A 72,089-nucleotide genomic window follows, 5' to 3' on the forward strand; every position below is an offset into this window, starting at 1 on the left:
ACCACGTGTTGTATATATTCTTCTAACAACATCACGTGTCTTCCTTCCCTATACCACGTGTTGTATATATTCTTCTAACAACATCATGTGTCTTCCCTCTACCACGTGTTGTATATATTCTTCTAACAACATCACGTTTCTTCCTTCCATATACCACGTGTTGTATATATTCTTCTAACAACATCACGTGTCTTCCCACTACCACGTGTTGTATATATTCTTCTAATAACATCATGCGTCTTCCCTCTACCACGTGTTGTATATATTCTTCTAACAACATCATGTGTCTTCCTCTACCACGTGTTGTATATATTCTTCTAACAACATCATGTGTCTTCCTTCCCTCTACCACGTGTTGTATATATTCTTCTAACAACATCATGTGTCTTCCCTCTACCACGTGTTGTATATATTCTTCTAACAACATCATGCGTCTTCCCTCTACCACGTGTTGTATATATTCTTCTAACAACATCATGTGTCTTCCTTCCCTCTACCACGTGTTGTATATATTCTTCTAACAACATCATGTGTCTTCCCTCTACCACGTGTTGTATATATTCTTCTAACAACATCATGTGTCTTCCCACTACCACGTGTTGTATATATTCTTCTAACAACATCATGTGTCTTCCCTCTACCACGTGTTGTATATATTCTTCTAACAACATCATGTGTCTTCCCTCTACCACGTGTTGTATATATTCTTCTAACAACATCATGTGTCTTCCCTCTACCACGTGTTGTATATATTCTTCTAACAACATCATGTGTCTTCTTCCCTCTACCACGTGTTGTATATATTCTTCTAACAACATCATGTGTCTTCCCTCTACCACATGTTGTATATATTCTTCTAACAACATCATGTGTCTTCCCCTCTACCACATGTTGTATATATTCTTCTAACAACATCATGTGTCTTCCCTCTACCACGTGTTGTATATATTCTTCTAACAACATCATGTGTCTTCCTCTACCACGTGTTGTATATATTCTTCTAACAACATCACGTGTCTTCCTTCCCTCTACCACGTGTTGTATATATTCTTCTAACAACATCATGTGTCTTCCTTCCCTATACCACGTGTTGTATATATTCTTCTAACAACATCATGTGTCTTCCCCTCTACCACGTGTTGTATATATTCTTCTAACAACATCATGCGTCTTCCCTCTACCACGTGTTGTATATATTCTTCTAACAACATCATGTGTCTTCCTTCCCTCTACCACGTGTTGTATATATTCTTCTAACAACATCATGTTTCTTCCCTCTACCACGTGTTGTATATATTCTTCTAACAACATCATGCGTTTTCCCTCTACCACGTGTTGTATATATTCTTCTAACAACATCATGTGTCTTCCCTCTACCACGTGTTGTATATATTCTTCTAACAACATCATGTGTCTTCCTTCCCTCTACCACGTGTTGTATATATTCTTCTAACAACATCATGTGTCTTCCCTCTACCACGTGTTGTATATATTCTTCTAACAACATCATGTGTCTTCCCACTACCACGTGTTGTATATATTCTTCTAACAACATCATGTGTCTTCCCTCTACCACGTGTTGTATATATTCTTCTAACAACATCATGTGTCTTCCCACTACCACGTGTTGTATATATTCTTCTAACAACATCATGTGTCTTCCCTCTACCACGTGTTGTATATATTCTTCTAACAACATCATGTGTCTTCCCTCTACCACGTGTTGTATATATTCTTCTAACAACATCACGTGTCTTCCTTCCCTATACCACGTGTTGTATATATTCTTCTAACAACATCATGTGTCTTCCTTCCCTCTACCACGTGTTGTATATATTCTTCTAACAACATCATGTGTCTTCCCTCTACCACATGTTGTATATATTCTTCTAACAACATCATGTGTCTTCCTTCCCTCTACCACATGTTGTATATATTCTTCTAACAACATCATGTGTCTTCCCTCTACCACGTGTTGTATATATTCTTCTAACAACATCATGTGTCTTCCCTCTACCACGTGTTGTATATATTCTTCTAACAACATCACGTGTCTTCCTTCCCTATACCACGTGTTGTATATATTCTTCTAACAACATCATGTGTCTTCCCTCTACCACGTGTTGTATATATTCTTCTAACAACATCACGTTTCTTCCTTCCCTATACCACGTGTTGTATATATTCTTCTAACAACATCACGTGTCTTCCCACTACCACGTGTTGTATATATTCTTCTAATAACATCATGCGTCTTCCCTCTACCACGTGTTGTATATATTCTTCTAAAAACATCATGTGTCTTCCCTCTACCACGTGTTGTATATATTCTTCTAACAACATCATGTGTCTTCCTTCCCTCTACCACGTGTTGTATATATTCTTCTAACAACATCATGTGTCTTCCCTCTACCACGTGTTGTATATATTCTTCTAACAACATCATGCGTCTTCCCTCTACCACGTGTTGTATATATTCTTCTAACAACATCATGTGTCTTCCTTCCCTCTACCACGTGTTGTATATATTCTTCTAACAACATCATGTGTCTTCCCTCTACCACGTGTTGTATATATTCTTCTAACAACATCACGTGTCTTCCTTCCCTATACCACGTGTTGTATATATTCTTCTAACAACATCATGTGTCTTCCTTCCCTCTACCACGTGTTGTATATATTCTTCTAACAACATCATGTGTCTTCCCTCTACCACGTGTTGTATATATTCTTCTAACAACATCACGTGTCTTCCCTCTACCACGTGTTGTATATATTCTTCTAACAACATCATGTGTCTTCCCTCTACCACGTGTTGTATATATTCTTCTAACAACATCACGTGTCTTCCTTCCCTCTACCACGTGTTGTATATATTCTTCTAACAACATCATGTGTCTTCCTTCCCTCTACCACGTGTTGTATATATTCTTCTAACAACATCATGTGTCTTCCCTCTACCACGTGTTGTATATATTCTTCTAACAACATCATGTGTCTTCCCTCTACCACGTGTTGTATATATTCTTCTAACAACATCACGTGTCTTCCTTCCCTCTACCACGTGTTGTATATATTCTTCTAACAACATCATGTGTCTTCCCTCTACCATGTGTTGTATATATTCTTCTAACAACATCATGTGTCTTCCCACTACCACGTGTTGTATATATTCTTCTAACAACATCATGTGTCTTCCCTCTACCACGTGTTGTATATATTCTTCTAACAACATCATGTGTCTTCCCTCTACCACGTGTTGTATATATTCTTCTAACAACATCACGTGTCTTCCTTCCCTATACCACGTGTTGTATATATTCTTCTAACAACATCATGTGTCTTCCTTCCCTCTACCACGTGTTGTATATATTCTTCTAACAACATCATGTGTCTTCCCTCTACCACATGTTGTATATATTCTTCTAACAACATCATGTGTCTTCCTTCCCTCTACCACATGTTGTATATATTCTTCTAACAACATCATGTGTCTTCCCTCTACCACGTGTTGTATATATTCTTCTAACAACATCATGTGTCTTCCCTCTACCACGTGTTGTATATATTCTTCTAACAACATCACGTGTCTTCCTTCCCTATACCACGTGTTGTATATATTCTTCTAACAACATCATGTGTCTTCCCTCTACCACGTGTTGTATATATTCTTCTAACAACATCACGTTTCTTCCTTCCCTATACCACGTGTTGTATATATTCTTCTAACAACATCACATGTCTTCCCACTACCACGTGTTGTATATATTCTTCTAATAACATCATTCGTCTTCCCTCTACCACGTGTTGTATATATTCTTCTAACAACATCATGTGTCTTCCCTCTACCACGTGTTGTATATATTCTTCTAACAACATCATGTGTCTTCCTTCCCTCTACCACGTGTTGTATATATTCTTCTAACAACATCATGTGTCTTCCCTCTACCACGTGTTGTATATATTCTTCTAACAACATCATGCGTCTTCCCTCTACCACGTGTTGTATATATTCTTCTAACAACATCATGTGTCTTCCCACTACCACGTGTTGTATATATTCTTCTAACAATATCATGTGTCTTCCCTCTACCACGTGTTGTATATATTCTTCTAACAACATCATGTGTCTTCCCTCTACCACGTGTTGTATATATTCTTCTAACAACATCACGTGTCTTCCTTCCCTATACCACGTGTTGTATATATTCTTCTAACAACATCATGTGTCTTCCTTCCCTCTACCACGTGTTGTATATATTCTTCTAACAACATCATGTGTCTTCCCTCTACCACATGTTGTATATATTCTTCTAACAACATCATGTGTCTTCCTTCCCTCTACCACATGTTGTATATATTCTTCTAACAACATCATGTGTCTTCCCTCTACCACGTGTTGTATATATTCTTCTAACAACATCATGTGTCTTCCCTCTACCACGTGTTGTATATATTCTTCTAACAACATCACGTGTCTTCCTTCCCTATACCACGTGTTGTATATATTCTTCTAACAACATCATGTGTCTTCCCTCTACCACGTGTTGTATATATTCTTCTAACAACATCACGTTTCTTCCTTCCCTATACCACGTGTTGTATATATTCTTCTAACAACATCATGTGTCTTCCCTCTACCACGTGTTGTATATATTCTTCTAACAACATCATGTGTCTTCCTTCCCTCTACCACGTGTTGTATATATTCTTCTAACAACATCATGTGTCTTCCCTCTACCACGTGTTGTATATATTCTTCTAACAACATCATGCGTCTTCCCTCTACCACGTGTTGTATATATTCTTCTAACAACATCATGTGTCTTCCTTCCCTCTACCACGTGTTGTATATATTCTTCTAACAACATCACGTGTCTTCCTTCCCTATACCACGTGTTGTATATATTCTTCTAACAACATCATGTGTCTTCCTTCCCTCTACCACGTGTTGTATATATTCTTCTAACAACATCATGTGTCTTCCCTCTACCACGTGTTGTATATATTCTTCTAACAACATCACGTGTCTTCCCTCTACCACGTGTTGTATATATTCTTCTAACAACATCATGTGTCTTCCCTCTACCACGTGTTGTATATATTCTTCTAACAACATCACGTGTCTTCCTTCCCTCTACCACGTGTTGTATATATTCTTCTAACAACATCATGTGTCTTCCTTCCCTCTACCACGTGTTGTATATATTCTTCTAACAACATCATGTGTCTTCCCTCTACCACGTGTTGTATATATTCTTCCAACAACATCATGTGTCTTCCCTCTACCACGTGTTGTATATATTCTTCTAACAACATCATGTGTCTTCCCTCTACCACGTGTTGTATATATTCTTCTAACAACATCATGTGTCTTCCTTCCCTCTACCACGTGTTGTATATATTCTTCTAACAACATCATGTGTCTTCCCTCTACCACGTGTTGTATATATTCTTCTAACAACATCATGTGTCTTCCCACTACCACGTGTTGTATATATTCTTCTAACAACATCATGTGTCTTCCCTCTACCACGTGTTGTATATATTCTTCTAACAACATCATGTGTCTTCCCTCTACCACGTGTTGTATATATTCTTCTAACAACATCACGTGTCTTCCTTCCCTCTACCACGTGTTGTATATATTCTTCTAACAACATCATGTGTCTTCCCTCTACCACATGTTGTATATATTCTTCTAACAACATCATGTGTCTTCCTTCCCTCTACCACATGTTGTATATATTCTTCTAACAACATCATGTGTCTTCCCTCTACCACGTGTTGTATATATTCTTCTAACAACATCATGTGTCTTCCCTCTACCACGTGTTGTATATATTCTTCTAACAACATCACGTGTCTTCCTTCCCTATACCACGTGTTGTATATATTCTTCTAACAACATCATGTGTCTTCCCTCTACCACGTGTTGTATATATTCTTCTAACAACATCACGTTTCTTCCTTCCCTATACCACGTGTTGTATATATTCTTCTAACAACATCACGTGTCTTCCCACTACCACGTGTTGTATATATTCTTCTAATAACATCATGCGTCTTCCCTCTACCACGTGTTGTATATATTCTTCTAACAACATCATGTGTCTTCCCTCTACCACGTGTTGTATATATTCTTCTAACAACATCATGTGTCTTCCTTCCCTCTACCACGTGTTGTATATATTCTTCTAACAACATCATGTGTCTTCCCTCTACCACGTGTTGTATATATTCTTCTAACAACATCATGCGTCTTCCCTCTACCACGTGTTGTATATATTCTTCTAACAACATCATGTGTCTTCCCTCTACCACGTGTTGTATATATTCTTCTAACAACATCATGTGTCTTCCTTCCCTCTACCACGTGTTGTATATATTCTTCTAACAACATCATGTGTCTTCCCTCTACCACGTGTTGTATATATTCTTCTAACAACATCATGTGTCTTCCCACTACCACGTGTTGTATATATTCTTCTAACAACATCATGTGTCTTCCCTCTACCACGTGTTGTATATATTCTTCTAACAACATCATGTGTCTTCCCTCTACCACGTGTTGTATATATTCTTCTAACAACATCACGTGTCTTCCTTCCCTCTACCACGTGTTGTATATATTCTTCTAACAACATCATGTGTCTTCCCTCTACCACATGTTGTATATATTCTTCTAACAACATCATGTGTCTTCCCTCTACCACATGTTGTATATATTCTTCTAACAACATCATGTGTCTTCCCTCTACCACGTGTTGTATATATTCTTCTAACAACATCATGTGTCTTCCCTCTACCACGTGTTGTATATATTCTTCTAACAACATCACGTGTCTTCCTTCCCTATACCACGTGTTGTATATATTCTTCTAACAACATCATGTGTCTTCCCTCTACCACGTGTTGTATATATTCTTCTAACAACATCACGTTTCTTCCTTCCCTATACCACGTGTTGTATATATTCTTCTAACAACATCACGTGTCTTCCCACTACCACGTGTTGTATATATTCTTCTAATAACATCATGCGTCTTCCCTCTACCACGTGTTGTATATATTCTTCTAACAACATCATGTGTCTTCCCTCTACCACGTGTTGTATATATTCTTCTAACAACATCATGTGTCTTCCTTCCCTCTACCACGTGTTGTATATATTCTTCTAACAACATCATGTGTCTTCCCTCTACCACGTGTTGTATATATTCTTCTAACAACATCCGTCTTCCCTCTACCACGTGTTGTATATATTCTTCTAACAACATCATGTGTCTTCCTTCCCTCTACCACGTGTTGTATATATTCTTCTAACAACATCATGTGTCTTCCCTCTACCACGTGTTGTATATATTCTTCTAACAACATCATGCGTCTTCCCTCTACCACGTGTTGTATATATTCTTCTAACAACATCATGTGTCTTCCCTCTACCACGTGTTGTATATATTCTTCTAACAACATCATGTGTCTTCCCACTACCACGTGTTGTATATATTCTTCTAACAACATCATGTGTCTTCCCTCTACCACGTGTTGTATATATTCTTCTAACAACATCATGTGTCTTCCCTGTACCACGTGTTGTATATATTCTTCTAACAACATCATGTGTCTTCCCTCTACCACGTGTTGTATATATTCTTCTAACAACATCATGTGTCTTCCCTCTACCACGTGTTGTATATATTCTTCTAACAACATCACGTGTCTTCCTTCCCTATACCACGTGTTGTATATATTCTTCTAACAACATCATGTCTTCCTTCCCTCTACCACGTGTTGTATATATTCTTCTAACAACATCATGTGTCTTCCCTCTACCACATGTTGTATATATTCTTCTAACAACATCATGTGTCTTCCTTCCCTCTACCACATGTTGTATATATTCTTCTAACAACATCATGTGTCTTCCCTCTACCACGTGTTGTATATATTCTTCTAACAACATCATGTGTCTTCCCTCTACCACGTGTTGTATATATTCTTCTAACAACATCACGTGTCTTCCTTCCCTATACCACGTGTTGTATATATTCTTCTAACAACATCATGTGTCTTCCCTCTACCACGTGTTGTATATATTCTTCTAACAACATCACGTTTCTTCCTTCCCTATACCACGTGTTGTATATATTCTTCTAACAACATCACGTGTCTTCCCACTACCACGTGTTGTATATATTCTTCTAATAACATCATGCGTCTTCCCTCTACCACGTGTTGTATATATTCTTCTAACAACATCATGTGTCTTCCTTCCCTCTACCACGTGTTGTATATATTCTTCTAACAACATCATGTGTCTTCCTTCCCTCTACCACGTGTTGTATATATTCTTCTAACAACATCATGTGTCTTCCCTCTACCACGTGTTGTATATATTCTTCTAACAACATCATGCGTCTTCCCTCTACCACGTGTTGTATATATTCTTCTAACAACATCATGTGTCTTCCTTCCCTCTACCACGTGTTGTATATATTCTTCTAACAACATCATGTGTCTTCCCTCTACCACGTGTTGTATATATTCTTCTAACAACATCATGCGTCTTCCCTCTACCACGTGTTGTATATATTCTTCTAACAACATCATGCGTCTTCCCTCTACCACGTGTTGTATATATTCTTCTAACAACATCATGTGTCTTCCTTCCCTCTACCACGTGTTGTATATATTCTTCTAACAACATCATGCGTCTTCCCTCTACCACGTGTTGTATAGATTCTTCTAACAACATCATGTGTCTTCCCTCTACCACGTGTTGTATATATTCTTCTAACAACATCATGTGTCTTCCCACTACCACGTGTTGTATATATTCTTCTAACAACATCATGTGTCTTCCCTCTACCACGTGTTGTATATATTCTTCTAACAACATCATGTGTCTTCCTTCCCTCTACCACGTGTTGTATATATTCTTCTAACAACATCATGTGTCTTCCCTCTACCACGTGTTGTATATATTCTTCCAACAACATCATGTGTCTTCCCTCTACCACGTGTTGTATATATTCTTCTAACAACATCATGTGTCTTCCCTCTACCACGTGTTGTATATATTCTTCTAACAACATCATGTGTCTTCCTTCCCTCTACCACGTGTTGTATATATTCTTCTAACAACATCACGTGTCTTCCTTCCCTATACCACGTGTTGTATATATTCTTCTAACAACATCTCGTGTCTTCCCACTACCACGTGTTGTATATATTCTTCTAATAACATCATGCGTCTTCCCTCTACCACGTGTTGTATATATTCTTCTAACAACATCATGTGTCTTCCCTCTACCACGTGTTGTATATATTCTTCTAACAACATCATGTGTCTTCCCACTACCACGTGTTGTATATATTCTTCTAACAACATCATGTGTCTTCCTTCCCTCTACCACGTGTTGTATATATTCTTCTCACAACATCATGTGTCTTCCCTCTACCACGTGTTGTATATATTCTTCTAACAACATCATGTGTCTTCCCTCTACCACGTGTTGTATATATTCTTCTAACAACATCATGTGTCTTCCCTCTACCACGTGTTGTATATATTCTTCTAACAACATCATGTGTCTTCCCTCTACCACGTGTTGTATATATTCTTCTAACAACATCATGTGTCTTCCCTCTACCACGTGTTGTATATATTCTTCTAACAACATCATGTGTCTTCCCTCTACCACGTGTTGTATATATTCTTCTAACAACATCATGTGTCTTCCCTCTACCACGTGTTGTATATATTCTTCTAACAACATCATGTGTCTTCCCTCTACCACGTGTTGTATATATTCTTCTAACAACATCATGTGTCTTCCCACTACCACGTGTTGTATATATTCTTCTAACAACATCATGTGTCTTCCCTCTACCACGTGTTGTATATATTCTTCTAACAACATCATGTGTCTTCCTTCCCTCTACCACGTGTTGTATATATTCTTCTAGCAACATCATGTGTCTTCCTTCCCTCTACCACTTGTTGTATATATTCTTCTAACAACATCATGTGTCTTCCCTCTACCACGTGTTGTATATATTCTTCTAACAACATCATGTGTCTTCCTTCCCTCTACCACGTGTTGTATATATTCTTCTAACAGCATCATGTGTCTTCCCACTACCACGTGTTGTATATATTCTTCTAACAACATCATGTGTCTTCCCTCTACCACGTGTTGTATATATTCTTCTAACAACATCATGTGTCTTCCCTCTACCACGTGTTGTATATATTCTTCTAACAACATCATGTGTCTTCCCTCTACCACGCGTTGTATATATTCTTCTAACAACATCATGCGTCTTCCCTCTACCACGTGTTGTATATATTCTTCTAACAACATCACGTGTCTTCCCTCTACCACGTGTTGTATATATTCTTCTAACAACATCATGTGTCTTCCTTCCCTCTACCACGTGTTGTATATATTCTTCTAACAACATCATGTGTCTTCCCTCTACCACGTGTTGTATATATTCTTCTAACAACATCATGCGTCTTCCCTCTACCACGTGTTGTATATATTCTTCTAACAACATCATGCCTCTTCCTTCCCTCTACCACGTGTTGTATATATTCTTCTAACAACATCATGTGTCTTCCTTCCCTCTACCACGTGTTGTATATATTCTTCTAACAACATCATGTGTCTTCCCTCTACCACGTGTTGTATATATTCTTCTAACAACATCATGTGTCTTCCTTCCCTCTACCACGTGTTGTATATATTCTTCTAACAACATCATGTGTCTTCCTTCCCTCTACCACGTGTTGTATATATTCTTCTAACAACATCATGTGTCTTCCTTCCCTCTACCACGTGTTGTATATATTCTTCTAACAACATCATGTGTCTTCCTTCCCTCTACCACGTGTTGTATATATTCTTCTAACAACATCATGCGTCTTCCCTCTACCACGTGTTGTATATATTCTTCTAACAACATCATGTGTCTTCCTTCCCTCTACCACGTGTTGTATATATTCTTCTAACAACATCATGTGTCTTCCTTCCCTCTACCACGTGTTGTATATATTCTTCTAACAACATCATGTGTCTTCCCTCTACCACGTGTTGTATATATTCTTCTAACAACATCATGCGTCTTCCTCTACCACGTGTTGTATATATTCTTCTAACAACATCATGTGTCTTCCTTCCCTCTACCACGTGTTGTATATATTCTTCTAACAACATCATGTGTCTTCCCTCTACCACGTGTTGTATATATTCTTCTAACAACATCATGTGTCTTCCCTCTACCACGTGTTGTATATATTCTTCTAACAACATCATGTGTCTTCCCTCTACCACGTGTTGTATATATTCTTCTAACAACATCATGTGTCTTCCTTCCCTCTACCACGTGTTGTATATATTCTTCTAACAACATCATGTGTCTTCCCTCTACCACGTGTTGTATATATTCTTCTAACAACATCATGTGTCTTCCTTCCCTCTACCACGTGTTGTATATATTCTTCTAACAACATCATGTGTCTTCTTCCCTCTACCACGTGTTGTATATATTCTTCTAACAACATCATGTGTCTTCCCTCTACCACGTGTTGTATATATTCTTCTAACAACATCATGTGTCTTCCTTCCCTCTACCACGTGTTGTATATATTCTTCTAACAACATCATGTGTCTTCCCTCTACCACGTGTTGTATATATTCTTCTAACAACATCATGTGTCTTCCCTCTACCACGTGTTGTATATATTCTTCTAACAACATCATGTGTCTTCCCTCTACCACGTGTTGTATATATTCTTCTAACAACATCATGTGTCTTCCTCTACCACGTGTTGTATATATTCTTCTAACAACATCATGTGTCTTCCCTCTACCACGTGTTGTATATATTCTTCTAACAACATCATGTGTCTTCCTTCCCTCTACCACGTGTTGTATATATTCTTCTAACAACATCATGTGTCTTCCCTCTACCACGTGTTGTATATATTCTTCTAACAACATCATGTGTCTTCCCTCTACCACGTGTTGTATATATATTCTTCTAACAACATCATGTGTCTTCCCTCTACCACGTGTTGTATATATTCTTCTAACAACATCATGTGTCTTCCCTCTACCACGTGTTGTATATATTCTTCTAACAACATCATGTGTCTTCCCTCTACCACGTGTTGTATATATTCTTCTAACAACATCATGTGTCTTCCCTCTACCACGTGTTGTATATATTCTTCTAACAACATCATGTGTCTTCCCTCTACCACGTGTTGTATATATTCTTCTAACAACATCATGTGTCTTCCCTCTACCACGTGTTGTATATATTCTTCTAACAACATCATGTGTCTTCCTTCCCTCTACCACGTGTTGTATATATTCTTCTAACAACATCATGTGTCTTCCCTCTACCACGTGTTGTATATATTCTTCTAACAACATCATGTGTCTTCCCTCTACCACGTGTTGTATATATTCTTCTAACAACATCATGTGTCTTCCTTCCCTCTACCACGTGTTGTATATATTCTTCTAACAACATCATGTGTCTTCCCTCTACCACGTGTTGTATATATTCTTCTAACAACATCATGTGTCTTCCCTCTACCACGTGTTGTATATATTCTTCTAACAACATCATGTGTCTTCCCTCTACCACGTGTTGTATATATTCTTCTAACAACATCATGTGTCTTCCCTCTACCACGTGTTGTATATATTCTTCTAACAACATCATGTGTCTTCCCTCTACCACGTGTTGTATATATTCTTCTAACAACATCATGTGTCTTCCCTCTACCACGTGTTGTATATATTCTTCTAACAACATCATGTGTCTTCCCTCTACCACGTGTTGTATATATTCTTCTAACAACATCATGTGTCTTCCTCTACCACGTGTTGTATATATTCTTCTAACAACATCATGTGTTGTGTTGTATATATTCTTCTAACAACATCATGTGTCTTCCCTCTACCACGTGTTGTATATATTCTTCTAACAACATCATGTGTCTTCCTTCCCTCTACCACGTGTTGTATATATTCTTCTAACAACATCATGTGTCTTCCTTCCCTCTACCACTTGTTGTATATATTCTTCTAACAACATCATGTGTCTTCCCTCTACCACGTGTTGTATATATTCTTCTAACAACATCATGTGTCTTCCTTCCCTCTACCACGTGTTGTATATATTCTTCTAACAACATCATGTGTCTTCCCTCTACCACGTGTTGTATATATTCTTCTAACAACATCATGTGTCTTCCCTCTACCACGTGTTGTATATATTCTTCTAACAACATCATGTGTCTTCCCTCTACCACGTGTTGTATATATTCTTCTAACAACATCATGTGTCTTCCTTCCCTCTACCACGTGTTGTATATATTCTTCTAACAACATCATGTGTCTTCCCTCTACCACGTGTTGTATATATTCTTCTAACAACATCATGCGTCTTCCTTCCCTCTACCACGTGTTGTATATATTCTTCTAACAACATCATGTGTCTTCCTTCCCTCTACCACGTGTTGTATATATTCTTCTAACAACATCATGTGTCTTCCCTCTACCACGTGTTGTATATATTCTTCTAACAACATCATGTGTCTTCCTTCCCTCTACCACGTGTTGTATATATTCTTCTAACAACATCATGTGTCTTCCTTCCCTCTACCACGTGTTGTATATATTCTTCTAACAACATCATGTGTCTTCCTTCCCTCTACCACGTGTTGTATATATTCTTCTAACAACATCATGTGTCTTCCTTCCCTCTACCACGTGTTGTATATATTCTTCTAACAACATCATGTGTCTTCCTTCCTCTACCACGTGTTGTATATATTCTTCTAACAACATCATGTGTCTTCCCTCTACCACGTGTTGTATATATTCTTCTAACAACATCATGCGTCTTCCCTCTACCACGTGTTGTATATATTCTTCTAACAACATCATGCGTCTTCCTTCCCTCTACCACGTGTTGTATATATTCTTCTAACAACATCATGTGTCTTCCTTCCCTCTACCACGTGTTGTATATATTCTTCTAACAACATCATGTGTCTTCCCTCTACCACGTGTTGTATATATTCTTCTAACAACATCATGCGTCTTCCCTCTACCACGTGTTGTATATATTCTTCTAACAACATCATGTGTCTTCCTTCCCTCTACCACGTGTTGTATATATTCTTCTAACAACATCATGCGTCTTCCCTCTACCACGTGTTGTATATATTCTTCTAACAACATCATGCGTCTTCCCTCTACCACGTGTTGTATATATTCTTCTAACAACATCATGTGTCTTCCCTCTACCACGTGTTGTATATATTCTTCTAACAACATCACGTGTCTTCCTTCCCTCTACCACGTGTTGTATATATTCTTCTAACAACATCATGTGTCTTCCTTCCCTCTACCACATGTTGTATATATTCTTCTAACAACATCATGTGTCTTCCCTCTACCACGTGTTGTATATATTCTTCTAACAACATCATGTGTCTTCCCTCTACCACGTGTTGTATATATTCTTCTAACAACATCATGTGTCTTCCCTCTACCACGTGTTGTATATATTCTTCTAACAACATCATGTGTCTTCCTTCCCTCTACCACGTGTTGTATATATACTTCTAACAACATCATGTGTCTTCCCTCTACCACGTGTTGTATATATTCTTCTAACAACATCATGTGTCTTCCCACTACCACGTGTTGTATATATTCTTCTAACAACATCATGTGTCTTCCCTCTACCACGTGTTGTATATATTCTTCTAACAACATCATGTGTCTTCCCTCTACCACGTGTTGTATATATTCTTCTAACAACATCACGTGTCTTCCTTCCCTATACCACGTGTTGTATATATTCTTCTAACAACATCATGTGTCTTCCTTCCCTCTACCACGTGTTGTATATATTCTTCTAACAACATCATGTGTCTTCCCTCTACCACATGTTGTATATATTCTTCTAACAACATCATGTGTCTTCCTTCCCTCTACCACATGTTGTATATATTCTTCTAACAACATCATGTGTCTTCCCTCTACCACGTGTTGTATATATTCTTCTAACAACATCATGTGTCTTCCCTCTACCACGTGTTGTATATATTCAACTAACAACATCATGTGTCTTCCCTCTACCACGTGTTGTATATATTCTTCTAACAACATCACGTGTCTTCCTTCCCTATACCACGTGTTGTATATATTCTTCTAACAACATCACGTGTCTTCCCACTACCACGTGTTGTATATATTCTTCTAATAACATCATGCGTCTTCCCTCTACCACGTGTTGTATATATTCTTCTAACAACATCATGTGTCTTCCCTCTACCACGTGTTGTATATATTCTTCTAACAACATCATGTGTCTTCCCACTACCACGTGTTGTATATATTCTTCTAACAACATCATGTGTCTTCCTTCCCTCTACCACGTGTTGTATATATTCTTCTCACAACATCATGTGTCTTCCCTCTACCACGTGTTGTATATATTCTTCTAACAACATCATGCGTCTTCCCTCTACCACGTGTTGTATATATTCTTCTAACAACATCATGTGTCTTCCCTCTACCACGTGTTGTATATATTCTTCTAACAACATCATGTGTCTTCCCTCTACCACGTGTTGTATATATTCTAACAACATCATGTGTCTTCCCTCTACCACGTGTTGTATATATTCTTCTAACAACATCATGTGTCTTCCCTCTACCACGTGTTGTATATATTCTTCTAACAACATCATGCGTCTTCCCTCTACCACGTGTTGTATATATTCTTCTAACAACATCACGTGTCTTCCTTCCCTCTACCACGTGTTGTATATATTCTTCTAACAACATCACGTGTCTTCCTTCCCTATACCACGTGTTGTATATATTCTTCTAACAACATCACGTGTCTTCCTTCCCTATACCACGTGTTGTATATATTCTTCTAACAACATCACGTGTCTTCCTTCCCTATACCACGTGTTGTATATATTCTTCTAACAACATCATGTGTCTTCCTTCCCTCTACCACGTGTTGTATATATTCTTCTAACAACATCATGTGTCTTCCCTCCCTCTACCACGTGTTGTATATATTCTTCTAACAACATCACGTGTCTTCCTTCCCTCTACCACGTGTTGTATATATTCTTCTAACAACATCATGCGTCTTCCCTCTACCACATGTTGTATATATTCTTCTAACAACATCATGTGTCTTCCTTCCCTCTACCACGTGTTGTATATATTCTTCTAACAACATCATGTGTCTTCCCACTACCACGTGTTGTATATATTCTTCTAACAACATCACGTGTCTTCCCTATACCACGTGTTGTATATATTCTTCTAACAACATCACGTGTCTTCCCTATACCACGTGTGGTTATATTGTGCCCATCATGTGTTTGCCTTTGCAGTACAGTGGGGGGAAAAAATGATTTAGTCAGCCACCAATTGTGCAAGTTCTCCCACTTAAAAAGATGAGAGAGGCCTGTAATTTTCCTCATAGGTACACTTCAACTATGACAGACAAAATGAGAGAAAAAACCCCCCAGAAAATCACATTGTAGGATTTTTAATGAATTTATTTGCAAATTATGGTGGAAAATAAGTATTTGGTCAATAACACAAGTTTATCTCAATACTTTGTTATATACCCTTTGTTGGCAATGACAGAGGTCAAACATTTTCTGTAAGTCTTCACAAGGTTTTCACACACTTTTGCTGGTATTTTGGCCCATTCCTCCATGCAGATCTCCTCTAGAGCAGTGATGTTTTGGGGCTGTTGCTGGGCAACATGGACTTTCAACTCCCTCCAAAGATTTTCTATGGGGTTGAGATCGAGAGACTGGCTAGGCCACTCCAGGACCTTGAAATGCTTCTTATGAACTCACTCCTTCGTTGCCCGGGCGGTGTGTTTGGGATCATTGTCATGTTGAAAGACCCAGCCACGTTTCATCTTCAATGCCCTTGCTGATGGAAGGAGGTTCTCACAAAAAAAACAGCCCTAATGCATGATGTTCCCACCCCCATGCTTCACAGTAGGTATGGTGTTCTTTGGATGCAACTCAGCATTCTTTGTCCTCTAAACACGACGAGTTGAGTTTTTACCAAAAAGTTATATTTTGGTTTCATCTGACCATATGACATTCTCTCAATCTTCTTCTGGATCATCCAAAGGCTCTCTAGCAAACTTCAGACCGGCCTGGACATGTACTGGCTTAAGCAGGGGGACACGTCTGGCACTGCAGGATTTCAGTCCCTGGCGGCGTAGTGTGTTACTGGTGGTAGGCTTTGTTACTTTGGTCCCAGCTCTCTGCAGGTCATTCACTAGGTCCCCCCGTGTGGTTCTGGGATTTTTGCTCACCGTTCTTGTGATCATTTTGACCCCACGGGGTGAGATCTTGCGTGGAGCCCCAGATCGAGGGAGATTATCCGTGGACTTGTATGTCTTCCATTTCCTAATAATTGCTCCCACAGTTGATTTCTTCAAACCAAGCTGCTTACCTATTGCAGATTCAGTCTTCCCAGCCTGGTGCAGGTCTACAATTTTGTTTCTTGTGTCCTTTGACAGCTCTTTGGTCTTGGCCATAGTGGAGTTTGGAGTGTGACTGTTTGAGGTTGTGGACAGGTGTCTTTTATGCTGATAACAAGTTCAAACAGGTGCCATTAATACAGGTAACGAGTGGAGGACAGAGCCTTTTAAAGAAGAAGTTACAGGTCTGTGAGAGCCATAAATCTTGCTTGTTTGTAGGTGTATTTTCCACCATAATTAGCAAATAAATTCATTAAAAATCCTACAATGTGATTTTCTGGAATTTGTTTCCTCATTTCGTCAGTCATAGTTGAAGTGTACCTATGATGAAAATTACAGGCCTCTCTCATCTTTTTAAGTGGGAGAACTTTCACAATTGGTGGCTGACTAAATACTTTTTTGCCCCACTGTATGTTGTCCCTCCTTACCATTTGAAGAGTATTTACCCAACAATACATAACAGTGTACAATACAGTCTGTGACGCATCCCTCTCAGTGTGTGTGTGTGTGTGTGTGTGTGTGTGTGTGTGTGTGTGTGTGTGTGTGTGTGTCTGTGTGTGTGTGTGTGTTTGCACACTTTCTTTGTCCTCTCTCTGTGTATGTCCTTACAGGGAGGTACATACCACCACTTCTATGTCCTCTCTCTGTGTAGGTCCTTACAGGGAGTTACATACCACCACTTCTATGTCCTCTCTCTGTGTATGTCCTTACAGGGAGGTACATACTACCACTTCTATGTCCTCTCTCTGTGTAGGTCCTTACAGGGAGGTACATACCACCACTTCTATGTCCTCTCTCTGTGTAGGTCCTGACAGGGAGTTACATACCACCACTTCTATGTCCTCTCTCTGTGTATGTCCTTACAGGGAGGTACATACCACCACTTCTATGTCCTCTCTCTGTGTATGTCCTTACAGGGAGGTACATACCACCACTTATATGTCCTCTCTCTGTGTAGGTCCTTACAGGGAGGTACATACTACCACTTCTATGTCCTCTCTCTGTGTATGTCCTTACAGGGAGGTACATACCACCACTTCTATGTCCTCTCTCTGTGTAGGTCCTTACAGGGAGGTACATACCACCACTTCTATGTCCTCTCTCTGTGTAGGTCCTTGCAGGGAGGTACATACCACCACTTCTATGTCCTCTCTCTGTGTAGGTCCTTACAGGGAGGTACATACCACCACTTCTATGTCCTCTCTCTGTGTAGCTCCTTACAGGGAGGTACATACCACCACTTCTATGTCCTCTCTCTGTGTAGCTCCTTACAGGGAGGTACATACCACCACTTCTATGTCCTCTCTCTGTGTAGCTCCTTACAGGGAGGTACATACCACCACTTCTATGGCCGTGGCAGCGGGGAAATGTAATTCCACATTTTGCAGATCAAAGCCCATTGTATTCTAATGTATTCCACACACTCTATTCTAATCTATTCTCTCACATGAACAAACATATGGCGGCTCTCTGCTATGGTTGTTGTGTAATTAATAGGCATGGTGGGGCAATTAAAACAGGGAGGCTTTATGCTGATTAAGATATTTAAAGCATGAATTTCAATGAATGTCTGCCCATACCCTGGGCCCTCTTGCTTTTTCTCTGTGTCTCTATGAGTTTGTTTATTGGTGTAAAAGAGACAGAGAGAGAGATTTGGGTGTGTGTGGGGGGGTGGGTTTTGCTTTTTCTTCTTGCTTTTCTGTGTGTGTTTATGTAGAGTGTCTAACACAAAACCACAACAATTTAGCAATTATCCTTGAATTTTCTGTTACCCGTAAGTAAATAATTCCAGCATTACCAGAATAGCGTCGCTGGAATCATTTGCTGGAGGATGTCACAGCATTAAACAGGTCGGCATTAATACCGCGCTAACTGACTGCGGGCGGGTAACTGTACAGAGAGAGGCGGTCCTCAACCGTTTTCAATAGAAATGATTAATGTGTAGAGCCAGCGGCCTTTAAGTCTATTCCACAGGGGAAGGATGGATGCAGATTCCCATTGCAAGCCATATTCAGCCCCTTAATTGGTACAATTAGTTATCAGGGATACTGTATGTATGTAAAAGTCTGCCTGTCCACAGATAAAGTCCACTCCAGTTACTCCTGAGCAGTGGTTAACAATTGTGTTCCCCACAGTGGAGTTTAATTCACAGTGGATTTAGAGCTATTTACATGATTGAGAGGCCTAATGCCAGTAATGCTGACACCAGAATGAATAACATGCTTAGGGTGCAGGCTGGCTGTTGACTCATAGCCCAGACAGAAACCAGGAAGAATGGGCGAGCGCACACACACGCACCTACACACACACGCAAGCACAGGCCTTTATGAATCAGTATTGTGACCCTGGTGTGTAGACATGAATGGGGCGTTTGCATTACAGAGCCACAGAGTGTAGTGTGTATCTATGTGTTCAGTAAAGCTGGTACATCATGGGGTTAGGCCAGAGAGGTACAGTTGAAGTCGGAAGTTTACGTACACTTAGATTGGAGTCATTCAAACTCGTTTTTCAACCACTCCACAAATTTCTTGTTAAAACCTGTGTAGGACTGGGGTTCCGCTAGTGGACAGCCAACATCTGTGAAATCGCCAACAGCCACTGAAATTGCAGGGCACCAAATACAAATCAACAGAAATCTCATAAATCAAATTTCTCAAACATACAAGTATTAGGCACCATTTTAAAGATAAAATTCTCGTTAATCCAGCTACAGTGTCTGATTTCAAAAAAGCTTTACAGTGAAAGCTCCACAAACAATTATGTTAGGTCACCACCAAGCCAGAGAAAAACCCAGCCAAAGAGAGGAGTCACAAAAAGCACAAAGAGATAAAATAAATCACTAACCTTTGATGATCTTCATCAGATGACACTCATATGACTTCATGTTACATAATACATATATGTTTTGGTTTTGTTCGATAAAGTGCATATTTATATCAAAAAATCTAATTTTACATTGGCGCGTTACGTTCAGTAGTTCTAAAACATGCGGTGATTGTGCAGAGAGCCACATGAATTCACAGAAATACTCATTATAAATGTTGATGAAAATTCTAGTGTTATGCATGGTACTTTAGATACACTTCTCCTTAATGCAACCGCTGTGTAAGATTTCAACAAAACTTTACGGAAAAAGCATAATCTGAGAACGGCGCTCAGAGCCCAAACCAGCCAGAGAATTATCCGCCATGTTGAGTAGTCAACATTATTAATAAATAGCATTATAAATATTCATTTATCTTTGATGACCTTCATCAGAATGCACTCCCAGGAATCGCAGTTCAACAATAAATGCTTGTTTTGTTCGATAATGTCCATCATTTATGTCCAATAGCTTATTTTGTTAGGGCGTTTGGTAAACAAATCCAAAAAAGCGATCTGGTCCAGTCGGACGAAACATTCAAAAAGTTATATTACAGGTCGAAGAAACTTGTCAAACTAAGTATAGAATCAATCTTTAGGATGTTTTTATCATAAAAGTTCAATAATGTTCCAACCGGAGAATTCCACTCTGTAAAAAAGCCATGGCACGAGAGCTAAATCTCTCGTCATGAGGCTGTGACACTCTGCCAGACCACTGACTCAAAGAGCTCTCATCCGGTCCCACTTCGCAGTAGAAGCCTCATTCAAGTTTCTAAAGACAGTTGACATCTAGTGGAAGCCTTAGGAAGTGCATCTTGACCCATATCCCACTGTGTATTCGATAGGACTGAGTTCAAAAACTACAAACCTCAGATTTCCCACTTCCTGTTGGGGTTTTTTCTCAGGTTTTTGCCTGCCATATGAGTTATGTTATACTCACAGACATCAAACAGTTTTAGAAACTTCAGAGTGTTTTTTATCCTATACTAATAATAATATGCATATATTAGCATCTGGGACTGAGTAGGAGGCAGTTCACTCTGGGCACGCTATTCATCCAAAAGTGAAAATGCTGCCCACTATCCCAAAGAAGTTTAAACAAACTACAGTTTTGGCAAGTCAGTTAGGACATCTACTTTGTGCATTACAAGTAATTTTTCCAACAATTGTTTACAGACAGATTATTTCACTCATAATTCACTGCATCACAATTCCAGTGGGTCAGAAGTGTACATACACTAAGTTGACTGTTCCTTTGAGTAGCTTGGGAAAAATCCAGAAAATGATGTCATGGCTTTAGAAGCTTCTGATTGACTCAAATGATGTCAATTAGCCTATTGGAAGTGTACCTGTGGGTGTATTTCAAGGCCCACCTTCCAACTCAGGGCCTTTTTGCTTGACATCAAGAGAAAATCAAAATAAATCAGGCAAGACCTCAGAAAAAAATTGTAGACCTCCACAAGTCTGGTTCATCCTTGGGAGCAATTTCCAAATGCCTGAAGGTACCACGTTCATCTGTACAAACAATATTACGCAAATATAAACACAATGGGACCACGCAGCCGTCTTGCTGCTCAGGAAGGAGATGCGTTCTGTCTCCTAGAGATGAACGTACTTTGGTGCGAAAAGTGCAAATCATTCCCAGAACAACAGCAAAGGACCTTGTGAAGATGCTGGAGGAAACAGGTACAAAAGTATCTACATCCACAGTAAAATGAGTCCTATATCAACATAACCTGAAAGGCCGTTCAGCAAGGAAGAATCCACTGCTCCAAAACCGCCATAAAAAAGACAGACTACGGTTTGCAACTGCACATGGGGACAAAGATCATACTTTTTGGAGAAATGTCCTCTGGTCTGATGAAACAAAAATAGAACTGTTTGGCCATAATGACCATCATTATGTTTGGAGGAAAAAGGGGGAGGTTTGCAAGCCGAAGAACACCATCCAAACTGTGAAGCACGAGGGTGGCAGCATCATGTTGTGGGGGTGCTTTGCTGCAGGAGGACCCCAAGCATACTTCCAAAGTTGTGGCAAAATGGCTTAAGGACAACAAAGTCAAGGTATTGGAGTGACCATCACAAAGCCCTGACATGAATCCTATAGAAAATTTGTGGGCAGAACTGAAAAAGTGTGTGCGAGCAAGGAAGCCTACAAACCTGACTTAGTTACACCAGCTCTGGCAGGAGGAATGGGCCAAAATTCACCCAACTTATTTGGGGAAGCTTGTGGAAGGCTACCCGAAACGTTTGACCCAAGTTAAACAATTTAAATGCAACCCTAACAAATACTAATTGAGTATGTAAACTTCTGTCCCTCTGGGAATGTGATGAATGAAATAAAAGCTGAAATAAATAATTCTCTCTACTATTATTCTGACATTTCACATTCTTAAAATAAAAGTGATGATCCTAACTGACCTAAGACAGGGACTTTTTACTAGGATTAATGTCAGGAATTGTGAAAAACTGAGTTGAAATGTATTTGGCTAAGGTGTATGTAAACTTCTGACTTCAGCTGTATATAGATGAAGGGGAGGGTGTCAGTCTTTTTCTCTTACGTGTTTAATCCCTCTTCAATGTTTCCTGCTCCCTTTTGGTTCCTTTTTACATTCTTTCTCTCTCTCTCTCTCCTCTTTCTTTCGCCCTCTCCTCTCTCTTTCTCTCTCCTCTTCCTCTTTCTCTCTCCTCTTTCTTTCGCCCTCTCCTCTCTCTTTCTCTCTCCTCTTCCTCTTTCTCTCTCCTCTTCCTCTTTCTCTCTCCTCTTCCTCTTTCTCTCTCCTCTTTCTTTCGCCCTCTCCTCTCTCTCTCTCTCTCCTCTTTCTTTCGCCCTCTCCTCTCTCTCTCTCTCTCCTCTTTCTTTCGCCCTCTCCTCTCTCTTTCTCTCTCCTCTTCCTCTTTCTCTCTCCTCTTTCTTTCGCCCTCTCCTCTCTCTCTCTCTCTCCTCTTTCTTTCGCCCTCTCCTCTCTCTCTCTCTCTCCTCTTTCTTTCGCCCTCTCCTCTCTCTTTCTCTCTCCTCTTCCTCTTTCTCTCTCCTCTTCCTCTTTCCCTCTCCTCTTTCTTTCGCCCTCTCCTCTCTCTCTCTCTCTCCTCTTTCTTTCGCCCTCTCCTCTCTCTTTCTCTCTCCTCTTCCTCTTTCTCTCTCCTCTTCCTCTTTCTCTCTCCTCTTTCTTTCGCCCTCTCCTCTCTCTCTCTCTCCTCTTTCTTTCGCCCTCTCCTCTCTCTCTCTCTCCTCTTTCTTTCGCCCTCTCCTCTCTCTTTCTCTCTCCTCTTCCTCTTTCTCTCTCCTCTCTCTTTCTCTCTCCTCTCTCTTTCTCTCTCCTCTCTCTTTCTCTCTCCTCTCTCTTTCTCTCTCCTCTCTCTTTCTCTCTCCTCTTCCTCTTTCTCGAGCAACGCAGCAGTAGAAGAGAACAGGAAGATTCAGCACTACATGGTCAGGATCTATAAGCATCTACCAGGGGGAACATTTCTATATAATGAACAGAGTACATCTTCTGTGGAGGCCCTCCTGAGGAAAGGAGTGCAGGAACAGAGAGGCCCTCCTGAGGAAAGGAGTGCAGGAACAGAGAGAGGCAGAGAAGGTGAGAGAGAGCGGAAGAGAGCGAGAGAGGAAGAGAGAGAATGTTCTTATAGTATAGCCTACAGTCTTCAGGTCCCACTGCAGCACGTGTCAACACTTCTGTCTGTGTCTGCTTCTTTCTTTTTCCCCCCTCTCCTTTATCTCTCCAGCTCTCCTTCCCCTACTGTATTGTCCCATTGTCTCAACTAGTCATCTGTTGTAGTTCACATCCCCTCATGACAGGCTCAAACACACACTCAACAGTGTAATTTATCAAACCTCCTGTCCCACAATGCACTGAGTAAGCCCTACGCAGTGCACTGAGTAAGCCCTACGCAGTGCACTGAGTAAGCCCTACGCAGTGCACTGAGTAAGCCCTACATCACATTCCCTGTCAACTAGTTGTGAACTATTACTCTCTCACTAGCAGGGTAACACAAGGTTAACATGGTCTAGAATAATAAGCTCTGTTGCTCTATTGTTTCACTTATCTCCTGCAGTCACTTTATCATGACTAATGATCTTAACAAGATATACAGGAGATAAAGGCTTTTATTCATTCATACAAGAGGTACATAGCTGACAATGGACTTCCATTACAATAGACTAAACAGCCAAATATACAGTATATGTATAATGTGTCAATATAAAACTAGTTATACATTATATTCATCCTGTATGTCAGATTATTCCACAGCCTGTACAGAGGTCATGTTGCAGCCATTACCATAGATCAGAAGTTAATCATGTTTAAAACAGCCATCCTATTGACTCATCAGTGAAGGTTAGCCCTGTTTCAGCCATTTGCTGCATGGAGCAGAACGATCAAGCAGCCAATACAGCGCCTCGATACACCGGATCAATAACCCCAGTCTGACCAATGGGATGGGGGGGGGGCTCTGTGGATCCACGGCTCTCCCCTACCATTATATCCACTCTAGTAGCCTTTTCCTGAAGTCAAATTACCTAGAGGCCTCATGGGTGGAATGTTATTCATCATTTCATTTTTTTTGTACCTGCCGAAAATTGGTCTTTCTATGTCAAACAGTTTGTAATATTTCAGTCTACTTTCATGTATATAAAGTGTAATATTGGGATGCAACCTCAAGAACAGGGGGTTGGGTTATATTGTTACAGCTGGATAAAGGGGTAGGACAGGGAGTTGGGTTATATAGTTACAGCTGGATAAAGGGGTAGGACAGGGAGTTGGGTTATATAGTTACAGCTGGAGAAAGGGGTAGGACAGGGGGTTGGGTTATATAGTTACAGCTGGAGAAAGGGGTAGGACAGGGGGTTGGGTTATATAGTTACAGCTGGAGAAAGGGGTAGGACAGGGGGTTGGGTTATATAGTTACAGCTGGAGAAAGGGGTAGGACAGGGGGTTGGGTTATATAGTTACAGCTGGAGAAAGGGGTAGGACCTGAGCGCTCTAAGTGCTGCTTCTGTGGACAGTGTAGCTTTACTGGTTAAATGTGTCTGTGGTGGATGGCCGTAAAACAAAAAGGAACTGCTGCAGTGTAGTTACTGTCACGGAGGGGTTTAAGCAGGCAGGAATTGATGCATCAGTATGAACGTGTGTGTGTTACTCGGGGGTGGAGTTAAGGCGGACAGTGCTTTGAGGCAGTGTGGAGGTGGAGGGGTCTGACATGGCCATAGTCTTCACTCCCATCTTCTTCAGAGAGCGCTCATCTGTGACGGACATAGAGCGCGAGTACGCCGGACGAGGGGCTGCTGCAGAAGAGAAAGAGAGGCAGGGGGAATGAAGGGAACGAAGAAGAAGTTGAGTGGTTAAATTATTCAAATACACATCCCTTCACAGTTCACACACCCATAATAAAAATTCAAATACACTTTTTTTTCAAAATGAGATGAATGGCATGAAATGTTTTTGGGTAAAATCTGCTCGGCGCCTGCAGTAGCATGTTCTGGCCTGTAGGTGATCCGGACAGCGCAGCGAGCTGCAGCAGAGAGAGTAAGCAATGACTGCAAATCCATTTCAGCCTCATGTCTCGCATACCACACGAACATTCTACGGGCCATACTGTGGCTGCTGCCCTTGATATCATTCAGCAGCAACAACCGTCCGAACTTCTCATGACTCACCAGCAGGGGGCAGAGTGACCACACACACACACTAGGGCTGCAATTTGCAGTAAGTGCTGCAATAGCTACCCAAACTCCTATGCCCCACCCACGGACATTAGTTTCTTCTCTGCAATTATTCTGGATCTGAGTACCTACCCGACGATTTCTAGAACGCAAACATATTCTAACAGTTCTGATTGGTCCCAGAAACCGATGGGTTGGGCCAGAGCCAGAACACAGGTGGGTAAATCAGGGTTTCGAAAATTCGTCATTGGCTTTGATACTCTGATTGGTTATAGACTATCCAATCGCTGATTACTTGTAATGAGGGCTGTTTTGTAAAAACATCCCTCATTTAAACATCACCTCAAACTATTTCAATGATTGCAGTCTCAGACTGAAGTATGTAGCTAACATAGAGCAGAGGAAGAATTCAGTTTGAGTCTCCAGGCAATATTGTGCTCACTCTCCTCTGCTCTCACTGAGCTTCCTTTCTGTGAAATACCTATTTAGCTTCTTCCCTCTCTCTTACCTCTTGTTCTCTCAATGATCTTTCTGTCTTTCTCGCCACCTCTCCGCCTCTGCATGCTCTTCCCTTCTTCCCCTCCCCCTCTCTCACTTTTCACCCATCCTTGTGCTTTCTCCCTCCCCCCTACTTTCTCAAAAGGTCCCCTATGCTCCCTCTTCTCCCCCTCTTCCATCCACTCTTCCTTCCATCACTCTCTCCTTTCTCTCCACTTTACCTTCTCTGTCTCTCTCTCTCTTACCCCGCCGCCCCTTTTCTCATCTCTCTCCTTCTCTGTTAAAATACAATATAATAATAGTAATAATAGTACAGTAGTAGACTAGTAGTTACTACAGCTGGGTGATATGGACACAAACCCCATAGCGATAAATTGCCTGTACAGATACGATAATGATAAATAGAACGATACGTTTCTAACATTAATGTGAACTGCTCAGTTTTTAATATTATCCTTTAAAATACTAGTTGTGGTTGAAGACATCAATTATCCAATTAACAATCACCCATATTTGCAAAACGCATTTAATTTCAAACTTCACATTTCTCCAGAGTACTTATCATAATGAATGATATCAGAAAAATGCCTTGGATAAGTGATCGGTGTCGATCATTTTCCGTTTATGGTCCCAGCTCTAATAGTCACCTGTGTTGTTGTTCTGGGTTGATTTGAGTTTGCTGTTGGTCTGTTCCTGTATCTGCCGCTCATACTCTCTCACATCCTCCAAACTCATCCCTGTAGGGAAAAGCACAGTCTGATGAGATTATAATACATTATTATATCTATGTAACATGTGTATCATAATGCATTATAACCATGTCACATGTGTATCATAATGCATTATAACCATGTCACGTGTGTATCATAATGCATTATAACCATGTCACGTGTGTATCATAATGCATTATAACCTTGTCACATGTGTATCATAATGCATTATAACCATGTCACATGTGTATCATAATGCATTATAACCATGTCACATTATTATCATCATGTCCTACATGTTCTATTATAATTTTTTTAATTCACCTTTATTTAACCAGGTAGGCTAGTTGAGAACAAGTTCTCATTTACAACTGCGACCTGGCCAAGAATAAAGCAAAGCAGTTCGACACATACAACAACACAGAGTTACCCATGGAGTAAACAAACATACAGTCAATAATACAGTAGAAAAAAGGCTATATACAGTGTGTGCAAATTAGGTAAGATAAGGGAGGTAAGGCAATAAATAGGCCAATAGTGGCGAAGTAATTACAATATAGCAATTAAAACACTGGAGTAATTGATGTGCAGAAGATGAATGTGCAAGTAGAGATACTGGGGTGCAATGGAGCAAGTGAAGTAAATACAGTATGGGGATGAGGTAGTTGGATGGGCTATATTACAGATGGGCTATGTACAGGTGCAGTGATCTGTGAGCTGCTCTGACAGCTGGTGGTTAAAGTTAATGAGGTAGATGTGAGTCTCCAGCTTCAGTGATTTTTGCAGTTCGTTCCGGTCATTGGCAGCAGAGAACTGGAAGGAGAGGCGGCCAAAGGAGGAATTGGCTTTGGGGGTGACTAGTGAGATATACCTGCTGGAGCGCGTGCTACGGGTGGGTGCTGCTGTGGTGACCAGTGAGCTGAGATAAGGCGGGGCTTTATCTAGCAGAGACTTGTAGATGACCTGGAGCCAGTGGGTTTGGCGATGAGTATGAAGTGAGGGCCAGCCAACGAGAGCGTACAGGTTGCAATGGTGGGTAGTATATGGGACTTTGGTGACAAAACGGATGGCACTGTGATAGACTGCATCCAATTTGTTGAGTAGAGTGTTGGAGGCTATTTTGTAAATGACATCGCCGAAGTCGAGGATCGGTAGGATAGTCAGTTTTACGAGGGTATGTTTGGCAGCATGAGTGAAGGAGGCTTTGTTACGAAATAGGAAGCTGATTCTAGATTTAATTTTGGATTGGAGATGCTTAATGTGAGATTGGAAGGAGAGTTTATAGTCTAACAAGACACCTAGGTATTTGTAGTTGTCCACATATTCAGAACCGTCCAGAGTAGTGATGCTGGACAGGTGGGCAGCGATTGGTTGCATTTAGTTTTACTTGCATTTAAGAGCAGTTGGAGGCAAATAATCATGTCCTACATGTTATAAAACATAACTATGTCCTATTATAAACATGTTCTTTCTATATGTTATGAAGCATTATAACCATGCCCTGTTATTATCATGTCCTATACTTTGAATCATTATAAACATGTTCTATAATGTATTGCATTACAACCATGTTCTATAATATAATGCATTATAAACATGTTCTATAATATAATGCATTACAACCATGTCCTATTATAATCATGCGCTATATGTTATAAGGCATTATAACCATGTCCTCTACTGACCATGCCATTCGTCTGTCCAGGCCACAGCCTGTCTGTGCCCCACCAGTAGGATGTCCTGGATGTTCTGTCAGATCATACACACCAGAGAAAATACATTTCTTAAAGAAACACATCCAAAGGCTTTCAGCAGATGCTGCTGGAGATCAGTGTATATGTTGAGCAAAAAGAAAATATTCCCCACACGCAATCTATGCTGTCAAATGTGTTTCCTTAAACAACATTTTGACCTGTAGGTCTTTATCAGGTTCTCAACCTGATGCATGATGGTAAATGTAGTTTCCTCTCACCCTGTGTATGAAGTCCTCAGTCTTTCCCTGGAAGCCGTAGACTTCGAAACTGCACTGCACCCTCTTATAGGAACACATGATGGGGGTGCTGTCCTTACGCCACCCTTCCACCAGGGGGCCTCGGCCCGTCTTCTCAGACACCCAGCGGCTCAGGTCCTACAGAGACAAAGTACACATTACCTGCTGACTGAGCTAAATCCCTGGTCGGTGTGTAGAGGGGGAGGTGTGTGGGTGTGGGAGTGCGTGTGTGCAGGCCTGTGTGAGCAGGATGTTGCTCAATGCCTCACATATAATCTATGAATGATTCAACATGATAGGCATCTGGGGCCCAAGATGCATAGATTGTACAAGTGTCTGTGTATTTACGTTTGTGTTTATCTAAAGTACGTCTTCCTCTGTCTCTGCGTGAGATAGTGAGTGTGTGTGTGTTTTCAGCTATGTGTCTTGCTGATTGATCTTTGTTTCTGAAGTTACTGGAACTGCGGAAGTCAGGAGGAGGAAATGTGTGTGTACACGCTAGTACCTCTGTCTCCTTGTAGTGTTTGTCAGGGATGGGGTCAATGAGGATATCCAGGTGGCTCACGCTCTCTGCAGGGGTGGGCCTGTCTCCAAATACCTGCAACCGAGCAGAGGGGGAGGTCACTCAGAAATAGACTGACACACACACTGGAGCCAGGGCCTAGTAGATGAGGAAATAGACTGACACACACACTGGAGTCAGGGCCTAGTAGATGTAATAGTGAGGTCACACATTGTATCACCCCTCATAATACTCCACCCTCAGTCTTTTAGCAAATCATTACACTACAGCAAAACACCACACACAGAGAGAGAGACAGGGAGATTAGGGGAGAGAGAAAGAGGTGGGGAGAAGGGGTAAGGGAGAGAGAGGGAGCACACTAAATCACAGAGGAAGAGAGAGACAAGCAGATGGAGCAGGCGAGGATGGACGAGCGGGGGTGAAAGAGGAGAGAAAGAACGAGACACTTATCAAAGAAAGAGAGATAAAAGTCACTGTTGTTTCTGTTCTGTTCTGTCCCCTTGTCCTGACAGAAAGCGAAAGAGAGAGTAATGTCTCTTTTGAAGATGTTCATTCCTCTGCTGGTATTTAACAAAGAGCAGAGCAGGGAGACAAACCCACTGCCAGATAATCAGCTGTGTTTCAGATCCTATTATGCCCTGTGTCTCTTGTGTTTAAGAACCTGTTCTCTCATATAAGGTATGTCTTGTCTGTCTGACTGTTGACACTTGTCATAGTTGCCATTTTTCCATGTCAAAAGCATTGTTTTACCTCATCCTTTAAACCTGCTTATATTCCTCTGTTTTGGTTGTGCTTTTGTGCTCTTTAGATGTCCTCTATGTTGTTGTGCATTGTAATAGAGGTGTATGTATGGATTGTGGTGTGTGTGTGTGTGTGTGTGTGGGAGCATATGTGCATTAATGTGTGTGTGTGTGTTTCTGCTAAAAATGAACACATGTAACCTGTAGCTGGGAGAAGGTTGAAACAAGCTTCGCCACATTTCTGGATACACACACTAACAGCCAACAGCCAGACGAGTTCGGTCTTGTTCCCAGGTTTCTATCCCAAAATGACAGGGGCACGCTGTAGGGACAAACCAGCTCAGAATTGTGTTTGTGTCAGAATTCCGTGACAAGGCCAGAAAAGGTGGTGAAACAAGCCTGTAATACAAGCATGTACCCTTCGTTCTCCCTCTCACACAAACACCGTGGATGGCTAATAGATCTGACGCTATTGCATTCTGGCCTTTGCTTGTTTTCCTTATAATAGCCATATCAATTTGATGAGCATTCTCCTTACACTGCAGAGAAGATTGCAATTTCTCTCCCTCTCTCCCTCTCTCCCACCCTTCTTTCAGTCTCTCACCCCCTCTTCTCTCTCTCCTTCAGTCATACTCACATTATTGTTGTCACCATTGTTGTTCTCAAACCTGGTCTCAATACGGATGCTGAACTTGGGAAGGAAGGAGACCTACAGTAGATGAAGGATGGATGGAGGGAGAGAGTAGACAGATGAGGTTAAGTATACAGATATTTGGAGAGGGATGAGCTCTACTGCATGTATATGATGTGTGAATACTTACTGAGTACTCTGAAGCACACACACCGCAGAAGTTCCATACGGATAGAGAGGAACATTATTAGTGACACACCATACACACATTTCAAAACATGTGGAACAAACGAGGTTTAAAAGTAAATTGGGTCTAGATAAGATAGATTGGGTTTAATCTAAGTGCAGACAAGGAAACAGTTGACTTGACCCTATAGGAAGAACAGGTTGGTAGCAGGTGAAACGTCTGTGTATGTGGTGGACAGAATAGTGTTGTCAGACCTGTGATGGTGTAAGGGTAGAAGTTCCAGGCCTTCTCTGTCACATAGAAGACCCTGGGGACAAACACACTCACCCAGGATGGCAGTTTACTGTCAGAGAGAGAGACAGACAGAGGGGAGGAATGTACTGTTATCGTCGCTGAGGTAGATGTACGTGTGTGGTATGATCTAGGGCTAGGCCATAGGGGTGGGTGTGGGATAGTAGGTGTGTGTTACTGCTGGTATCATTTCTTGGTTGAGCAGTGCTAGGAGTGTGTGAGGTACAGTGGGTGTGTGTATGTGGTACAGCTGCACCATCGAGAGCATCACCGCCTGGTATGGCAACTTCTTGGTATCTGACCTTAAGGTGCTACTGAGGGTAGTGTGAACGGGACCAAGGTTCCTGCCATCCAGGACCTATATAATAAGCGGTGTCAGAGGAAAGCCCAAAAAATTGTCAGAGACTACAGTCACTCAAGTCGTAGACTGTTTTCTCTGCTACCGCACGGCAAGCGGTACCGGAGCGCCAAGTCTAGGACCAAAAGGCTCCTTAACAGCTTCTACCCCCAAGCCATAAGACTGCTGAACAATTCATCAAATGGCCACCGGACGATTTACATTGACCCCCCCCCTCCATTTGTTTGTACACTGCTGCTACTTGCTGTTTATTATCTATGCATAATCACTTCACCCCTACCATGTACAAAATCACCTCTAACCTGTACATTGACTCGGTACCAGTACCCCCTGTATATAACCTCGTTATTGTGTTACTTTTTTATAATTTTTTACTTTAGTTTATTATAAAATATTTTCTTAACTCTTTGTTGAACTGCACTGTTGGTTAAGGGTTTGTATCTAAGCATTTCACTGTAAGGTCTACACTGTTGGTTAAGGGTTTGTATGTAAGCATTTCACTGTAAGGTCTACACTGTTGGTTAAGGGTTTGTATGTAAGCATTTCACTGTAAGGTCTACACTGTTGGTTAAGGGTTTGTATCTAAGCATTTCACTGTAAGGTCTACACTGTTGGTTAAGGGTTTGTATGTAAGCATTTCACTGTAAGGTCTACACTGTTGGTTAAGGGTTTGTATGTAAGCATTTCACTGTAAGGTCTACACTGTTGGTTAAGGGTTTGTATGTAAGCATTTCACTGTAAGGTCTACACTGTTGGTTAAGGGTTTGTATGTAAGCATTTCACTGTAAGGTCTACACTGTTGGTTAAGGGTTTGTATGTAAGCATTTCACTGTAAGGTCTACACTGTTGGTTAAGGGTTTGTATGTAAGCATTTCACTGTAAGGTCTACACTGTTGGTTAAGGGTTTGTATGTAAGCATTTCACTGTAAGGTCTACACTGTTGGTTAGGGTTTGTATGTAAGCATTTCACTGTAAGGTCTACACTGTTGGTTAAGGGTTTGTATGTAAGCATTTCACTGTAAGGTCTACACTGTTGGTTAAGGGTTTGTATGTAAGCATTTCACTGTAAGGTCTACACTGTTGGTTAAGGGTTTGTATGTAAGCATTTCACTGTAAGGTCTACACTGTTGGTTAAGGGTTTGTATGTAAGCATTTCACTGTAAGGTCTACACTTGTATTCTGCGCTTGTGACAAAGTTTGATTTGAGGTACAGTGTTAATGTGGGTGTGTTACCTATTGAGGTAGATGCGTTTCTCAGTGAGCTGTCCCAGGCCATGTTGGGGATGTGTGTCTGGTTGGTTCCTCACCACCTCCACTCCCTCCCCTCCTCCGCTCTGCTCATTACTGTGTTTACTGATCATGTACAGCTGCCCAATCTTATACTGGGGGGGGAGGGGGAGACAATTCACACAGTCCTGTCTTAATACCACATCCTTCTTCCAATTAATGTAGATCGTACAGCAGTCAGTTAATTTATCATAAAACCGGACGCGTTTATGGACTGCTCACGGTGAGCTTTTCTTAGGAACATATCTAAGGTCAGCTCACCCTCCTCCAAAGCCCTAACCTTATCCATTAGGACAACAATGAACAACTAACCTTAGATCAGTGAAAAGGCTGCCTTCTTCCTGTGTGTGCCCTGACCATCAGCTTGACGTGGAAACGTCAGTTCCCTGTATACTGAACGGATTAAAGCTCAAATAAACACATTTCTGACGGTTTTTTTTGAGAGCTGCATCAAATGTCATTTTGTAAGTTTTCCTTGGTATGCCCTTTATTTGGGCTCCCGAGTGGCACAGCGGCCTAGGGCACTGCATCTCAGTGCAAGAGGTGTCACTGCAGTCCCTGGTTCGAATCCAGGCTGCATTACTGTACATCTAGCTGTGATTGGGAGTCCCATAGGGCGGTGCGCAATTGGCCCAGCGTCGTCTGGGTTTTGCTGGGGTAGGTCGTCATTGTCAATAAGAATTTGTTCTTAACTAGTTAAAGGTTAAACGTAAAAAATGTAGATTTAAAAATGTATTTAAAATATTTTTGCAATTGTTGTCGGGCACCCCTCCTTTGTTGAAGCATGGAACCCCACCTGAACTCTGACCTTAGACCAATAGTATCTAGCTGTTACTTGCCCAAGTCCTTAAGGCAGTGATAAGACTTGGGTTGGGAAACCCAGAACCATTCATTGACAGTGTTTACCTAGTCCTGTCCTATAGACAGATGTTAAGATCACTGAATGTCTATGTCTATGTCTGTTCTGGTCATTCTTTACGTGAATGTCTATCAATGCCTCTGTTCTGGCCATTCTCTATGTGAATGGATATCTATGTCTCTGTTCTGGCCATTCTCTATGTGAATGTCTATCAATGCCTCTGTTCTGGCCATTCTCTATGTGAATGGATATATATGTCTCTGTTCTGGCCATTCTCTATGTGAATGGATATCAATGTCTCTGTTCTGGCCATTCTCTATGTGAATGGATATCTATGTCTCTGTTCTGGCCATTCTCTATGTGCATGTCTATCAATGTCTCTGTTCTGGCCATTCTCTATGTGAATGGATATCTATGTCTCTGTTCTGGCCATTCTCTATGTGAATGTCTATCAATGTCTCTGTTCTGGCCATTCTCTATGTGAATGGATATCTATGTCTCTGTTCTGGCCATTCTCTATGTGAATGTCTATCAATGTCTCTGTTCTGGCCATTCTCTATGTGAATGGATATCTATGTCTCTGTTCTGGCCATTCTCTATGTGAATGGATATCTATGTCTCTGGTCTGGTCACTCTGTATGTGAATAGATATCTATGTCTCTGGTCTGGTCACTCTCTATGTTAATAGATATCTATGTCTCTGGTCTGGTCACTCTGTATGTGAATGTGTCACCCACCCTTTGACTAACAACACAAACCCACACAGCGTTATGTTTCTCTTTGACTTCAGACCCCTGTGACAGTTTTGTGGTTAATGTGTTGTACTGATGATGACTGAAACATCCAGTGTAGTGAGACAGCAACTATATTATGTGAATGTGCCCCACCCTTTGACTAACAACAAAACATCGTCATTTGTCCCCCACCCTTTGACTAAAAACAAAACTAACACATACCGGTCTTAATTTGTTCCTCAGCTTTTGACTAAATATGAAACACACGTACCTGTGTCTTAATCCGCCAACCTACTAGTACAACCAGCTACACTTCCCTCAGAATTAGAAGTGTGTGTGTGTGTGTGTGTGTGTGTGTGTGTGTGTGTGTGTGTGTGTGTGTGTGTGTGTGTGTGTGTGTGTGTGTGTGTGGAACTATAAGCTGATCCCACTAAAGCTGCATAGGAATCTTAATGCGCTTCCCCATCAGACCGTGAGAGTCAGAGTTCCACACGTGGAATGGATCTCACCTTAGAATTTGGTTCTGTGTGATTTTACAGAGACTATTTTCAGATAGATATACACAAGCCACCGATCCAGGGTTTTTTCTGCAAAGAAAAGTCTTGGGCGGGCTTCCTAAGTGTGTTTTCGGGCTGCCTATGTCCAAACAGTAAAAAAAAAAATCTTATAATAAAATGGAATGGAAAAAGGATGGAAAAACGTTGTGAGTGTAAACTTAAATGACTAAAACCAGATATAAACTAGGTAGAAAAGATAACAGACCTGCCCCTGAAGTCTGAAGTTTACATACATTTAGCCAAATACATTTCAACTCACTTTTTCACAATTCCTGACATTTAATCGTAGTAAAAAATTCCCTGTTTTAGGTCAGTTAGGATCTTCACTTCATTTTAAGAATGTGAAATGTCAGAATAATAGTAGAGAGAATGATTTATTTCAGCTTTTATTTCGTTCATCACATTCCCAGTGGGTCAGAAGTTTACATGCAATCAATTAGTATTTGGTAGCATTACCTTTAAATTGTTTAACTTGGGTCAAACGTTTAGGGTAACCTTCCACAAGCTTCCCACAATAAGTTGGGTGAATTTTGGCCCATTCCTCCTGACAGAGCTGGTGTAACTGAGTCAGGTTTGTAGGCCTCCTTGCTCGCACCGGCTTTTTCAGTTCTGGCCACAAATTTTCTATAGGATTGAGGTCAGGGCTTTGTGATGGCCACTCCAATACCTTGACTTTGTGTCCTTAAGCCATTTTGCCACAACTTTGGAAGTATGCTTGGGGTCATTGTCCATTTGGAAGACCCATTTGTGACCAAGCTTCAACTTCCTGACTGATGTCTTGAGATGTTGCTTCAATATATCCACATACATTTTCCTTCCTCATGACACCATCTATTTTGTGTAGTGCACCAGTCCCCCACAACATGATGCTGCCACCCCCGTGCTTCACGGTTCAGATGGTGTTCTGCAGCTTGCAAGCATCCCCCTTTTTCCTCCAAACATAACGATGATCATTATGGCCAAACAGTTCTATTTTTGTTTCATCAGACCAGAGGACATTTCTCCAAAAGGTAGAATCTTTGTCCCCATGTACAGTTGAAAACCGTAGTCTGGCATTTTTCTGTCGGTTTTGGAGCAGTGGCTTCTTCCTTGCTGAGTGGCCATTAAGGTTACTACAGCTCGGCATTCAACACCATAGTACCCTCCAAGCTCGTCATCAAGCTCGAGACCCTGGGTCTCGACCCCGCCCTGTGCAACTGGGTACTGGACTTCCTGACGGGCCGCCCCCAGGTGGTGAGGGTAGGCAACAACATCTCCTCCCCGCTGATCCTCAACACGGGGGCCCCACAAGGGTGCGTTCTGAGCCCTCTCCTGTACTCTCTGTTCACCCACGACTGCGTGGCCACGCACGCCTCCAACTCAATCATCAAGTTTGCGGACGACACAACAGTGGTAGGCTTGATTACCAACAACGACGAGACGGCCTACAGGGAGGAGGTGAGGGCCCTCGGAGTGTGGTGTCAGGAAAATAACCTCACACTCAACGTCAACAAAACTAAGGAGATGATTGTGGACTTCAGGAAACAGCAGAGGGAACACCCCCCTATCCACATCGATGGAACAGTAGTGGAGAGGGTAGCAAGAGTTAAGTTCCTCGGCATACACATCACAGACAAACTGAATTGGTCCACTCACACTGACAGCGTCGTGAAGAAGGCGCAACAGCGCCTCTTCAACCTCAGGAGGCTGAAGAAATTCGGCTTGTCACCAAAAGCACTCACAAACTTCTACAGATGCACAATCGAGAGCATCCTGGCGGGCTGTATCACCGCCTGGTACGGCAACTGCTCCGCCCTCAACCGTAAGGCTCTCCAGAGGGTAGTGAGGTCTGCACAACGCATCACCGGGGCAAACTACCTGCCCTCCAGGACACCTACACCACCCGATGTTACAGGAAGGCCATAAAGATCATCAAGGACATCAACCACCGAACCACTGCCTGTTCACCCCGCTATCATCCAGAAGGCGAGGTCAGTACAGGTGCATCAAAGCTGGGACCGAGAGACTGAAAAACAGCTTCTATCTCAAGGCCATCAGACTGTTAAACAGCAATCACTAACATTGAGTGGCTGCTGCCAACACACTGTCATTGACACTGACCCAACTCCAGCCACTTTAATAATGGGAATTGATGGGAAATGATGTAAATATATCACTAGCCACTTTAAACAATGCTACCTTATATAATGTTACTTACCCTACACTATTCATCTCATATGCATATACTGTACTCTAGATCATCGACTGCATTCTTATGTCACTAGCCACTTTAACTATGCCACTTTGTTTACTTTGTCTACATACTCATCTCATATGTATATACTGTACTCGATACCATCTACTGTATGCTGCTCTGTACCATCACTCATTCATATATCCTTATGTACATATTCCTTATCCCCTTACACTGTGTATAAGACAGTAGTTTTGGAATTGTTAGTTAGATTACTTGTTGGTTATCACTGCATTGTCGGAACTAGAAGCACAAGCATTTCGCTACACTCGCATTAACATCTGCTAACCATGTGTATGTGACAAATAAAATGTGATTTGATTTGAAGGTTATGTCGATATAGGACTCATTTTACTGTGGATATAGATACTTTTGTACCTGTTTCCTTCAGCATCTTCACAAGTTTCCTTTGCTGTTGTTCTGGGATTGATTTGCACTTTTCTCACCAAGGTACGTTCATCTCTAGGGGACTCCTTCCTGAGCGGTATGACGTGGTCCCATGGTATTTATACTTGTTCATCTGTACAAACAATAGCATACGTGGTACCTTCAGGGATATGGAAATTGCGCCCAAGGATGAGCCAGACTTGTGGAGGTCTACAATTTTTTATATTCCCATGACGTCAAGCAAAGAGGCACTGAGTTTGAAGGTAGTCCTTGAAATACATCCGCAGGTACACCACCAATTGACCCTAAATATTGTCAATTAGCCTATCAGAAGCTTCTAAAGCCATGATATCATTTTCTGGAATGTTCCAAGCTGTTTAAAGACACAGTCAACTTAGTGTATGTAAACTTCTGACCCACTGGAATTGTGATACAGTGAATTATAAGTGAAATAATCTGTCTGTACACAATTGTTGGAAAAATGACTTGTGTCATGCACAAAGTAGATGTCCTAACCGACTTGACAAAACTATAGTTCGTTAACAATACATTTGTGGAGTGGATGAAAAACAAGTTTTAATGACTCCAACCTAAGTGCATGTAAACTTCCGACTTCAACTGTATACATGTTTATACTATCATCTCTGAGGACCAACAGTCACCAAAATAAGAGAGAGAAAGTCCGGGACAATCTAAAATGATACATTCAGGAGTGTTTTTGTCATGGCATGGGGCCTCCATTGACTTTGTTCCTCCATTGACTCCATTGACTTTATTTTGAGTCATTCACATAGCATAAGCCATGGCAACATGTTTAGAATGGCAGGAATTGATCTTTAAACTGTACATTTCTCTCCTCAGCCTCATGGCAGAATTGCAGGAAAACGGCGGTCAAAACGGCGGTCAACAGGAAGGCCTCTGTCACGCCCTGGTCGAAGTATTTTGTGTTTTTCTTCATGTTTTGGTCAGGCCAGGGTGTGACATGGGGTTTTGTATGTGGTGTGTAGCTTAGTGGGATTGTAGCTTAGTGGGGTGTTCTAGGAGAGTCTATGGCTGTCTGAAGTTGGGAACCATATTTAGGCAGCCATATTCTTTGGTTGTATTGTGGGTGATTGTCCTGAGTGTCTTGATGTCCGTGTTAGATGTTAGTTGACACATGTATAGGCTGTTTTCGGTTTTCGTTTCGTTTATTGTTTTGTAGTGTTGTTTAGATTCGTGTTACGTTTGTTTATTAAAACATGAATCGCAATCGACACGCTGCGTTTTGGTCCGACTCTCCTTCACCATTAGAAAGCCGTTACAGCCTCAAACATTTTCGGTCGGCTACCGCACCATTGGCCAGGCCCACCACCTAAGCCCCATTTTGATCCATAAAAACCTGTGATCCTTCTAGCTAAAGCTTCTACAAACACTAAAACTTAAAGTTCACTAAAGTTTGTCACGTTTCCAGACCACAGAAGTGGTCTAACAACCGACCAAAGTTGGTTTTAGAGTGAAGTATTAATGGACGTTTCCGGCACGGCATGTTGTAATAATAACCAACTACATAACACTGTTCCAGACAGATAGCTCAGACTTAAACATTATGATAGGGAGAACTGCTTTGTTCTGGTGGTTGGAGGGAATGAGGACCTTCCCTTTGAGGGCACTCTACAGCACCTTCCCCCTAAACCCTTTTCCACCCACCACTTCTTACTCCCTGGCAGAATCTGTCCTTCGTTTTTAACCTCCAGGCCAAATGCCTTCGTTGACGTTTGTAAGCCTCAACCAGTCCAACTTGTTTGTGAGGTTAAAAATAAAATAAAACACTTTAAAAAAAGAGTCAGTGAGAGAGAAAAACAGCTGAGGTTAGGTACATGCAGAACCATACAGAGTGCCAGCCACATGAACAACACTACTCAACTACAGGAGGCCTGTGCTTAATGTTGTTACAGATGTAGGATCTTCATTTGAGCCAGTTTGCTACAGCAGCAACAGGAAATCTGAATTATATGGATTATAATGAATGGACATTTTTGTCGGGGGTGATACATTTATCGTAAATTAAATCCTTAAATCCACCCCAAGCTGTCCTGCAACAGGGTGATACATTTATCGTAAATTAAATCCTTAAATCCACCCCAAGCTGTCCTGCAACAGGGTGATCATTTATCGTAAATTAAATCCTTAAATCCACCCCAAGCTGTCCTGCAACAGGGTGATACATTTATCGTAAATTAAATCCTTAAATCCACGACATGCTGTCCTGCAACAGGGTGATACATTTATCGTAAATTAAATCCTTAAATCCACCCCAAGCTGTCCTGCAACAGGGTGATCATTTATCGTAAATTAAATCCTTAAATCCACCCCAAGCTGTCCTGCAACAGGGTGATCATTTATCGTAAATTAAATCCTTAAATCCACCCCAAGCTGTCCTGCAACAGGGTGATCATTTATCGTAAATTAAATCCTTAAATCCTCCCCAAGCTGTCCTGCAACAGGGTGATCATTTATCGTAAATTAAATCCTTAAATCCACCCCAAGCTGTCCTGCAACAGGGTGATCATTTATCGTAAATTAAATCCTTAAATCCACCCCAAGCTGTCCTGCAACAGGGTGATACATTTATCGTAAATTAAATCCTTAAATCCACCCCAAGCTGTCCTGCAACAGGGTGATACATTTATCGTAAATTAAATCCTTCAATCCACCCCAAGCTGTCCTGCAACAGGGTGATACATTTATCGTAAATTAAATCCTTAAATCCACCCCAAGCTGTCCTGCAACAGGGTGATCATATGAATATTCTACATCTGTATTCTAGCAACTAACATTTTCAAGATCACATTAAAATCTGTCACCTTATTTTAACAACAGTGGGCTACAGTATACACACATTCAATCACATAGGCACAAACACACACACACACACACACACACACACACACACGAGAGAGACCCCCCAGCCACAAACACACAGACCCCCGACACACACATACATGTTCACAGACAAACACACTTACCTCTTCCACAGTTAGTGGCATGCATATTCTATACTCCTTCATCAACATGGTTCAATCGTGTAGTGAACGTCTGTCTGTCTTTGCGTGTCCTAACTCTCCTGTTGCATAGTAAGCGTGCTTAAGGAACTACAGTGACAGCACCTACTGCAGTGACCTCTCTTTCTCTCCCCCTTTATTTTGCTGATGTCAGTGCTTCATTGAAGTCCAGTCCATTCTGTCAATGTGTATCTATTTGTTTTTTCTCTCTCTCTCCTCCTTTTTGTTTATCTCCCGATTAATATCCACACTCCCTCTGTCAACATTCAACTTTTGTCCTTCCCTTTCTCTCTACCCATGGTTCCCCCCTCTCGCTGTCGCCCTCTACCCCTGGTTTCCCCCTATGCCTCTCTCTCTTTCTCCGTTGCCCTTAGTTTACTCTTTCTTTGTTCTCCACTTTTCTTTGTTCTTGTCCTCCAGTGAGCAACAGGTAATTAACTTGTGAAGTAAGACTGAAACCTTCTCAACTCCATAATCCACGCCAGCGTACCTGTCCTGCTATTCTCTCTCTCTCCTCCGTCTCTCTTACTTTCGTTCTCTGGACTGCTCTCACGTGTAACCTTGCTCTCGGCTCGGCACTCTTCCCTCTCCCCTTCGCCGCCCTCCCCTGCTTTCAGTTCCTCACAAATTCCTTCACTCCCGCCTTCTCCTTATCTCCCTCCCCGTCTCGCCCTCCACATCTTCTCACGCCCACCTTACTTTACCTATGTACCGGTTTCTGCTCTCTCTCTCACACAGCCAAAGTTGACAGCTCTCAGCTGATATGAATGGCTAGCACTGAGCAGTAGTTAAGTGGTGGGTTGGATTAAATATTAGCAGAGCCATGAGTGCTTCTATTAAGCACAGCCCCAGCGTTGATATTATATTACCATGACCTTGAACTGAGTTAAATTGAATCCATGTTTAGTCAATGAGTACAGAGATGTGAGCAGACATCATTGTATCTATTGCCTGTGTTTGTCCTTGAGTACTGGGTTTGTTTCTGGGTTTGTTTCCCAAGCATTTCACTACAAGCATTTCGCTGCACTTGCATTAACATCTGCTAACCATGTGTATCTGACAAATAAAATATTATTTGGAAGAGAGAAGTGAACAACATTGGTGGTGGTCATGATGAATGCCAAGCTTGAGTTGTATTGTTTCCCCGGAAGAGAAGTGAACAGCATTGGTGGTGGTCATGATGAATGCCAAGCTTGAGTTGTATTGTTTCCCTGGAAGAGAAGTGAACATCATTGGTGGTGGTCATGATGAATGCCAAGCTTGAGTTGTATTGTTTCCCTGGAAGAGAAGTGAACAGCATTGGTGGTCATGATGAATGCCAAGCTTGAGTTGTATTGTTTCCCTGGAAGAGAAGTGAACATCATTGGTGGTGGTCATGATGAATGCCAAGCTTGAGTTGTATTGTTTCCCTGGAAGAGAAGTGAACAGCATTGGTGGTGGTCATGATGAATGCCAAGCTTGAGTTGTATTGTTTCCCTGGAAGAGAAGTGAACATCATTGGTGGTGGTCATGATGAATGCCAAGCTTGAGTTGTATTGTTTCCCTGGAAGAGAAGTGAACAACATTGGTGGTGGTCATGATGAATGCCAAGCTTGAGTTGTATTGTTTCCCTGGAAGAGAAGTGAACAGCATTGGTGGTGGTCATGATGAATGCCAAGCTTGAGTTGTATTGTTTCCCTGGAAGAGAAGTGAACAACATTGGTGGTGGTCATGATGAATGCCAAGCTTGAGTTGTATTGTTTCCCTGGAAGAGAAGTGAACATCATTGGTGGTGGTCATGATGAATGCCAAGCTTGAGTTGTATTGTTTCCCTGGAAGAGAAGTGAACAGCATTGGTGGTGGTCATGATGAATGCCAAGCTTGAGTTGTATTGTTTCCCTGGAAGAGAAGTGAACAGCATTGGTGGTGGTCATGATGAATGCCAAGCTTGAGTTGTATTGTTTCCCTGGAAGAGAAGTGAACAGCATTGGTGGTGGTCATGATGAATGCCAAGCTTGAGTTGTATTGTTTCCCTGGAAGAGAAGTGAACAGCATTGGTGGTGGTCATGATGAATGCCAAGCTTGAGTTGTATTGTTTCCCTACTATTAAACGTGACAAAGGAGGAACAGATGCTTGCTTTTATATGGGTCATAACACAGGGGCGAAGCTATACTGCACATGTGTCAAACTCATTCTACGGTGGGCCAAGTGTATGCGGGATTTCACTCCTCCCTTGTACTTGAAGACTTGGCACTGATTAGTAAGGAACTTACCCACACATGGTTGTCTAGGTTTTAATTGATAAAACTCAAAAACCTGCAAACACTCAGCCCTCCATGGAATGAGTTTGACTCCCCTGTTATACTGGGTCTGAGCTATAGAATCCCATAAGCCTCTCAAACTCAACTCTGGACCTCGAACCCAGTGCCATTGCTTTTTAACTTTTTTATTGTTCCCCTCCAATCAGGGACTGATTAAGACCTGGGACACCAGGTGTGTCTAATTCATTATCAGGTAGAAACCAGCAGGCTCCGGACTTCGTTGGGTAAGAGATGAATATCCCTTCCCTAAGGTCTCTATAGAGCAGGGCTCTCCAGCCCTGTTCCTGGACAGCTACCGTCCTGTAGATATTCACACCAACCCTAATCTAGAGCACCCGATTCTAACAATTAGCTGGTTGTTAAGCTGAATCTGGTTAGTTACAACAGGTTGAATCAAAAACCCACAAGAGGGTAGCTCTCCAGGAACAGGGTCGTAGGGTTTTTGATCCTGTTTGAAGTCCCACATTGACCCCTAACCCGTATCCATGAGTACTCCATAGATCTGAAATGATTGGATAAGCATTGTGGTAATAGCTTCACTATGTCCTCTCATTGGATTGGGTTTTCTCCATCTTGCTTATACCAGATCAAAGTTGATTTATCTCTCCCTTCTTTACAGATCTATACATATGAGCTCCTCCAGAGAAGGCCAGAGCAGTGGCAACTTAAAGTAGAGATTGTTTATAAAATGATGGATGACTGACTGAGGGAAAGGTTTACCAGTTAATAGGTGGATTCAGTTACTGATTTAATTATTAATTGGTCAGCAGGGATTTTTGCCTCCAACCTTTGTGTTCCAAAGATTTGAGACTGTTGGATGACTCGTGAGTTAATTAAATTATTGATCAATGATTGATTGATTCAGCCAATGTCACAATTTGTAACGGTTGCCGTCTGGAGATCGAGAGGACCAAAGCGCAGCATGTTTAGTGTTCATCTTTTTAATGGAAAACTGAACACTTCAAAAACACAAAAGAAACAGTTCTATCTGGTGCAGACACACAAAGACTGAAAACAACCACCCACAGATACCAACAGAAAACAGGCTACCTAAATATGGTTCCCAATCAGAGATAATGACTAACACCTGCCTCTGATTGAAAACCATATTAGGCCAAACAAGAAACCCAACCTAGAAACACAAAACATAGAATACCCACCCAACTTACGTCCTGACCAACTAAAACAAATAGATAACACAAGAACTAGGGTCAGAACGTGACACAATTACTGTTTCTGCAGTTCTCTCCAAACCTTCATCTTTCACTGATAGGTAAAAAGACAGGTGTCAGCCATCAGGTGAATCCCTCTCAGATCAGTGAAGTTAAATGATAAAATGCTCTTTATGACTGTTTTGGCATAGCAGTTAATCATTATTTTATTCCTGTCCTGTGTGTGTGTTCGTTCATGTGTATCTTATTGTGTTTGTGTTGCAAGTTTATTATAGTAAAACTGAAACTAAAATAAAAACTAATCATAACTATTTTGTAAACAAAAAAACAAAAAAAATCTGTTTAAAAAAGCAAAACTATAATGAAACCATTATCTTTCTCCAAAACTAAATCAAAACACAGTTATGCTCAGTTTTTTTAAATCAAAATGTTTGGCAAAAATCTAAAGAGGTTTTCAAGCTTTTTTTCTCCTAATGGGGTTTATGTTTCTGAATCTGGTGGGTCACATTGAGATTGGGCGTGTAGGCTCAAAGTCAAGGAGTAAAGTTGGGCAAGTTGCAACTGTGCTACCCAAAAGTTGAACACTAATGTGGTTTTTCAACAGCAAGGCTCAGATCAACACGGTTTTCCATTCTCCCTGTCTCTAACCCCCCATATCACACACTCAACATGTATCATGTGTGCACATCGTACAATCCAGGCCCAATCCCAAAATGCACCCCTAAACCTTACTCTTTATGCAGGTTGACATGGGAGTGTCCCATCTTGTCCTGTCAAATGTTTAGATGCTCGTCTGTCTGTCCCCGCTCTGCGTGTGAGTAGCCATAGCAACTGCTCCGTTTGGCTGCTGCTCAGAGCTCACGAGACAGTTGTCTGTACACAGCTGATAACAACCACTTTACGAGATTTGGCAATGAAGGCAGCCCTTGCACTTACTTACCCAGAATTGAATGAACTCATGGATATGGACATGTGTAACAGCCTTTTCATCTGAGGTAAAGTAGGGAGTGGCTACAATTGGAGCGAGGTGGAGAGTGAGCCAACAGAAGGGGGATGGGGAAATTAACATAAAATATATATATATATATTATTAAGTAAACTCTATTAGGCCTACACAGTTGACTCCCATTCATGCTAGAATTCCGCAAGACCCCCGGGAGTCATATTCCCATGTCAACCTCTAGTGAAGATCTGAGAGGATATGAATTGTATAAGCAACATGGTGAAACTTCCACACAGCCTATCAGGGGGCAAGGTGAATCTATTACCATATTGCTTACACCTGTCAAATCCTCTCCAATCTCTACTAGTGCACAGGGTGTTGGAGAATCGCAGCAAAGTTAGTTCCTGTTTCAGTCATGTCAAGAATAATGATTGGTTGACAATAGAGGCTCCCACAATGCAGGCCATGGTTGCTGGAGGAAGTTGGTGAAGAGCAACTGCAGAAACGTTCCATTAACTGCAGTAAAAACTTCACAACCTTTGATCACATGATTTTTGTAAAGTTCATGCAGTCAACATGTAGGAAAATGTTTATCCTTATAATGCAACACACTTTTTCAGTTTGTGCTTGATATGGGATTTAGAAAAGTTTATTTTTAGATAAACCTTTATAAACAATAGCAACTACAGTGTCTTCGGAAAGTATTCAGACCCCTTGACTTTTTCCACATTTGTTCTGTTACAGCCTTATTCTAAAATGAATTAAATCGTTTTTTCCCCCATTATTTTTCCCCCATAATTACAAAGCAAAACGTTTTTTTGAGATTTTTGCTGTTAAAAAAAACTGAAATGTCACATTTACAGAAGTATTTAGACCCTTTACTCAGTACTTTGTTGAAGCACCTTTAGCAGTTTTGACAGAATTGAGTTTTCTTGGGTATGATGCGACAAGCTTGGCACACCTGTATTTGGGGAGTTTGTCCCATTCTTCTATGCAGATCCTCTCAAGCTCTGCCAGGTTGGATGAGGATCGTTGCTGCACAGCGATTTTCAGGTCTCTCCAGAGATGTTCGATCGGGTTCAAGTCCGGGCTCTGGCTGGGCCACTCAAGGACATTCAGAGACTTGTCCCGAAGCCACTCCTGAGTTGTCTTGGCTGTGCTCTTAGGATAGTTGTCCTGTTGGAAGGTGAACCTTCGCCTCCAGTCTGAGGTTCTGAGCACTCTGGAACAGGTTTTCATCAAAGATCTCTCATCTTTGCCTCGATTCTGACTAGTCTCCCAGTCCCTGTCACTGAAAAACATCCCCAAAGCATGATGTAGCCACCACCATGCTTCACCCTAGGGATGGTGCAAAGTTTCCTCCAGATATGACTCTTGGCATTCAGGCCAAAGAGTTCAATTTTGGTTTCATCAGACCAGATGATCTTGTTTCTCATGGTCTGAGTCTATAGGTGCCTTTTGGCAAACTCCAAGCGGGCTGTCATATGCCTTTTACTGAGGAGTGGCTTCCGTCTGGCCACTCTACCATAAAGGCCTGCCGTGTCTTTGGCATCATTAAACTGAGGATTAATCTTTATCAAATGACTCTCTGTAATTATTATTACGCGATTAAACTGATTATTCATGTAACTGTAATTAACTAGGAAGTCGGGGCACCAAGGAAAATATTCAGATGACAAAGTTATAATTTTCCTAATATAACTTCAATCAATCAATAGTCTTCTGATTAATTAATTGTTCTTTACCTCACGCTAGTCTCATTCCAAACGCCGTAAATTGTTGGTTATCTGCACGAACCCAGTCTTCACTATGTGTCATCCACACATCAATTGTCTTAAATAATTTATTTACTAACTAAGTAATTCACAGAAATGCATAAACAAACAGTAGATAGTTTCCCTAGTGGGATAAACCGGCATCACGACTTGGTGTAAAAAAGGGAAGTGAGGGTCGACTGAGATAAGACAACACACAGTTGATAATTATAATAATTGAAATGCTAATCCTTTGCACATGAACGCTCACTCATTCGGGAAAAATTGCAATCAATATCGTCGGGGTCTCTGTTGAAAAGTTTGTTTCTGTTGGAGAGTTTGGCCGCCCTCTCTGTCATGGTTAGAATGGATAGTTCAGAGTGACATTCATTCATGTCGTTATGGATAGATGTTTCGGCAGTTGTCGGTCTTCGCGTTCAATGATACCGAATTCCTAGCTGCAGACTAGTAATTAATATCAAAGACTTGTTCTTATTCTGTCGGTATCGATAGTCTAAGAGTTTAACCACGTGGGATGGTTAAAAGATTCAGTAGTCTGGTCTCAAACATTGGCCATCTCGTTATCCAGGTAAGCTGGTCTGCAACCTTTGTCCTCTTGTAATTGAGAGCAACATGGTCTGGTGATAGAAAACCCGAGTGGGGGTTTTATTCGGAAGGGCAGAAAAGGGCCTGTCCCGGGATGCCCAACCATAACTGTGCTCATGGACGGTCCTCTGATTTAGTTCAACTCAAAAGGGAATTGGAGTTTCCTTCATTAAACAGTCCAAAATCACATTACACAATTTAACAAACAGTATAATCCTCACTCATTCATTTTATACAACAATTAGATGTAAACCTCATATCAGAGGCTATTATATAAACAGCGTTATGGTAATGTGGCCGTATTTTCTCCCATGAGTTTCACAAAATTGTAACTAACGGACCAGTTCATAGCTGGATTCTTAACCGATCTTTTATACCTTCTCCGGAACATTAATGTTGTTTGGACCTCAAGTTCTGTGAGGTGGAAGAAATGACTTTGTTCTCTTCTATGAAAACTCTACTCTCTCTCTATACTGTGGCCATGAGGAGATAATCTCCTCCAGGAAATTACGACCTCTCTCTGACCACAGCAGCCTGGGTGTAGGAGACAGGGAGAGGGGGATGGGGCTTGCTGTACCCAAAGAGGGCAACGTCATGACAGGCCTGATTGGGGGAGTGCTGCAGAGATGGTTGTCCTTCTGGAAGGTTCTCTTCCATCTCCACCGAGGAACTCTGGAGCTCTGTCAGAGTAATCATCAGGTTTTTGGTCATCTCCCTGACCAAGGCCCTTCTACCCCAATTGCTCAGTTTGGCCGGGCAGCCAGCTCTAGGAAGGGTCTTGGTGGCTCCAAACTTCTTCCATTTAAAAATGATTGAGGCCACAGTGTTCTTGGGGGCCTTCAAAGCTGGAGAAATGTTTTGGTACCCTTTCCCAGATCTGTGCCTCGACACAATCCTGTCTCGGAGCTCTACGGACAATTACTTTGACCTCATGGCTTGCTTCTTGCTCTGACATGCACTCTCATGATTGGAAAGATTGGTGGCAGCGAAGTCAGACGCAGGAGTGCAGGGTAATAACCAGAGCAGTTTAATATACATAATATATAACCACCGGCATCCAGAATAATAAAGAATGGGTACAAAACCCGACGCGCACCAGATAACAAATGTGCACAAGCACTTACAACTAACAATACCACACAAAGACATGGGGGGAACAGAGGGTTAAATACACAACACGTAATGAGGGAATGAAAACCAGGTGTGTGGGAAAACAAGACAAAACAAATGGAAAATAAAAAAATGGATCGGTGATGGCTAGAAGACTGGTGACGTCGACCGCCGAACACCGCCCGAACAAGGAGAGGAACTGACTTCAACAGAAGTCGTGACAGTAACTTTCTCCCTCATCATTATTCAAGAGTAACTCAGGCTATCCATAATCATGGTAGCATCCACATTAATGTAGAAGTGTTTAGAAACATATTCTATTCTTATTTACAATAAAAGTGACTCCAAAATTGACACAATATATTGTTCATCATTAATTTCTATTGGGCAGAAAAGAATCTGAAACACAACCAAAACGAACAGCAAATGCATCCAACAAAGTTTGTACAGTTACTCTTTCGGCTGGGTGGGACGCTAGCTCGTCATCTCGACAACATCCGGTGAAATTGCAGAGCACGAAATTCAAAATACAAAAATCGTAATATTAAACATTCATGACAATACAAGTGTCATACATCATTTAAAAGTTTAACTTCTTGTTAATCCAGCCACTTTGTCAGATTTCAAAAAGGCATTATGGCGAAAGTATACCATGCGATTATCTGAGGACAGCATGCATCCCGCATACAAATGTCACAAAAGTAAGAAATAGCGATAAAATAATTCACTTACCATTGAAGATCTTCCTCTGTTTGCATTCCCAAGGGTCCCAGCTACACAACAATGGTCGTTTTGTTCTAAAAAGTCATTTTTGTATCCCAAAAAAGTCTGTTTAGTTGGCGCGTTTGATTCAGTAATCCATCCATTCCACTCGTTCAACGTGTGTGTGTGTGTGTGTGTGTGTGTGTGTGTGTGTGTGTGTGTGTGTGTGTGTGTGTGTGTGTGTGTGTGTGTGTGGAAGAGGTGTAGAGAGGAGTGAGCTGGATAGGAGCCATATTAAAATGAGAAGGTAGTTTTAGATAATTAAACAGTAGGAAGGATGCCAGCAGCATCATACCACCTCTTAAATGTCATGTGCCGGGGTCACAGGTCAGGAAAATGTCCACTCAGAGAGGTAAATGATGAACCCATCCTAGCCCACTCTCTAGTTTTTACCATGTTTTGAAGCTATACCGTGTTTGTTTACAATTACATTGTTCACAAACAGTGGAGTGAAACAAGCTTATATTTTGGGTCCTGATTCCTGGTTACAGTTAAACTAAGCTCATGAGGCATTTCCAAGTAATATTCTTTAAGAATCAATAGCTATATATCATTCATTTACAAGTCCCAAAACAGATATAGGAATTGCAGAATGCTCCTTTAAGGTTTGGCTTGGGTTAGCATTTGTGTTAACAGGTTAAGTTTAGGTGACAGTTACAGTAAGATTATGATTTGCATTTGAAAAGTGCATTTGTGTTTTGAAAGCACAGCACCTCCTTCGTCCTCTCTACCATGGCCAGATAGATAGTGTTGACCCTCCTCCTCCTCTTCCCTTCCCCATCTCCCCCCACCACCCCACTGGACTCCTCTGATCTAACGTTCAGTCCAATCATCAGAAAACCTGAAGGATTTGGGTCACACCTCCGCCTAGATCGGAGAAAACACAGAAAGTAATAGTCAGGGATTTTAGACTTAAACTTTCTCCTCCATCAAGGATTTATTTTTCTCACACAGTCTCACAGCAGCACAACAGCTGCCAGAAGTCATTGCAATACATAAAGAGCTACATGGTTATTTAGCCTGCAACAAGGTGTATGTATGTCTCTGTGTGTCTGTCTATGAATAAAGCGGGGAGAGAGGCTCCTGTGGGTTGTGATGGGAGGGAGGTTTAGGCTGTGTAATCTGGTGTGTAGGGGAGGATCACAGACCGATGGGATGGTGAGACACTGAGCCATTGATTGGACCTGGTTTCTTATTGATACCCCCAGAGGACTGCCGACAGGGGTGTAGTGGCAGGAGGGAGGGAGACAGGGAGGGAGGGGGGGAGGGAGGGAGGGGGAGTGTATTTGTGGTTGTATGTGTGTGTCTTTGTGTGCATACTCGAGTGAGTGTGCGTATTACTCTGTGTGTGTGTGTGTTTGTGTGAGTAGGGGGATGTGAATTCCCCAGTGAGCTGGATGAAACAGAGCGCTCACTTCTCCTTATGAAATCCTGATCCCCCGTTGTCAGGCAGTATTCCCTCAGGAGACACATTCTCCAGTGAGACATCGTTAGGCGCTCTGGATGGCGTTGCAGACCGTGCCGGCCACTCAGAGGAGGTAAACCAGACTACTAGACTCAAACTCAACATGATAGCTGTGATTTGGTCCAAGCAAAGACAGAACAGTCTTGATTGGTCCAAGCAGAGACAGAACAGTCTTGATTGGTCCAAGCAGAGACAGAACAGTCTTGATTGGTCCAAGCAGAGACAGAATTGTTTTGATTGGTCCAAGCAGAGACAGAACAGTCTTGATTGGTCCAAGAAGAGACAGAACAGTCTTGATCTGGTCCAAGCAAAGACAGAACAGTCTTGATTGGTCCAAGCAGAGACAGAACAGTCTTGATTGGTCCAAGCAGAGACAGAACAGTCTTGATTGGTTCAAGCAGAGATAGAACAGTCTTGATTGGTCCAAGCAGAGACAGAACAGTTTTGATTAGTTCCCAGGACACAGGCAGGGATAACGGAATCTTAAACACACACACACACACACAAGTTTGCAGGCATGCACTCAAACACAACGTGCGCAGATGCACTTTACACGCTACACACACATGCGCGTACACACACACACACACACTCCCTCTCTCTCTCTCTCGCTCTCTCATTATCAAGTCCTGAGATTCTCTCGTTTCCTCATAATAAAGAATTATTCATTTGCAGGTTTTACATATTCATGAGCTAGTGTGATATAAAGTGCATTTCATTACATTGTTGTTCTTCTGTTCCCAGATAAATAATACATGGGCTTTTAAATTGTTCAATGATTTTTAATGTCATTATTAATCTGAACATGTTTCAGGCTTTCATCCACAAAGTAGTGTGTGTTTTACAGAGAAAGAGATCAACATCTAGACTGTAGGCTACTGTATTCCTGTTTGAGCCAATGTCTACTTGAGCCCGTGTGTGTGTGTGTGTGTGTGTGTGTGTGTGTGTGTGTGTGTGTGTGTGTGTGTGTGTGTGTGTGTGTGTGTGTGTGTGTTTGTGTGTGTGTGTGAAGATGTTCCCAAGGGTGTGAGTTCTACACATTCATCAGGGTTCTCCAGGGGGATAAAAGTTGAGCCTCACAACGGCCAGAAAAGAAAACAACTAATTTATTCAAGAAGGGCAATGGAGGGGATTTGCAACACAGTAGCACGAGGACTGGAGGGCCACTGAAACGGATTAGAGTTCCTTTCAGCACAGCAGGTCATTGGGAGCTATTGCACTATAGCACAGAGGAGCAGGATATTTCCTCTTTCACATTCCATAGAGGGAAATTAAAGAGCCTCTTCCCTCTGCCGTGTGTGTGTGTGTGTGTGTGTGTGAAGTCAGCGTCGGTTGGAGATAGGTTTGAATACACTTCCCACACGTTCTCCTTAGCCCTCTGTCTAACTATGCCAAGACCCCATGGCCCTATCATTATCTCTCTCTTTCTTCTCTCTCTCTATCTCTCTTCCTCCCTCGCTCACATTCACATTCCTCGTGCCATGACCCCATGGTCTTCTCTAGATCACCCACTCACTGCCCTTCTTTTCTCCCTTCCTGTGTACCTTGCTCTTCTCTCCCTCTCTCAATCACTCCCTGCCTCCTCTATCCTCCCTCCCTCCCTCCCTCCCTCCCTCCCTCCCTCCCTCCCTCCTCTCTCTCTCTCTCTCTCTCTCTCTCTCTCTCTCTGTCTCTCTCTGTCTCTCTCTCTCTCTCTCTCCCCCTCCATGCCAATCCCCATGGTCCTCTCTAGATCACTCATTGCCCTCCTTTTCTCCCTTCCTCTTCTCTCCCTCTGTCAGCCCCCCTCACCCTCTTTCCGTCTCCCTCTCTCTCCCCATCTCCCTCCATGCCAAGTCCCGATGGTCTTCTCTAGATCACTCACTCACTCCCTCCCTTTTCTCTCTTTCTCTATAACCCTTCTACTTCTCTCTCTCTCTCTCTGTCTCTCTCTCTCTCTCTCTCTCTCTCGCTCTCTCTCTCTCTGTGCCAGGGCCCCATGCCTTCAGTTAATGCCAGACAGGCTAGTCAGGCACAGATAATCATCCGGAGGGCTTGTGTCTTTAACACCACTCCACTGAGGACCAACTATCCATTTCCCTCTCTCCAACATCTCTGTCTCTCTCTGTCTGTCTGTCTTTCTCTCACACTGTAAAGAAACCTATTCCGGAAGACCCTCCTGACATTGCAAGGACCCAGTCAAGCAGACAAATCTGAAATGATGAACCATCTCTCTCTCACTACAGCTATGTAATTAACTGACTTTTAAATTATTGTTTTCTGAAGAAAAAAAATGGGTTATATCAAAATCGAATCAAATCTGTGTGTGTGTGTGTGTGTGTGTGTGTGTGTGTGTGTGTGTGTGTGTGTGTGTGTGTGTGTGTGTGCGTGTGTGTGTAGCCTGGTGTTTGATTATTAGCTCAGAGCTAAACAGATGCGTAAACAGAGATAGGGGGGAACCCAGTCACATCAGATTAGGACAGACACCAAAGATCTACCCTCCCAGACACACACACACACACACACACACACACACACACACACACACACACACACACACACACACACACACACACACTCATTTCTGCAAGGCAAAATAATGTACAGTATGTGTATTGTGCACATGCCAACATAATTCTGTCACAAATACACAACCACAACCCTGCATTGGAACACATATAGTACTTCTCCAAATTAACATTCATACTGTACTTATACACAAATACACAAAAGGCTATACTACACATATTGCCACTAATAATACATGGTAGAATGGAGAGAGAGAGAGAGAGAGAGAGAGAGAGAGAGATAACAGGAGGAATGTGACAAGTTCTCTGGTTGAGGAGGTTCATAAGATAACAGGAGGAATGTGACAAGTTCTCTGGTTGAGGAGGTTCACCTGTACTGTATGAGAGAAACCAGGGGCTGATATGTATCTGGTCTATTATTAATACCACTATAGTAGCACTGTCTCGCAACACACCACTGAGCCTGATATGGATCCTCATCCCACATCATATACCTCAGAAACAATGGGTCCTTACTGTCTATCTGTCTCTGCCATCTGGGGAATAATGACTGCACAGAGCCCCTAGGCACAGATCTAGGATCAGCTTGCCATAACCTTATCGTAACCTTTAACCATCCGGGAAGGAAATGTACGAATGACCATATACCAGTGTATAGGGGTGACTTCATCATCCTGCTAATGACTGGGATGTGAGCTGCCTATAGGCACAGCTCTAGGATCAGTTTACCTTTCCAAATCCTAACCATATGGCACTAGGGAGTGTAAATGCAACTGATCTTAGATCAGTGTCTAGGGGTGACTTTCTCCTACAGTCCTAATGGCTGGGATTGGTACAAGAGAGAAAAATAACTTCCACTAGTTACCCTAAGGTCTGCTGTGTGTCCACCCCAAATGGTTACACACACACACACACACACACACACACACACACACACACACACACACACACACACACACACACACACACAGAGAGATATCGATGAATGTTAAATGAGAAAGAACAGAGACATCTACATGTCCATCAAACCTTCACATTGACACATTTCCATTAATACAGTTATGTTCCTTGGGAAGTTGGTTTCCTGTGTGTGTGTGTGTGTGTGTGTGTGTGTGTGTGTGTGTGTGTGTGTGTGTGCGAGATCTCACGTTCTCATTTCATTATTCAACGTTTGTCCGGGGGGGGGGGATAAACGTCACATTTCAACAGTTATGTTTAGGCATTAATTACGGCAGATTAACAGGAGAACAGCTCAAACAGTCATTTGGACTCCTCTTGAATTTAAAAAAGTATTACTCTTCTGTTTCTTAAAGTCCTGCCCCCTCCGTACTTGACTTTTCCTAAATAAGTCTATATAACACACTGTTGTTGTTAGAATCTTATTAATGTCAGAAACAGAACTGGAGATACAACCTGTTTAAGGAGTGCATGTCTGGTTTCCCCCCATTGCCTTTCCTTGTCCCAACAGTAGGGCCTGCTCTCCTCCTTCCCCTGACAGTAGGGCCTGCTCCCCTCCTTGTCCCAACAGTAGGGCCTGCTCTCCTCCTTCTCCTGACAGTAGGGCCTGCTACCCTCCTTCTCCTGACAGTAGGGCCTGCTACCCTCCTTCTCCTGACAGTAGGGCCTGCTACCCTCCTTCTCCTGACAGTAGGGCCTGCTACCCTCCTTCTCCTGACAGTAGGGCCTGCTCCCCTCCTTCTCCTGACAGTAGGGCCTGCTCCCCTCCTTGTCCCGACAGTAGGTCCTGCTCCCCTCCTTCCCCTGACAGTAGGGCCTGCTCCCCTCCTTGTCCTGACAGTAGGGCCTGCTCCCCTCCTTCTCCTGACAGTAGGGCATGCTCCCCTCCTTGTCCCGACAGTAGGGCCTGCTCCCCTCCTTCTCCTTACAGTAGGGCCTGCTCCCCTCCTTCTCCTGACAGTAGGGCCTGCTCCCCTCCTTCTCCTGACAGTAGGGCCTGCTCCTCTCCTTCCCTTGACTGTAGAGCCTGCTACTCTCCTTGTCCCGACTGTAGGGCCAGCACCCCTCCTTGACCTGACAGTAGGGCCTGCTCCCCTCCTTGTCCCGACTGTAGGGCCTGCTCCCCTCCTTGTCCTGACAGTAGGGCCTGCTCCCCTCCTTGTCCCGACTGTAGGGCCTGCTCCCCTCCTTGTCCTGACAGTAGGGCCTGCTCCCCTCCTTGTCCTGACAGTAGGGCCTGCTCCCCTCCTTGTCCCGACTGTAGGGCCTGCTCCCCTCCTTGTCCTGACAGTAGGGCCTGCTCCCCTCCTTGTCCCGACTGTAGGGCCTGCTCCCCTCCTTGTCCTGATAGTAGGGCCTGCTCCCCTCCTTGTCCTGACAGTAGGGCCTGCTCCCTTACAGTGGAAGGTGCCATGCCCAGTTGATAATCACCCAGATAATTGCTTTGAAACTGAACCTAAACTATACTGGGCATTCTATTGTATTGATCTACTCTAATTATAATCTCAAAATGGTATGTACCCTATTTGAGTCCACCGAATCCAAGCAGTCTTATCATTCTTCTCTGACCTAGTACACAGTGAGAGCGTGCGTAATTTACTATGGTAAGAAGACCAGAACTAATCGATGCACACGCGACGTTAGCGTTGCTTATAAAATCTGAGTGGAAACAACTCAGATGGTGTAGAAAAAATGAATCTTCTGATTCTGAGCCTCAGCCTGAAGCTACATCCCTGAGGCCTAAGTGCAAGAAAGACAGATCGGTGTGCAGTGAGCAGGTGCCCGTGCAGCCACCAAATGAAACAAAGAGAGGAGAGAGGAAGGGAAGGCAACATCTGGATAAAACAAGCCAGTGACAATGCTACTGGCCGATTATAAGCCCAAAATGTCATCACTGAGAGAGCGGGCCCTACATCTCTAGCAGAAACAACATCGGCAACACACTCACCAGTTTTTGTTGTTTATGTGACATGGACATGCTCCAGTTGATGCCATTGTGTGAAGACACACACCATGTAAGCACGAGCTGACAATAATCGACTGACTGTTTCTGACTGCTTTTTTTTCTGACTGCTACTATTGCTTTTGTGCTGATCATCACTATTTATCCAGCACACTTTGCGCTTATGATGTTTAGGCTACTGTTGTTTTCATCATTTGACCACGCGTCTTTCTGACCACGCGTCTTGCTGACCACGAGTCTTGGTGGTTGGGGTATATATAGATTTTTTGTCGTTCTTAAAAGAAGCCGTCACCGCATTCTGTTTCCTAGTTGTCATAACAAAGGCACTCCATGAATAGCATTTATTGAAGACTTGAATTTTTGTGTTTTCAGTGTTTTATTTTTTTTAAACAAATAGCCTATAGTAACATAAACTAATGAAAATCCTATTGTGTTAGTTGAAATATATATTTTTTCATATTCTGATGTAACCTTAATAAACACAACCAAATGATTATTTTTGCAATAGCATATATGAAAGGTATTAATTACACTGTTGTTACAGTCAGAATGAATGCTCATCAGCTCAAAGGGGGTCCCTCAAGGCCCAGCTGTTCTAGTGTTAAGGTAAGGGTTAACGTTTTGTGATAGGGTTAAAACAGAAAATATAAAAACAAGTGCTTAGAACTAGGATTGAACCCACAATCCTCGAAGCCAGAGCACAAGGTTCAAGCTCATCCTCTATCCCCATCCACAACACCCTAGCAAGTTGCTAGCTAGATGCTAATAGGCGCTCACGTTGCCCCTAGTGGATGTTGTTGAAGGCATCTCCCAACGTCCTGGGGACCTGGACAACGTTGAATACTGAAGTCGATCTGGTGTGACCTGGCTGGTGTGTATGTGTGTGTGCGTGTTTTATGTAAATCAATCTGGAGCGCTCCTCAATATGTTAACTCCAATCATATGATAATTTACACAGTAGCATGGTGCAGGCCTCACTAATGATCCATGGTCATGTATGGATCTATTGATCAAATCAAACTTTATTTGTCACATGCTCCAAATACAACAAGTGTAGACTTTACCGTGAAATGCTTACTTTCAAGCTCTTAAAACCTTTTGTGAATAGGGGGCAGTATTTTCATTTTTGGAAAAATAACGTTCCCGTCGTGAACAGGATATTTTGTCAGGACAAGATGCTAGAATATGCATATAATTGACAGCTTAGGATAGAAAACAGTACAGGGCCGACGGGACATGGCGTCGGCGTTGGAGTGGCGTGCCCCTGCCCTGTGCACCACTGTGAAGTCATACGGCTGAAGCTGCTCCAACCAGAGAGCCACCAGCCCCTCTGGCTCTCTGAACGACATGAGCCAGTGGAGAGCAGAGTGGTCAGTCCTTACAGTAAAGGGCAGGCCACCCAGGTAGTACTTGTAGTGTTTGATGGAAGCCACAACAGCCAAGAGCTCCCGCCGGGTGACACAGTAGGGGCGGTCATGTTTGTCAAATGTTTTGCTGAAGTACGCCACCACTCTCTCCCCCTCTGGCCCCACCTGGGCCAGCACCCCACCCATGCCTACATTGCTCGCGTTTGTGTCCAGGATAAAGGGCAAGGTGAGGTCAGGGGGGGCGAGCACGGGGGCCTCGATCAGTGCACGTTTGAGGGTGTTGAACGCCTCCTCACACTCCACTGTCCAAGTGAAGACCTTGTCCTTCGGCAGCAGGCGGTTCAGGGGAGCAGTGACGCTTGAGAAGCCCTGTACAAACCTCCTGTAGTACGAGGCCAGGTCCAGGAAGCTCTTCAGCTGACGCTGGTCGTGGGGGTGGGCCAGTCTGACAGCCCCCACCTTCTCCTCCATGGTGCTGATATCCTCCTTCCCCACTCGGTGGCCCAAGAAGGACACCTCTCTCCTCATGAAGTGGCACTTCTCAGGGTGGAGCTTCAGACCTGCGGCAGACACCCTCTCCAGCACACACCGTAGTGCCCCCAGGGCTGACTGGAAGGAGCTGCCATGGGCATGGATGTCGTCGAGCTATACCAGACACTGCTGTCTGGGGATGCCATCCAGCACCCTGTCCATCAAACGCTCAAAAGTAGCTGGAGCGTTGCACAGGACCTTGAACTGCCAGTGTCCTCTGTTAGGGGGCGGCAAGCGTAGCCTAGTGGTTAGAGCGTTGGACTAGTAACCGGAAGGTTGCGAGTTCAAACCCCCAAGCTGACAAGGTACAAATCTGTCATTCTGCCCCTGAACAGGCATTTAACCCACTGCCTGTTCAGTTAAGAATGTGTTCTTAACTGACTTGCCTGGTTAAATAAAGGTAAAAAAGGTTAAAAAAATAAAAAATAAAAAAAGTGGAGAATGCAGTTTTGTCTCTGGCCTCTGGGGAGAGGGGCACCTGCCAGTAGCCACTGCGGAGATCTAGTGAGGAAAACCAGGAGGACCCCCTAACCAGGTCCAGCGACTCATCGATACATGGTATGGAGTCCATCCTGGTTACCTCATTCAGCCGCCTGTAGTCCGCACAGAACCTCAGCTTGCCCCCCTTCTTCGGAACCATGACGACTGGCGCCGCCCAGGGGCTGTCTGAGAGCTCGATGAAGTCTCCCCGCTGCATCTCCCACACAGCCTTGTCTGCCGCCTCCTGGCGTGCCAGCGGGACACGGTGGGGACGCATCTTGATGGGTCGAGCATCACCTGTGTCAATCACCAGATGAGTCTGACCCAACTCTTTCCTCAACTCAGCGCTAAGCTGTCTCTGAATTCAAACAGCAACTGCCACAACCGTTACTGCTGCTCGGGGTCAAGACCAACACCGTTCCTCCCCCATATCTCCCTCACTACAGACAGTGTCCTCTCCTCTCCCATCTCGGGTAGCTGGGCTGGGGGGGTGCGTCCCGGGCTCACAGAGGGCTGTGTCGTGGAGGTAGGTGGGGGAATGTAACACACAGCCATAGGTGACAGGGGGGCTGGGGAAAAGTCACACACAGATGTGGGGGAGGGGGGGGGGCAGCCATGAGTCTCTGCTGCTTTAACTGTTGGAGTAAAGGGTTTGTTGGGTTGCGTGAATGTGAGATTAGGGGGGGCCATGGTGACTGCCGGGCCTCCCTGGAAGCTCTGTGTGCCCCCATTTAGGTCTAATTGGCAGCCTGTGCTCCTAAGAAAGTCCAACCCCAGTATACAAGGGTCCTGCACAGCCGCCACCCACACATGATGATGCACAGACCTCCCCCCTACTGTCAGAGTCATTAGTCCCTTCCCTTTCATGGGTCCCAGCTCACCTGTGACTGTGCGGAGCTGCACAGTTGTGGGCTCACACTGAGTCCAACCTGGCACAATATCTGGAGCTCACCAGGGTTACTGTGGACCCAGGGTCCACCAGGGCAGAGCAAGGGCACCCCCTCCACAATGACAGGAACATGACAAAAGTCCCACAGGTCCGCTTGCCCTCGTCTTCTTCTGGGGGAAGTGGAGCCTTGCTTCCCCGTCTGTGCCGGTGGGCTCCTCCTGAAGAAGATGGTGGTTGGGATAGAAAGCAAGGGGTCCGCACTACCCGGTCTATGCGGACCCCAAGCCATTTCCCTGAGCTCTGGGGGACCTGAGCCATTTCCCTGAGCTCTGGGGGACATGAGACGTTTTCCTGAGCTCTGGGGGACATGGGGCAATCTCGGCGCAGATGGCCTGGCTGGCCACAACCCCAGCAGACCCTGGGACAAGGGCGTGTGTTTTGTGCCGCCTGTAGCGACACAGCACGAATGAGTTCTGTCATTTCAGCCACCCATGCAGGCTTTTCCGTCTCCGGGCTGCTCTGCCCCCCAGCTCGCACAGAGGGTCTGTCTCCCTGCACCCCCACCAAAGCCCCAGCTGAAGCCCCAGCCCACACCAGCTCCTTCTCCAAAGCCATCTCCAAGGCTGTCTGCAATGACTCAGGATGAGCCAGCTGGGTCTGTATGCGCAGCTCCGTAGGAGAGAGCTCCTGTATGAACTGGTCCCGTGCTAGCTCGCTCTGCATGGAGGGAGAGGCTCTCAGTGTCATTAGCTAGCACCCGTAGAGGCTCTCCAGGCTGCCTGCGTTTATTACTCAGTTCGGAGCGCAGTAGCCCGGGCTGTACACACTGTCCATAGCGCCTCCTCAGTGCTCCCACTAAAGCCCCATAAGCATGTCTTTCCTCGGGGCTAATCAATATCAAACAGGACAGAGCATCATCCGTGAGGCATAAAGCCAACTGCAGTGCCCTTTCTTCATCCGACCCCCTGCTAAAATGAGCTAACAGCTCAAACTGAGCATGAAAAGCTTCCCAATCCGCCTTACCGGAATACTTCAGGGTCTTAACAGATACGGACGCAGCCGGGAACTGGGCACCGCCATGTCTGTTTACATCCTGAGCCCCAGATTCCTCGTCCCGCCGCGTTGACGTCACCCCTTTGGTCCGCCCACCAGAATACGCGCGAAACACAATCGACGAAGGACTCATGCTCACTTCAGCCGCCATCACTCCAATGTCCTCCCTCAAGCGGCCTCTGGGTTCCGACGCCCTGGCGATCTCCTCAGCCAGATCCTCCGACGTCCATGCACACGCACCTCCTTGGCCATAATCGTCCCCTACCTCCACCTTCACTTTCGGATTCCCTCGAAGCATTTTCAACCCCCCGTTCTCACCTACGGTATCTAGCCACAGAAGTCAGCTACCTGGCTGGCTAACTTTTATCAACGTTTTTACTTCTGACACCAATATAATGACCTGACTAGATCATAAAGGAACAATTGTCCAGACAGAGGATTGAGTTTACGTATTAACGGTTTATTAACCCAACTTTACACAGGCTACTGTTTGGCCGTAGCCCACGCCAAATAAATGACAGATAACCCACAAGCCAATTGTGACTTTCTCTTGAGAAGCCCAGACGTAAGAGAGAGAACAAAGGCTAAACCTGGTCTTAACTTCCAATGCTCCCCCTGCCCAACCCCCCTCCACGCTACTCCGCCAACCGCCAGGATGCCCGGCATCAGAGCATTCTAGGCATTCCCGTGATTGGCAGATAGCAGGTTGATTGGCATGTCGGACCCCGCGAACACTGGGTATTGGTAAGTACAACACAACCACCTACTAGCCTAACACATAACACACAGCTGTCTGTGCGGGTCGCTACAATATCATACTAATTTGAGTGATTTTTGTTGACCTATCTTTCATTCACAGGAGTTTGACGACACCTTAATTGGGGAGGATGGGCTTGTGGAAATGGCTGGAGCTGAATAGGTAGAAAGTTATTACGTAACAACATTAAACAAAAGTTTATTATTACTAGCCTCTGCAGCCTCCACTGTTTCCATCTACCCCTGAGTCCAGGGTGCAAACTGATTCACTATGCTATGCTATCATCTCACACGTAGACTATGCACTAACGCAGCACATTCGTCCAAATTACAGGGCAAGATTGCATACAACCATACACAGTAAGCTCTCTCTCTCTCTCTCTCTCTCACACACACACACACACACACACACACACACACACACACACACACACACACACACACACACACACACACACATTCATGTCAGGTCTTTCCAGCCACGGAACAGAATGACACTCACATGTGCTCCGCAGACAGTGGCGAGGTGAGCCTCCGTTTTGCTTGGAGAAGCAGAAAGCGATAGGAGCCAGGAGAATGGCTGGACCGGAGGGGAGGAGAGAGAGGGAGGGAGAAAGGGGAGAGGGAGGGGAGAAATGCGGATGGAGGGAGTTGGAGGGGGTGCAATAAGAGGGTTGAGTGGTTCTAGTAAATATTTATATTGCATTATGATAGCCAAAGCGTGAGAGTGAAAGAGAGAGAGGCAGAGAGGGAGAGTTATAGAGCGACCACCCCTTTATTAATATTATTCCACACCGCTAAGTTTAGCATTCAACACGTGTCGCCAGTGATGGAGAGAGAGAGTGAGGGAGGGATAGAGAGAGAGGTTGATGGTTGCTAGGTGACCGGGCGCATATACTGAATTTTAACAAAAGAACAGGGAAAGGAGGAGAGAGTGAGGAGACATTGAGGGAGAGAGGTAGAAAGAGATCTAAAAATGGAATACATGTAGAATATATATTCAGATATATATTTTCAGGGGGGAAACACGCAAACGGATACCTCAAAAGGAAAGGATGTGAAAAGAATGGAGGGACGAAGGGAGCGAGGGGGGAAAGGCTCATGAAAAACAGTAAGTGCATGTATTTTTATGAATTCGAGGTGCGGGGGTATTTTGTCAGTTTTTTTTTGTCAGTCTCCTAGTTAGATTCATTGTGGTTAGCGGAGCGAAAGCCTGCTACGCGTCATTGAGACGGGAATAGGGGGTGCGGGTGTCGGCATCTGTAGAGCCACTCATGATGGAAAGATGGATGGAGAGGTGGAAACGGCCGGCGCGCGGGGCTTTGACCCCTCTGTCATTGCTGCGCGTGAACACTCACGAGCTCTTATACCCCTCAACGCATAGCCTATCTTGCATATTCGTTGGTTATATAGATACCATATGAAAAACCTCCACATTCAGACACACACACATGTTCAGCAGTTTTCTGGTACTTGCATGAATTCCTGCTGATTTATCAATTGAAGTTGTCATATCTATTGATGTTCATTTTGCAGGGTATGCTTAGGCTACTGTGTGTGTTTGCTGTGCTTGTGTGTGTGTGTGTGTTTGCATCTCTCTCTCTCTCTGTGTGTGTGTGTGTGTGTGTGTGTGTGTGTGTGTGTGTGTGTGTGTGTGTGTGTGTGTGTGTGTGTGTGTGTGCCCACCGTCTTGATCTTAGCTACAGCTTTCAGTAAGATTGTCGATCAATCTTCACTATCTATTTATATCTCTGCATGGCATGCTAGGATAGAGAATACCTGACCACTGCATGCCTAGGTACAGCACGCTAGAATTGGAGAATACGTTAAGACCACTGCATGCCGAGGTACAGCACGCTAGGATGGAGAATACATTAAGACCACTGCATGCCGAGGTACAGCAGGCTAGGATGGGGAATACGTTAAGACCACTGCATGCCGAGGTACAGCACGCTAGGATGGAGAATACGTTAAGACCACTGCATGCTGAGGTACAGCAGGCTAGGATTGGGAATACGTTAAGACCACTGCATGCTGAGGTACAGCACGCTAGGATGGATAATACGTTAAGACCACTGCATGCCGAGGTACAGCACGCTAGGATGGAGAATACGTTAAGACCACTGCATGCCGAGGTACAGCAGGCTAGGATGGGAAATACGTTAAGACCACTGCATGCTGAGGTACAGCACGCTAGGATGGATAATACGTTAAGACCACTGCATGCCGAGGTACAGCACGCTAGGATGGAGAATACGTTAAGACCACTGCATGCTGAGGTACAGCACGCTAGGATGGATAATACGTTAAGACCACTGCATGCCGAGGTACAGCACGCTAGGATGGATAATACGTTAAGACCACTGCATGCCTAGGTACAGCACGCTAGGATGGAGAATACGTTAAGACCACTGAATGCTGAGGTACAGCACGCTAGGATGGAGAATACGTTAAGACCACTGCATGCCTAGGTACAGCACGCTAGGATGGATAATACGTTAAGACCACTGCATGCCGAGGTACAGCACGCTAGGATGGATAATACGTTAAGACCACTGCATGCCTAGGTACAGCACGCTAGGATGGAGAATACGTTAAGACCACTGCATGCCTAGGCACAGCACGCTAGGATGGATAATACGTTAAGACCACTGCATGCCTAGGTACAGCACGCTAGGATGGAGAATACGTTAAGACCACTGCATGCCGAGGTACAGCACGCTAGGATGGATAATACGTTAAGACCACTGCATGCCGAGGTACAGCACGCTAGGATGGAGAATACGTTAAGACCACTGAATGCTGAGGTACAGCACGCTAGGATGGTGAATAGGTTAAGACCACTGCATGCCTAGGTACAGCACGCTAGGATGGGGAATACGTTAAGACCACTGCATGCCGAGGTACAGCAGGCTAGGATGGATAATACGTTAAGACCACTGCATGCCGAGGTACAGCACGCTAGGATGGATAATATGTTAAGACCACTGCATGCTGAGGTACAGCACGCTAGGATGGAGAATACGTTAAGACCACTGAATGCCGAGGTACACTAGTGGTACAACGCCTGTCATTCTCCTTATTTTCACCAATGTATTTGTACTCAAACACTGTTACTTGACTAAATTACCAACTGCAGTGGAAATATTATGCGTTTTAGCTGAGAGTGTGAGCTCAGTCTTGGTAGATTTCTAAATTTACGTCCTCGTGTTTCTATAACTTTTGTTCCTAGCATGACTTTATTAATGGACTATATATAAGGTAAACATAAATGAAGGCCCAAAGGTAAGGCCAGAACCGGAAACTAGAGCTGGAGCTCTGTAGCCAGAGTGGCGAGAGAGTATCTGACCTGTATGAGAGATGGTGTTGCATATCACAGATGTGCTGCAGTGTTTCTGGTTGCCATATCAATCTCAAACTCATTGGGATGCGCTGTTCAAGTGTTGCATTATGTTGATGGAAAACAACGTTTTCACTATAGGCCTACATTCACGTGTGTGTATTTGTAGTAGTCTAGATGCTGGTTCAGTTTCCACTTATTTAGATTGTCAAGCTGGTATCCATTCCCATGGACTATGTTATCATTATTCCTTTATGTTATGTTTGTGCAACTTAAACTTGGTGTACATGCCCATCTGCATAACACACACACACACACACACACACACACACACACACACACACACACACACACACACACACACACACACACACACACACACACACACACACACACACACACACACACACACACAGAGAGAGAGAGAGAGAGGGAGGAAAGAGCCCAATCCCCCCTCCACACACACAACCATGCACAGACACACTGCAGCAGCAGAGGAATGCATGTGTTGTGGTAATGCGTTGCCTTCAGTGTCAATACATCCCCCTCTCTACCGATCTGTCATACTGTCGCCCACAGAGAGCGCTACTGTACCAGCTGTGAACATGGGAACAGGGGGAGGAGGAGAGAGGATTGGGGAAGAGAGGTGAAGTGGGGAGAGAGAGAGACAGAAGGTGTAAATAAAGGTGGAGGTGAAGATGGGAAAAGACAGCAGAGAGAGGGAGAGGGGAAGAGAAGGTAGAGGAGAAGAGTCAGAGGGAGAGGGGAAGAGAAGGTAGAGGAGAAGAGTCAGAGGGAGAGGGGAAGAGAAGGTAGAGGAGGAGAGTCAGAGGGAGAGGGGAAGAGAAGGTAGAGGGGAAGAGTCAGAGGGAGAGGGGAAGAGAAGGTAGAGGAGGAGAGTCAGAGGGAGAGGGGAAGAGAAGGTAGAGGAGAAGAGTCAGAGGGAGAAGGGAAGATAAGGTAGAGGAGGAGAGTCAGAGGGAGAGGGGAAGAGAAGGTAGAGAAGGAGATTCAGAGGGAGAGGGGAAGAGAAGGTAGAGGAGGAGAGTCAGAGGGAGAGGGGAAGAGAAGGTAAAGGGGAAGAGTCAGAGGGAGAGGGGAAGAGAAGGTAGAGGAGGAGAGTCAGAGGGAGAGGGGGAAGAGAAGGTAGAGGAGAAGAGTCAGAGGGAGAGGGAAGATAAGGTAGAGGAGGAGAGTCAGAGGGAGAGGGGAAGAGAAGGTAGAGGAGGAGAGTCAGAGGGAGAGGGGAAGAGAAGGTAGAGGAGGAGAGTCAGAGGGAGAGAGGAAGAGAAGGTAGAGGAGGAGAGTCAGAGGGAGACGGGGAAGAGAAGGTAGAGGAGGAGAGTCAGAGGGAGAGGGGTAGAGAAGGTAGAGGAGGAGAGTCAGAGGGAGAGGGGAAGAGAAGGTAGAGGAGGAGAGTCAGAGGGAGAGGGGAAGAGAAGGTAGAGGAGAAGAGTCAGAGGGAGAGGGGAAGAGAAGGTAGAGGAGAAGAGTCAGAGGGAGAGGGAAGAGAAGGTAGAGGAGGAGAGTCAGAGGGAGAGGGGAAGAGAAGGTAGAGGAGGAGAGTCAGAGGGAGAGGGGAAGAGAAGGTAGAGAAGGAGAGTCAGAGGGAGAGGGGTCAGGAGAGGAGGAGAGAGAGGGAGAGAGGGAAGTGTCAGAGGGAGAGGGGAAGAGAAGGTAGAGGAGGAGAGTCAGAGGGAGAGGGGAAGAGAAGGTAGAGGAGAAGAGTCAGAGGAGAGGGGAAGAGAAGGTAGAGGAGGAGAGTCAGAGGGAGAGGGGAAGAGAAGGTAGAGGAGAAGAGTCAGAGAGAGAGGGGAAGAGAAGGTAGAGGAGGAGAGTCAGAGGGCGAGGGGAAGAGAAGGTAGAGGAGGAGAGTCAGAGGGAGAGGGGAAGAGAAGGTAGAGGAGGAGAGTCAGAGGGAGAGGGGAAGAGAAGGTAGAGGAGGAGAGTCAGAGGGAGAGGGGAAGAGAAGGTAGAGGAGGAGAGTCAGAGGGAGAGGGGAAGAGAAGGTAGAGGAGGAGAGTCAGAGGGAGAGGGGAAGAGAAGGTAGAGGAGGAGAGTCAGAGGGAGAGGGGAAGAGAAGGTAGAGGAGGAGAGTCAGAGGGAGAGGGGAAGAGAAGGTAGAGGAGGAGTCAGAGGGAGAGGGGAAGAAAAGGTAGAGGAGGAGAGTCATAGGGAGAGGGGAAGAGAAGGTAGAGGAGGAGAGTCAGAGGAGAGGGAAGAGAAGGTAGAGGAGAGAGTCAGAGGGAGAGAGGGGAAGAGAAGGTAGAGGAGGAGAGTCATAGGGAGAGGGGAACAGAAGGTAGAGGAGGAGAGTCAGAGGGAGAGGGGTAGAGCAGGAGAGTCAGAGGGAGAGGGGAAGAGAAGGTAGAGGAGGAGAGTCAGAGGGAGAGGGGTAGAGGAGGTAGAGGAGAAGAGTCAGAGGGAGAGGGGAAGAGAAGGTAGAGGAGAAGAGTCAGAGGGAGAGGGGAAGAGAAGGTAGAGGAGGAGAGTCAGAGGGAGAGGGGAAGAGAAGGTAGAGGGGAAGAGTCAGAGGGAGAGGGGAAGAGAAGGTAGAGGAGGAGAGTCAGAGGGAGAGGGGAAGAGAAGGTAGAGGAGAAGAGTCAGAGGGAGAAGGGAAGATAAGGTAGAGGAGGAGAGTCAGAGGGAGAGGGGAAGAGAAGGTAGAGAAGGAGAGTCAGAGGGAGAGGGGAAGAGAAGGTAGAGGAGGAGAGTCAGAGGGAGAGGGGAAGTGTCAGAGGGAGAGGGGAAGAGAAGGTAGAGGAGGAGAGTCAGAGGGAGAGGGGAAGAGAAGGTAGAGGAGAAGAGTCAGAGGGAGAGGGGAAGATAAGGTAGAGGAGGAGAGTCAGAGGGAGAGGGGAAGAGAAGGTAGAGGAGGAGAGTCAGAGGGAGACGGGAAGAGAAGGTAGAGGAGGAGAGTCAGAGGGAGAGGGGTAGAGAAGGTAGAGGAGGAGAGTCAGAGGGAGAGGGGAAGAGAAGGTAGAGGAGAAGAGTCAGAGGGAGAGAGGAAGAGAAGGTAGAGAGAGGAGAGTCAGAGGGAGAGGGGAAGAGAAGGTAGAGGGGGAGAGTCAGAGGGAGAGGGAAGAGAAGGTAGAGGTGGAGAGTCAGAGGGAGAGGGGAAGAGAAGGTAGAGGAGAAGAGTCAGAGGGAGAAGGGAAGATAAGGTAGAGGAGGAGAGTCAGAGGGAGAGGGGAAGAGAAGGTAGAGAAGGAGAGTCAGAGGGAGAGGGAAGAGAAGGTAGAGGAGGAGAGTCAGAGGGAGAGGGGAAGAGAAGGTAGAGGGGAAGAGTCAGAGAAGGAGAGGAGAGGGGAAAGAGAAGGTAGAGGAGGAGAGTCAGAGGGAGAGGGGAAGAGAAGGTAGAGGAGAAGAGTCAGAGGGAGAGGGGAAGATAAGGTAGAGGAGGAGAGTCAGAGGGAGAGGGGTAGAGAAGGTAGAGGAGGAGAGTCAGAGGGAGAGGGGAAGAGAAGGTAGAGGAGAAGAGTCAGAGGGGAGAGGGAAGAGAAGGTAGAGGAGGAGAGTCAGAGGGAGAGGGGAAGAGAAGGTAGAGGGGGAGAGTCAGAGGGAGAGGGGAAGAGAAGGTAGAGGTGGAGAGTCAGAGGGAGAGGGGAAGAGAAGGTAGAGGAGAAGAGTCAGAGGGAGAAGGGAAGATAAGGTAGAGGAGGAGAGTCAGAGGGAGAGGGGAAGAGAAGGTAGAGAAGGAGAGTCAGAGGGAGAGGGAAGAGAAGGTAGAGGAGGAGAGTCAGAGGGAGAGGGGAAGAGAAGGTAGAGGGGAAGAGTCAGAGGGAGAGGGAAGAGAAGGTAGAGGAGGAGAGTCAGAGGGAGAGGGAAGAGAAGGTAGAGAGAGAGAAGAGTCAGAGGGAGAGGGGAAGATAAGGTAGAGGAGGAGAGTCAGAGGGAGAGGGAAGAGAAGGTAGAGGAGGAGAGTCAGAGGGAGAGGGGAAGAGAAGGTAGAGGAGGAGAGTCAGAGGGAGAGGGGAAGAGAAGGTAGAGGAGGAGAGTCAGAGGGAGAGGGGAAGAGAAGGTAGAGGAGGAGAGTCAGAGGGAGAGGGGAAGAGAAGGTAGAGGAGGAGAGTCAGAGGGAGAGGGAAGAGAAGGTAGAGGAGGAGAGTCAGAGGGAGAGGGGAAGAGAAGGTAGAGGAGGAGAGTCAGAGGGAGAGGGGAAGAGAAGGTAGAGGAGGAGAGTCAGAGGGAGAGGGGAAGAGAAGGTAGAGGAGGAGAGTCAGAGGGAGAGGGGAAGAGAAGGTAGAGGAGGAGAGTCAGAGGGAGAGGGGAAGAGAAGGTAGAGGAGGAGAGTCAGAGGGAGAGGGGAAGAGAAGGTAGAGGAGGAGAGTCAGAGGAGAGGGGAAGAGAAGGTAGAGGAGGAGAGTCAGAGGGAGAGGGGAAGAGAAGGTAGAGGAGGGAGAGTCAGAGGGAGAGGGGAAGAGAAGGTAGAGGAGGAGAGTCAGAGGGAGACGGGGGGTAGAAGGTCAGAGGAGGAGAGTCAGAGGGAGAGGGGAAGAGAAGGTAGAGGAGAAGAGTCAGAGGGAGAGGGGAAGAGAAGGTAGAGGAGAAGAGTCAGAGGGAGAGGGGAAGAGAAGGTAGAGGAGGAAGAGTCAGAGGGAGAGGGGAAGAGAAGGTAGAGGGAGGAGAGTCAGAGGGAGAGGGAAGAGAAGGTAGAGGGGAGGAGAGTCAGAGGGAGAGGGGAAGAGAAGGTAGAGGAGGAGAGTCAGAGGAGAGGAAGAGAAGGTAGAGGGAAGAGTCAGAGGAGAGGGGAAGATAAGGTAGAGAGGAGAGTCAGAGGGAGAGGGGAAGAGAAGGTAGAGAAGGAGAGTCAGAGGGAGAGGGGAAGAGAAGGTAGAGGAGGAGAGTCAGAGGGAGAGGGGAAGTGTCAGAGGGAGAGGGGAAGAGAAGGTAGAGGAGGAGAGTCAGAGGGAGAGGGGAAGAGAAGGTAGAGGAGAAGAGTCAGAGGGAGAGGGGAAGATAAGGTAGAGGAGGAGAGTCAGAGGGAGAGGGGAAGAGAAGGTAGAGGAGGAGAGTCAGAGGGAGACGGGAAGAGAAGGTAGAGGAGGAGAGTCAGAGGGAGAGGGGTAGAGAAGGTAGAGGAGGAGAGTCAGAGGGAGAGGGGAAGAGAAGGTAGAGGAGAAGAGTCAGAGGGAGAGGGGAAGAGAAGGTAGAGGAGGAGAGTCAGAGGGAGAGAGGAAGAGAAGGTAGAGGGGGAGAGTCAGAGGGAGAGGGGAAGAGAAGGTAGAGGTGGAGAGTCAGAGGGAGAGGGGAAGAGAAGGTAGAGGAGAAGAGTCAGAGGGAGAAGGGAAGATAAGGTAGAGGAGGAGAGTCAGAGGGAGAGGGGAAGAGAAGGTAGAGAAGGAGAGTCAGAGGGAGAGGGGAAGAGAAGGTAGAGGAGGAGAGTCAGAGGGAGAGGGGAAGAGAAGGTAGAGGGGAAGAGTCAGAGGGAGAGGGGAAGAGAAGGTAGAGGAGGAGAGTCAGAGGGAGAGGGGAAGAGAAGGTAGAGGAGAAGAGGCAGAGGGAGAGGGGAAGATAAGGTAGAGGAGGAGAGTCAGAGGGAGAGGGAAGAGAAGGTAGAGGGGGAGAGTCAGAGGGAGAGGGGAAGAGAAGGTAGAGGAGGAGAGTCAGAGGGAGAGGGGAAGAGAAGGTAGAGGAGGAGAGTCAGAGGGAGAGGGGTAGAGAAGGTAGAGGAGGAGAGTCAGAGGGAGAGGGGAAGAGAAGGTAGAGGAGGAGAGTCAGAGGGAGAGGGGAAGGAAGGTAGAGGAGAAGAGTCAGAGGGAGAGGGGAAGAGAAGGTAGAGGAGAAGAGTCAGAGGGAGAGGGGAAGAGAAGGTAGAGGAGGAGAGTCAGAGGGAGAGGGGAAGAGAAGGTAGAGGTGGAGAGTCAGAGGGAGAGGGGAAGAGAAGGTAGAGGAGGAGAGTCAGAGGGAGAGGGAAGAGAAGGTAGAGGAGGAGAGTCAGAGGGGAGGGGAAGAGAAGGTAGAGGAGGAGAGTCAGAGGGAGAGGGAAGAGAAGGTAGAGGAGGAGAGTCAGAGGGAGAGGGGAAGAGAAGGTAGAGGAGGAGAGTCAGGGGAGAGGGGAAGAGAAGGTAGAGGAGGAGAGCCAGAGGGAGAGGGGAAGAGAAGGTAGAGGAGGAGAGTCAGAGGGAGAGGGGAAGAGAGGGGAAGGTAGAGGAGAAGAGTCAGAGGGAGAGGGGAAGAGAAGGTAGAGGAGGAGAGTCAGAGGGAGAGGGGAAGAGAAGGTAGAGGAGGAGAACCAGAGGGAGAGGGGAAGAGAGGGTAGAGGAGTAGAGTCAGAGGGAGAGGGGAAGATAAGGTAGAGGAGGAGAGTCAGAGGGAGAGGGGAAGAGAAGGTAGAGGAGGAGAGTCAGAGGGAGAGGGGAAGAGAAGGTAGAGGAGGAGAGCCAGAGGGGGAGGGGGCAGCTGGAATTGAATATCCTAGAGGGGACATAGTTGGAGGGGGCGAGAGGAGAGATGAGAGGAATTGAGTCAACGTTTGTCTGCTTTTTTCTCCCTCTCCGCTCTTCATCAATTTCACCTCATTGATTCTCCTACTTTTTCACAGAACACCTTAAAGCTCTTCTCTATCCTTCCCTTTGCGTCTCTCTTTTCTTCCTCCAATCCCCCTGTTTCTTCTCCCTGCAATCACTTCCATTTCTTCTTCCTCACCCCAGCAACCTGTCTCCCTCCTCTAATCCCACATCACACCTTCCCCTCTTTCTCTTTTCCTTTCATCCATCCCTTTTATACAATATTAGAGAGACTAACCCAAATCCCACCCACCCAAACCACCCAACATTCCACTCCCTGTTCTTTTTAATACCATTAATTAAGGTAAAGCTCGTTAACATAGAACATCAGTTAGTCTTTAACGAGATCAGAGACTGGTGTTTTGGAGCGATTGCAGTACTCCCCTCTCCCCATGCTCTCTTGTGGAATGGCTTGGCCGCTATTGATAAACAGCATGCTAATTGACTTTAGCCCACAGTGGTAGGTCTGGGCCAGGGATAGCACACAGGGAGAG

General features: G+C 44.1%; 1 protein-coding gene across 1 annotated transcript; it reads right to left on the reverse strand.

Moving 5' to 3' along the window:
* Nucleotides 1-24,529: 24,529 nt before the first annotated feature.
* pitpnc1b (phosphatidylinositol transfer protein cytoplasmic 1b) lies at nt 24,530-41,749 on the reverse strand. The gene is made up of 10 exons (XM_029654744.2): nt 41,095-41,749; nt 33,266-33,414; nt 31,638-31,726; nt 31,387-31,394; nt 31,203-31,274; nt 29,808-29,900; nt 29,285-29,440; nt 28,998-29,061; nt 27,250-27,339; nt 24,530-25,723 (listed from the first exon to the last, which is right to left on the reverse strand). The coding sequence occupies exons 1-10, from the start codon at nt 41,140-41,142 to the stop codon at nt 25,578-25,580; spliced, it is 915 nt and encodes a 304-aa protein (XP_029510604.2). The 5' UTR covers nt 41,143-41,749; the 3' UTR covers nt 24,530-25,577.
* Between the last annotated feature and the right edge of the window lie 30,340 nt (nt 41,750-72,089).

The sequence above is a fragment of the Oncorhynchus nerka genome, linkage group LG14 (genome assembly GCF_034236695.1).
Source record: "Oncorhynchus nerka isolate Pitt River linkage group LG14, Oner_Uvic_2.0, whole genome shotgun sequence".
Lineage (NCBI taxonomy): Eukaryota > Metazoa > Chordata > Actinopteri > Salmoniformes > Salmonidae > Oncorhynchus > Oncorhynchus nerka.

What these genes read in the sequence shown, in the direction of transcription:
- pitpnc1b (XM_029654744.2), bottom strand. Translation starts at nt 41,142, where the DNA reads ATGTTGATGAAGGAGTATAGAATATGCATGCCACTAACTGTGGAAGAG. An exon ending in TGCCACTAACTGTGGAAGAG is followed by an intron (nt 33,415 to 41,094) that starts GTAAGTGTGTTT and finishes CTCCCCCCCCAG; the next exon opens with TATAAGATTGGGCAGCTGTA. An exon ending in ACAATGGTGACAACAATAAT is followed by an intron (nt 29,901 to 31,202) that starts GTGAGTATGACT and finishes GCTCGGTTGCAG; the next exon opens with GTATTTGGAGACAGGCCCAC.